Here is a 72,089-nt window from a genome sequence, read left to right as displayed (position 1 = left end):
GCCCATACCGTACGGCATACTATAGCACGCCGTTTTTCATCATTTTTGAGGATTTGAAATAAATGAAAAAAAAGAACAAAAAACGATGGGTTATAGCCCATCGTTTTTTATTTTTTGAATTGTTTTTTAATCCTAGTTTTTCATAATTTTTGACTATCCCACTGAGCAATAGCCGGCTATTAGATAGAAATATGATAAAAAACGTCTAAAAATAGACGTCTAAAACACGTCTATTTTTAGACGTGTTTTAGACGTCTATTTTTAGACGTTTTTTATCCCATTTTTAGACGCTCGTCTAATAGCCCATATCGTACGGCATACTGTCCAATGCCGTTTTTCATCATTTTTGAGGGTATAGCCCATCGTTTTTTGAATTTTTGAATTTTTGAATTTTCTTTTTATCCTTTTTTTCATCATTTTTTACCATGGGCTATAGCCCATACCGTACGGCATACTATAGCACGCTGTTTTTCATCATTTTTGAGGATTTGAAAAAAAAAACAAAAAAAACATGGGTTATAGCCCATAGTTTTTTGAATTTTAGGAAAAAAAATTACCTCGTTTTTCATCATTTTTGAACATGGGCTATAGCATACTATAGCACGCCGCTTTTCATCATTTTTGAGGATTTGGAAAAAATGGTCAAAAATGATGAAAAACAATTGATGAAAAACGAGGTTACATTTTTTTTTCAAAAAGTCAAAAAACGATGGGCTATAACCCATGTTTTTACATTTTTTAATTTCTTTCAAATCCTCAAAAATGATGAAAAACGGCATGCTATAGTATGCCGTAAGGTATTGGCCATAGCCCATGGTCAAAAATGATGAAAAACGAGGTAATTTTTTTTTTTCAAAATTCAAAAAACGATGGGCTATAACCGATGTTTTTTTCATTTTTTCATTTTTTTCAAATCCTCAAAAATGATGAAAAACGGCGTGCTATAGTATGCCGTACGGTATGGGCCATAGCAAATGGTCAAAAATGATGAAAAACGAGGTTACATCTTTTTTTCAAAATTTCAAAAAACGATGGGCTATAACCCATGTTTTTTTAATTTAGATTTTTTTTTCAAATCCTCAAAAATTATGAAAAACGGCGTGCTATAGTATGCCGTACGGTATGGGCCATAGCCCATGGTCAAAAATGATGAAAAACGAGGTTACATTTCTTTTTTCAAAAATTCAAAAAACGATGGGCTATAACCCATGTTTTTTTTTTTTTTTTTTTTTTTTTAATCCTCAAAAATGATGTAAAACGGCGTGCTATAGTATGCCGTACGGTATTGACCATAGCCCATGGTCAAAAATGATGAAAAACGAGGTTAAAAAAAAGAATTCTAAATTAAAAAAACGATGGGCTATAACCCATGTTTTTTGCCCATGGTAAAAAATGATGAAAAAAAATGAAACGAGGTTACATTTTTTTTTCAAAAATAAAAAAAACGATGGGCTATAACCCATGTTTTTTTAATTTTTTAATCTTTTTTAAAATCCTCAAAAATTATGAAAAACGGCGTGCTATAGTATGCCATACGGTATGGGCCATAGCCCATGGTCAAAAATGATGAAAAACGAGGTAAAATTTTTTTTTTCAAAATTCAAAAAACGATGGTTTATAACCCATGTTTTTTAATTTTTTTAATTTTTTTCAAATACTCAAAAATGATGAAAAACGGCGTGCTATAGTATGCCGTACAATATGGGACATAGCCCATGGTCAAAAATGATGAAAAACAAGGTTAAAAAAATTTCAAAAATTCAAAAAACAATGGGCTATAACCCATGTTTTTTTTTTTTTTTTCAAATCCTCAAAAATGATAAAAAACGGCGTGCTATAGTATGCCGTACGGTATGGGCCATAGCCCATGGTCAAAAATGATGAAAAACGAGGTTACATTTTTTTTTCAAAAATTCAAAAAACGATGAAAAACGGCGTGCTATAGTATGCCGTAAGGTATGGGCCATAGCCCATGGTCAAAAATGATGAAAAACGAGGTTAAAAAAAATTCAAAAATTCAAAAAACGATGGGCTATAACCCATGTTTTTTTTTATTTTATTTTTTTTTTTCAAATCCTCAAAAATGATGTAAAACGGCGTGTTATAGTATGCCGTACGGTATTGGCCATAGCCCATGGTCAAAAATGATGAAAAACGAGGTAAAAAAAAAGAATTCTAAATTAAAGAAACGATGGGCTATAACCCATGTTTTTTGCCCATGGTAAAAAATGATGAAAAAAAATGATGAAAAACGAGGTTACATTTTTTTTTCAAAAATTCAAAAAACGATGGGCTATAACCCATGTTTTTTGAATTTTTGAATTTTTTTCAAATCCTCAAAAATTATGAAAAACGGCGTGCTATAGTATGCCATACGGTATGGGCCATAGCCCATGGTCAAAAATGATGAAAAACTAGGTTAATTTTTTTTTTCAAAATTCAAAAAACGATAGTTTATAACCCATGTTTTTTCATTTTTTTCATTTTTTTCAAATACTCAAAAATTATGAAAAACGGCGTGCTATAGTATGCCGTACAATATGGGCCATAGCCCATGGTCAAAAATGATGAAAAACGAGGTTAAAAAAAAGAATTCTAAATTAAAGAAACGATGGGCTATAACCCATGTTTTTTCATTTTTTTCATTTTTTTCAAATCCTCAAAAATGATGAAAAACGGCATGCTATAGTATGCCGTACGGTATAGGCCATAGCCCATGGTCAAAAATGATGAAAAACAAGGTTAAAAAAAATTCAAAAATTCAAAAAACAATGGGCTATAACCCATGTTTTTTTATTTTTTTTCAAATCCTCAAAAATGATGACAAACGGCGTGCTATAGTATGCCGTACGGTATGGGCCATAGCCCATGGTCAAAAATGATGAAAAACGAGGTTACATTTTTTTTTCAAAAATTCAAAAAACGATGGGCTATAACCCATGTTTTTTTTTTTAATTTTCAAATCCTCAAAAATGATGAAAAACGGCGTGCTATAGTATGCCGTACGGTATGGGCCATAGCCCATGGTCAAAAATGATGAAAAACGAGGTTAATCTTCTTTTTCAAATTTCAAAAAACGATGGTTTATAACCCATGTTTTTTCATTTTTTTCAAATACTCAAAAATGATGAAAAACGGCGTGCTATAGTATGCCGTACAGTATGGGCCATAGCCCATGGTCAAAAATGATGAAAAACGAGGTAATTCTTTTTTTTTCAAAAATTCAAAAAACGATGGGCTATAACCCATGTTTTTTGAATTTTTTCATTTTTTTCAAATCCTCAAAAATGATGAAAAACGGCGTACTATAGTATGCCGTACGGTATGGGCCATAGCCCATGGTCAAAAATGATGAAAAACGAGGTTAAATTATTTTTCAAAAATTAAAAAAACAATGGGCTATAACCCATGTTTTTTGAATTTTTTCATTTTTTTCAAATCCTCAAAAATTATGAAAAACGGCGTGCTATAGTATGCCGTACGGTATGGGCCATAGCCCATGGTCAGAAATGATGAAGAACGAGGTAAAAAAAAAAATCAAAATTCAAAAAACGATGGGCTATAACCCATGTTTTTTGAATTTTTTCATTTTTTTCAAATCCTCAAAAATGATGAAAAACGGCGTGCTATAGTATGCCATACGGTATAGGCCATAGCCCATGGTCAAAAATGATGAAAAACAAGGTTAAAAAAAATTCAAAAATTCAAAAAACAATGGGCTATAACCCATGTTTTTTTTATTTTTTTTCAAATCCTCAAAAATGATGAAAAACGGCGTGCTATAGTATGCCGTACGGTATGGGCCATAGCCCATGGTCAAAAATGATGAAAAACGAGGTTAAAAAAAATAATCAAAATTAAAACAACGATGGGCTATAACCCATGTTTTTTGAATTTTTTCATTTTTTTCAAATCCTCAAAAATGATGAAAAACGGCGTGCTATAGTATGCCATACTGTATAGGCCATTGCCCATGGTCAAAAATGATGAAAAACAAGGTTAAAAAAAATTCAAAAATTCAAAAAACAATGGGCTATAACCCATGTTTTTTTATTTTTTTTCAAATCCTCAAAAATGATGAAAAACGGCGTGCTATAGTATGCCGTACGGTATGGGCCATAGCCCATGGTCAAAAATGATGAAAAACGAGGTTAAAAAAAATAATCAAAATTCAAAAAACGATGGGCTATAACCCATGTTTTTTGAATTTTTTCATTTTTTTCAAATCCTCAAAAATGATGAAAAACGGCGTGCTATAGTATGCCGTACGGTATAGGCCATAGCCCATGGTCAAAAATGATGAAAAACAAGGTTAAAAAAAATTCAAAAATTCAAAAAACAATGGGCTATAACCCATGTTTTTTTATTTTTTTTTCAAATCCTCAAAAATGATGAAAAACGGCGTGCTATAGTATGCCGTACGGTATGGGCCATAGCCCATGGTCAAAAATGATGAAAAACGAGGTTACATTTCTTTTTTCAAAAATTCAAAAAACGATGGGCTATAACCCATGTTTTTTTTTTTTTTTTTTTTTTTAAATCCTCAAAAATGATGTAAAACGGCGTGCTATAGTATGCCGTACGGTATTGACCATAGCCCATGGTCAAAAATGATGAAAAACGAGGTTAAAAAAAAGAATTCTAAATTAAAAAAACGATGGGCTATAACCCATGTTTTTTGCCCATGGTAAAAAATGATGAAAAAAAATGAAACGAGGTTACATTTTTTTTTCAAAAATAAAAAAAACGATGGGCTATAACCCATGTTTTTTTAATTTTTTAATCTTTTTTAAAATCCTCAAAAATTATGAAAAACGGTGTGCTATAGTATGCCATACGGTATGGGCCATAGCCCATGGTCAAAAATGATGAAAAACGAGGTAAATTTTTTTTTTCAAAATTCAAAAAACGATGGTTTATAACCCATGTTTTTTAATTTTTTTAATTTTTTTCAAATACTCAAAAATGATGAAAAACGGCGTGCTATAGTATGCCGTACAATATGGGACATAGCCCATGGTCAAAAATGATGAAAAACAAGGTTAAAAAAATTTCAAAAATTCAAAAAACAATGGGCTATAACCCATGTTTTTTTTTTTTTTTTCAAATCCTCAAAAATGATAAAAAACGGCGTGCTATAGTATGCCGTACGGTATGGGCCATAGCCCATGGTCAAAAATGATGAAAAACGAGGTTACATTTTTTTTTCAAAAATTCAAAAAACGATGAAAAACGGCGTGCTATAGTATGCCGTAAGGTATGGGCCATAGCCCATGGTCAAAAATGATGAAAAACGAGGTTAAAAAAAATTCAAAAATTCAAAAAACGATGGGCTATAACCCATGTTTTTTTTTTTTTTTTCAAATCCTCAAAAATTATGAAAAACGGCGTGCTATAGTATGCCATACGGTATGGGCCATAGCCCATGGTCAAAAATGATGAAAAACTAGGTTAATTTTTTTTTTCAAAATTCAAAAAACGATAGTTTATAACCCATGTTTTTTCATTTTTTTCATTTTTTTCAAATACTCAAAAATTATGAAAAACGGCGTGCTATAGTATGCCGTACAATATGGGCCATAGCCCATGGTCAAAAATGATGAAAAACGAGGTTAAAAAAAATAATTCTAAATTAAAGAAACGATGGGCTATAACCCATGTTTTTTCATTTTTTTCATTTTTTTCAAATCCTCAAAAATGATGAAAAACGGCATGCTATAGTATGCCGTACGGTATAGGCCATAGCCCATGGTCAAAAATGATGAAAAACAAGGTTAAAAAAAATTCAAAAAACAATGGGCTATAACCCATGTTTTTTTATTTTTTTTCAAATCCTCAAAAATGATGACAAACGGCGTGCTATAGTATGCCGTACGGTATGGGCCATAGCCCATGGTCAAAAATGATGAAAAACGAGGTTACATTTTTTTTTCAAAAATTCAAAAAACGATGGGCTATAACCCATGTTTTTTTTTTTAATTTTCAAATCCTCAAAAATGATGAAAAACGGCGTGCTATAGTATGCCGTACGGTATGGGCCATAGCCCATGGTCAAAAATGATGAAAAACGAGGTTAATCTTCTTTTTCAAATTTAAAAAAACGATGGTTTATAACCCATGTTTTTTCATTTTTTTCAAATACTCAAAAATGATGAAAAACGGCGTGCTATAGTATGCCGTACAGTATGGGCCATAGCCCATGGTCAAAAATGATGAAAAACGAGGTAATTCTTTTTTTTTCAAAAATTCAAAAAACGATGGGCTATAACCCATGTTTTTTGAATTTTTTCATTTTTTTCAAATCCTCAAAAATGATGAAAAACGGCGTACTATAGTATGCCGTACGGTATGGGCCATAGCCCATGGTCAAAAATGATGAAAAACGAGGTTAAATTATTTTTCAAAAATTAAAAAAACAATGGGCTATAACCCATGTTTTTTGCATTTTTTCATTTTTTTCAAATCCTCAAAAATTATGAAAAACGGCGTGCTATAGTATGCCGTACGGTATGGGCCATAGCCCATGGTCAGAAATGATGAAGAACGAGGTAAAAAAAAAAATCAAAATTCAAAAAACGATGGGCTATAACCCATGTTTTTTGAATTTTTTCATTTTTTTCAAATCCTCAAAAATGATGAAAAACGGCGTGCTATAGTATGCCATACGGTATAGGCCATAGCCCATGGTCAAAAATGATGAAAAACAAGGTTAAAAAAAATTCAAAAATTCAAAAAACAATGGGCTATAACCCATGTTTTTTTTATTTTTTTTCAAATCCTCAAAAATGATGAAAAACGGCGTGCTATAGTATGCCGTACGGTATGGGCCATAGCCCATGGTCAAAAATGATGAAAAACGAGGTTAAAAAAAATAATCAAAATTAAAACAACGATGGGCTATAACCCATGTTTTTTGAATTTTTTCATTTTTTTCAAATCCTCAAAAATGATGAAAAACGGCGTGCTATAGTATGCCATACTGTATAGGCCATAGCCCATGGTCAAAAATGATGAAAAACGAGGTAATTCTTTTTTTTTCAAAAATTCAAAAAACGATGGGCTATAACCCATGTTTTTTGAATTTTTTCATTTTTTTCAAATACTCAAAAATGATGAAAAACGGCGTGCTATAGTATGCCGTACAGTATGGGCCATAGCCCATGGTCAAAAATGATGAAAAACGAGGTAATTCTTTTTTTTTCAAAAATTCAAAAAACGATGGGCTATAACCCATGTTTTTTGAATTTTTTCATTTTTTTCAAATCCTCAAAAATGATGAAAAACGGCGTACTATAGTATGCCGTACGGTATGGGCCATAGCCCATGGTCAAAAATGATGAAAAACGAGGTTAAATTATTTTTCAAAAATTAAAAAAACAATGGGCTATAACCCATGTTTTTTGAATTTTTTCATTTTTTTCAAATCCTCAAAAATTATGAAAAACGGCGTGCTATAGTATGCCGTACGGTATGGGCCATAGCCCATGGTCAGAAATGATGAAGAACGAGGTAAAAAAAAAAAACAAAATTCAAAAAACGATGGGCTATAACCCATGTTTTTTGAATTTTTTCATTTTTTTCAAATCCTCAAAAATGATGAAAAACGGCGTGCTATAGTATGCCATACGGTATAGGCCATAGCCCATGGTCAAAAATGATGAAAAACAAGGTTAAAAAAAATTCAAAAATTCAAAAAACAATGGGCTATAACCCATGTTTTTTTTATTTTTTTTCAAATCCTCAAAAATGATGAAAAACGGCGTGCTATAGTATGCCGTACGGTATGGGCCATAGCCCATGGTCAAAAATGATGAAAAAGGAGGTTAAAAAAATAATCAAAATTAAAACAACGATGGGCTATAACCCATGTTTTTTGAATTTTTTCATTTTTTTCAAATCCTCAAAAATGATGAAAAACGGCGTGCTATAGTATGCCATACTGTATAGGCCATTGCCCATGGTCAAAAATGATGAAAAACAAGGTTAAAAAAAATTCAAAAATTCAAAAAACAATGGGCTATAACCCATGTTTTTTTATTTTTTTTCAAATCCTCAAAAATGATGAAAAACGGCGTGCTATAGTATGCCGTACGGTATGGGCCATAGCCCATGGTCAAAAATGATGAAAAACGAGGTTAAAAAAAATAATCAAAATTCAAAAAACGATGGGCTATAACCCATGTTTTTTGAATTTTTTCATTTTTTTCAAATCCTCAAAAATGATGAAAAACGGCGTGCTATAGTATGCCGTACGGTATAGGCCATAGCCCATGGTCAAAAATGATGAAAAACAAGGTTAAAAAAAATTCAAAAATTCAAAAAACAATGGGCTATAACCCATGTTTTTTTATTTTTTTTTCAAATCCTCAAAAATGATGAAAAACGGCGTGCTATAGTATGCCGTACGGTATGGGCCATAGCCCATGGTCAAAAATGTTGTAAAACTAGGTTAATTTTCTTTTTCAAAAATTCAAAAAACGATGGGCTATAACCCATGTTTTTTTTTTTCATTTTCAAATCCTCAAAAATGATGAAAAACGGCGTACTATAGTATGCCGTACGGTATGGGCCATAGCCCATGGTCAAAAATGATGAAAAACGAGGTTAAAAAAAATTCAAAAATTCAAAAAACGATGGGCTATAACCCATGTTTTTTATTTTTTTTATTTTTTTCAAATCCTCAAAAATGATGTAAAACGGCGTGTTATAGTATGCCGTACGGTATTGGCCATAGCCCATGGTCAAAAATGATGAAAAACGAGGTAAAAAAAAAGAATTCTAAATTAAAGAAACGATGGGCTATAACCCATGTTTTTTGCCCATGGTAAAAAATGATGAAAAACGAGGTTACATTTTTTTTTCAAAAATTCAAAAAACGATGGGCTATAACCCATGTTTTTTTTTTAAATGTTCAAATCCTCAAAAATGATGAAAAACGGCGTGCTATAGTATGCCGTACGGTATGGGCCATAGCCCATGGTCAAAAATGATGAAAAACGAGGTTAATTTTCTTTTTAAAATTTCAAAAAACGATGGTTTATAACCCATGTTTTTTCATTTTTTTCAAATACTCAAAAATTATGAAAAACGGCGTGCGATAGTATGCCGTACAGTATGGGCCATAGCCCATGGTCAAAAATGATGAAAAACGAGGTAATTCTTTTTTTTTCAAAAATTCAAAAAATGATGGGCTATAACCCATGTTTTTTGAATTTTTTCATTTTTTTCAAATCCTCAAAAATGATGAAAAACGGCGTACTATAGTATGCCGTACGGTATGGGCCATAGCCCATGGTCAAAAATGATGAAAAACGAGGTTAAAAAAAATAATCAAAATTAAAAAAACGATGGGCTATAACCCATGTTTTTTGAATTTTTTCATTTTTTTCAAATCCTCAAAAATGATGAAAAACGGCGTGCTATAGTATGCCATACGGTATAGGCCATTGCCCATGGTCAAAAATGATGAAAAACAAGGTTAAAAAAAAATTCAAAAATTCAAAAAACAATGGGCTATAACCCATGTTTTTTTTATTTTTTTTCAAATCCTCAAAAATGATGAAAAACGGCGTGCTATAGTATGCCGTACGGTATGGGCCATAGCCCATGGTCAAAAATGATGAAAAACGAGGTTAAAAAAAAAAATCAAAATTCAAAAAACGATGGGCTATAACCCATGTTTTTTGAATTTTTTCATTTTTTTCAAATCCTCAAAAATGATGAAAAACGGCGTGCTATAGTATGCCGTACGGTATAGGCCATAGCCCATGGTCAAAAATGATGAAAAACAAGGTTAAAAAAAAATCAAAAATTCAAAAAACAATGGGCTATAACCCATGTTTTTTTATTTTTTTTCAAATCCTCAAAAATGATGAAAAACGGCGTGCTATAGTATGCCGTACGGTATGGGCCATAGCCCATGGTCAAAAATGATGAAAAACGAGGTTAATTTTTTTTTTCAAAAATTCAAAAAACGATGGGCTATAACCCATGTTTTTTTTTTTCATTTTCAAATCCTCAAAAATGATGAAAAACGGCGTACTATAGTATGCCGTACGGTATGGGCCATAGCCCATGGTCAAAAATGATGAAAAACGAGGTAATTCTATTTTTTTCAAAAATTCAAAAAACGATGGGCTATAACCCATGTTTTTTGAATTTTTTCATTTTTTTCAAATCCTCAAAAATGATGAAAAACGGCGTACTATAGTATGCCGTACGGTATGGGCCATAGCCCATGGTCAAAAATGATGAAAAACGAGGTTAAATTCTTTTTCAAAAATAAAAAAAACAATGGGCTATAACCCATGTTTTTTGAATTTTTTCATTTTTTTCAAATCCTCAAAAATGATGAAAAACGGCGTGCTATAGTATGCCGTACGGTATGGGCCATAGCCCATGGTCAGAAATGATGAAAAACGAGGAAAAAAAATATATCAAAATTCAAAAAACGATGGGCTATAACCCATGTTTTTAGATTTTTTTCATTTTTTTCAAATCCTCAAAAATGATGAAAAACGGCGTGCTATAGTATGCAGTACAGTATGGGCCATAGCCCATGGTCAAAAATGATGAAAAACGAGGTAATTCTTTTTTTTTCAAAAATTCAAAAAACGATGGGCTATAACCCATGTTTTTTGAATTTTTTCATTTTTTTCAAATCCTCAAAAATGATGAAAAACGGCGTACTATAGTATGCCGTACGGTATGGGCCATAGCCCATGGTCAAAAATGATGAAAAACGAGGTTAAAAAAAATAATCAAAATTAAAAAAACGATGGGCTATAACCCATGTTTTTTGAATTTTTTCATTTTTTTCAAATCCTCAAAAATGATGAAAAACGGCGTGCTATAGTATGCCATACGGTATAGGCCATTGCCCATGGTCAAAAATGATGAAAAACAAGGTTAAAAAAAAATTCAAAAATTCAAAAAACAATGGGCTATAACCCATGTTTTTTTTTTTTTTTTTCAAATCCTCAAAAATGATGAAAAACGGCGTGCTATAGTATGCCGTACGGTATGGGCCATAGCCCATGGTCAAAAATGATGAAAAACGAGGTTAAAAAAAATAATCAAAATTCAAAAAACGATGGGCTATAACCCATGTTTTTTGAATTTTTTCATTTTTTTCAAATCCTCAAAAATGATGAAAAACGGCGTGCTATAGTATGCCGTACGGTATAGGCCATAGCCCATGGTCAAAAATGATGAAAAACAAGGTTAAAAAAAAATCAAAAATTCAAAAAACAATGGGCTATAACCCATGTTTTTTTATTTTTTTTCAAATCCTCAAAAATGATGAAAAACGGCGTGCTATAGTATGCCGTACGGTATGGGCCATAGCCCATGGTCAAAAATGATGAAAAACGAGGTTAATTTTTTTTTTCAAAAATTCAAAAAACGATGGGCTATAACCCATGTTTTTTTTTTTCATTTTCAAATCCTCAAAAATGATGAAAAACGGCGTACTATAGTATGCCGTACGGTATGGGCCATAGCCCATGGTCAAAAATGATGAAAAACGAGGTAATTCTATTTTTTTCAAAAATTCAAAAAACGATGGGCTATAACCCATGTTTTTTGAATTTTTTCATTTTTTTCAAATCCTCAAAAATGATGAAAAACGGCGTACTATAGTATGCCGTACGGTATGGGCCATAGCCCATGGTCAAAAATGATGAAAAACGAGGTTAAATTCTTTTTCAAAAATAAAAAAAACAATGGGCTATAACCCATGTTTTTTGAATTTTTTCATTTTTTTCAAATCCTCAAAAATGATGAAAAACGGCGTGCTATAGTATGCCGTACGGTATGGGCCATAGCCCATGGTCAGAAATGATGAAAAACGAGGAAAAAAAATATATCAAAATTCAAAAAACGATGGGCTATAACCCATGTTTTTTGATTTTTTTCATTTTTTTCAAATCCTCAAAAATGATGAAAAACGGCGTGCTATAGTATGCCGTACAGTATGGGCCATAGCCCATGGTCAAAAATGATGAAAAACGAGGTAATTCTTTTTTTTTCAAAAATTCAAAAAACGATGGGCTATAACCCATGTTTTTTGAATTTTTTCATTTTTTTCAAATCCTCAAAAATGATGAAAAACGGCGTACTATAGTATGCCGTACGGTATGGGCCATAGCCCATGGTCAAAAATGATGAAAAACGAGGTTAAATTATTTTTCAAAAATTAAAAAAACAATGGGCTATAACCCATGTTTTTTGAATTTTTTCATTTTTTTCAAATCCTCAAAAATTATGAAAAACGGCGTGCTATAGTATGCCGTACGGTATGGGCCATAGCCCATGGTCAGAAATGATGAAGAACGAGGTAAAAAAAAAAAATCAAAATTCAAAAAACGATGGGCTATAACCCATGTTTTTTGAATTTTTTCATTTTTTTCAAATCCTCAAAAATGATGAAAAACGGCGTGCTATAGTATGCCATACGGTATAGGCCATAGCCCATGGTCAAAAATGATGAAAAACAAGGTTAAAAAAAATTCAAAAATTCAAAAAACAATGGGCTATAACCCATGTTTTTTTTATTTTTTTTCAAATCCTCAAAAATGATGAAAAACGGCGTGCTATAGTATGCCGTACGGTATGGGCCATAGCCCATGGTCAAAAATGATGAAAAACGAGGTTAAAAAAAATAATCAAAATTAAAAAAACGATGGGCTATAACCCATGTTTTTTGAATTTTTTCATTTTTTTCAAATCCTCAAAAATGATGAAAAACGGCGTGCTATAGTATGCCATACGGTATAGGCCATTGCCCATGGTCAAAAATGATGAAAAACAAGGTTAAAAAAAATTCAAAAATTCAAAAAACAATGGGCTATAACCCATGTTTTTTTTTTTTTTTTTCAAATCCTCAAAAATGATGAAAAACGGCGTGCTATAGTATGCCGTACAGTATGGGCCATAGCCCATGGTCAAAAATGATGAAAAACGAGGTAATTCTTTTTTTTTCAAAAATTCAAAAAACGATGGGCTATAACCCATGTTTTTTGAATTTTTTCATTTTTTTCAAAACCTCAAAAATGATGAAAAACGGCGTACTATAGTATGCCGTACGGTATGGGCCATAGCCCATGGTCAAAAATGATGAAAAACAAGGTTAAATTATTTTTCAAAAATTAAAAAAACAATGGGCTATAACCCATGTTTTTTGAATTTTTTCATTTTTTTCAAATCCTCAAAAATTTTGAAAAACGGCGTGCTATAGTATGCCGTACGGTATGGGCCATAGCCCATGGTCAAAAATGATGAAAAACGAGGTTAAAAAAAATAATCAAAATTAAAACAACGATGGGCTATAACCCATGTTTTTTGAATTTTTTCATTTTTTTCAAATCCTCAAAAATGATGAAAAACGGCGTGCTATAGTATGCCATACGGTATAGGCCATTGCCCATGGTCAAAAATGATGAAAAACAAGGTTAAAAAAAATTCAAAAATTCAAAAAACAATGGGCTATAACCCATGTTTTTTTATTTTTTTTCAAATCCTCAAAAATGATGAAAAACGGCGTGCTATAGTATGCCGTACGGTATAGGCCATAGCCCATGGTCAAAAATGATGAAAAACAAGGTTAAAAAAAAATCAAAAATTAAAAAAACAATGGGCTATAACCCATGTTTTTTTATTTATTTTTCAAATCCTCAAAAATGATGAAAAACGGCGTGCTATAGTATGCCGTACGGTATGGGCCATAGCCCATGGTCAAAAATGTTGAAAAACTAGGTTAATTTTCTTTTTCAAAAATTCAAAAAACGATGGGCTATAACCCATGTTTTTTTTTTTTCATTTTCAAATCCTCAAAAATGATGAAAAACGGCGTGCTATAGTATGCCGTACAGTATGGGCCATAGCCCATGGTCAAAAATGATGAAAAACGAGGTAATTCTTTTTTTTTCAAAAATTCAAAAAACGATGGGCTATAACCCATGTTTTTTGAATTTTTTCATTTTTTTCAAATCCTCAAAAATGATGAAAAACGGCGTACTATAGTATGCCGTACGGTATGGGCAATAGCCCATGGTCAAAAATGATGAAAAACGAGGTTAAATTATTTTTCAAAAATTAAAAAAACAATGGGCTATAACCCATGTTTTTTGAATTTTTTCATTTTTTTCAAATCCTCAAAAATTATGAAAAACGGCGTGCTATAGTATGCCGTACGGTATGGGCCATAGCCCATGGTCAGAAATGATGAAGAACGAGGTAAAAAAATAATAATCAAAATTCAAAAAACGATGGGCTATAACCCATGTTTTTTGAATTTTTTAATTTTTTTCAAATCCTCAAAAATGATGAAAAACGGCGTGCTATAGTATGCCGTACAGTATGGGCCATAGCCCATGGTCAAAAATGATGAAAAACGAGGTAATTCTTTTTTTTTCAAAAATTCAAAAAACGATGGGCTATAACCCATGTTTTTTGAATTTTTTCATTTTTTTCAAAACCTCAAAAATGATGAAAAACGGCGTACTATAGTATGCCGTACGGTATGGGCCATAGCCCATGGTCAAAAATGATGAAAAACAAGGTTAAATTATTTTTCAAAAATTAAAAAAACAATGGGCTATAACCCATGTTTTTAGAATTTTTTCATTTTTTTCAAATCCTCAAAAATTATGAAAAACGGCGTGCTATAGTATGCCGTACGGTATGGGCCATAGCCCATGGTCAAAAATGATGAAAAACGAGGTTAAAAAAAATAATCAAAATTAAAACAACGATGGGCTATAACCCATGTTTTTTGAATTTTTTCATTTTTTTCAAATCCTCAAAAATGATGAAAAACGGCGTGCTATAGTATGCCATACGGTATAGGCCATTGCCCATGGTCAAAAATGATGAAAAACAAGGTTAAAAAAAATTCAAAAATTCAAAAAACAATGGGCTATAACCCATGTTTTTTTATTTTTTTTCAAATCCTCAAAAATGATGAAAAACGGCGTGCTATAGTATGCCGTACGGTATAGGCCATAGCCCATGGTCAAAAATGATGAAAAACAAGGTTAAAAAAAAATCAAAAATTAAAAAAACAATGGGCTATAACCCATGTTTTTTTATTTTTTTTTCAAATCCTCAAAAATGATGAAAAACGGCGTGCTATAGTATGCCGTACGGTATGGGCCATAGCCCATGGTCAAAAATGTTGAAAAACTAGGTTAATTTTCTTTTTCAAAAATTCAAAAAACGATGGGCTATAACCCATGTTTTTTTTTTTCATTTTCAAATCCTCAAAAATGATGAAAAACGGCGTGCTATAGTATGCCGTACAGTATGGGCCATAGCCCATGGTCAAAAATGATGAAAAACGAGGTAATTCTTTTTTTTTCAAAAATTCAAAAAACGATGGGCTATAACCCATGTTTTTTGAATTTTTTCATTTTTTTCAAATCCTCAAAAATGATGAAAAACGGCGTACTATAGTATGCCGTACGGTATGGGCCATAGCCCATGGTCGAAAATGATGAAAAACGAGGTTAAATTATTTTTCAAAAATAAAAAAAACAATGGGCTATAACCCATGTTTTTTGAATTTTTTCATTTTTTTCAAATCCTCAAAAATTATGAAAAACGGCGTGCTATAGTATGCCGTACGGTATGGGCCATAGCCCATGGTCAGAAATGATGAAGAACGAGGTAAAAAAAAAATAATCAAAATTCAAAAAACGATGGGCTATAAACCATGTTTTTTGAATTTTTTCATTTTTTTCAAATCCTCAAAAATGATGAAAAACGGCGTGCTATAGTATGCCATACGGTATAGGCCATAGCCCATGGTCAAAAATGATGAAAAACAAGGTTAAAAAAAATTCAAAAATTCAAAAAACAATGGGCTATAACCCATGTTTTTTTTATTTTTTTTCAAATCCTCAAAAATGATGAAAAATGGCGTGCTATAGTATGCCGTACGTTATGGGCCATAGCCCATGGTCAAAAATGATGAAAAACGAGGTTAAAAAAAATAATCAAAATTAAAAAAACGATGGGCTATAACCCATGTTTTTTGAATTTTTTCATTTTTTTCAAATCCTCAAAAATGATGAAAAACGGCGTGCTATAGTATGCCGTACGGTATGGGCCATAGCCCATGGTCAAAAATGATGAAAAACAAGGTTAATTTTCTTTTTCAAATTTCAAAAAACGATGGTTTATAACCCATGTTTTTTCATTTTTTTCAAATACTCAAAAATGATGAAAAACGGCGTGCTATAGTATGCCGTACAGTATGGGCCATAGCCCATGGTCAAAAATGATGAAAAACGAGGTAATTCTTTTTTTTTCAAAAATTCAAAAAACGATGGGCTATAACCCATGTTTTTTGAATTTTTTCATTTTTTTCAAATCCTCAAAAATGATGAAAAACGGCGTACTATAGTATGCCGTACGGTATGGGCCATAGCCCATGGTCAAAAATGATGAAAAACGAGGTTAAATTATTTTTCAAAAATTAAAAAAACAATGGGCTATAACCCATGTTTTTTGAATTTTTTCATTTTTTTCAAATCCTCAAAAATTATGAAAAACGGCGTGCTATAGTATGCCGTACGGTATGGGCCATAGCCCATGGTCAGAAATGATGAAGAACGAGGTAAAAAAAAAAAAATCAAAATTCAAAAAACGATGGGCTATAACCCATGTTTTTTGAATTTTTTCATTTTTTTCAAATCCTCAAAAATGATGAAAAACGGCGTGCTATAGTATGCCATACGGTATAGGCCATAGCCCATGGTCAAAAATGATGAAAAACAAGGTTAAAAAAAATTCAAAAATTCAAAAAACAATGGGCTATAACCCATGTTTTTTTTATTTTTTTTCAAATCCTCAAAAATGATGAAAAATGGCGTGCTATAGTATGCCGTACGGTATGGGCCATAGCCCATGGTCAAAAATGATGAAAAACGAGGTTAAAAAAAATAATCAAAATTAAAAAAACGATGGGCTATAACCCATGTTTTTGAATTTTTTCATTTTTTTCAAATCCTCAAAAATGATGAAAAACGGCGTGCTATAGTATGCCATACGGTATAGGCCATTGCCCATGGTCAAAAATGATGAAAAACAAGGTTAATTTTTTTTTCAAAGATTCAAAAAACAATGGGCTATAACCCATGTTTTTTTATTTTTTTTCGAATCCTCAAAAATGATGAAAAACGGCGTGCTATAGTATGCCGTACGGTATGGGCCATAGCCCATGGTCAAAAATGATGAAAAACGAGGTTAAAAAAAATAATCAAAATTCAAAAAACGATGGGCTATAACCCATGTTTTTTGAATTTTTTAATTTTTTTCAAATCCTCAAAAATGATGAAAAACGGCGTGCTATAGTATGCCGTACGGTATAGGCCATAGCCCATGGTCAAAAATGATGAAAAACAAGGTTAAAAAAAAATCAAAAATTCAAAAAACAATGGGCTATAACCCATGTTTTTTTATTTTTTTTCAAATCCTCAAAAATGATGAAAAACGGCGTGCTATAGTATGCCGTACGGTATGGGCCATAGCCCATGGTCAAAAATGATGAAAAACGAGGTAATTCTATTTTTTTCAAAAATTCAAAAAACGATGGGCTATAACCCATGTTTTTTGAATTTTTTCATTTTTTTCAAATCCTCAAAAATGATGAAAAACGGCGTACAATAGTATGCCGTACGGTATGGGCCATAGCCCATGGTCAAAAATGATGAAAAACGAGGTTAAATTCTTTTTCAAAAATAAAAAAAACAATGGGCTATAACCCATGTTTTTTGAATTTTTTCATTTTTTTCAAATCCTCAAAAATGATGAAAAACGGCGTGCTATAGTAGGCCTATGCCGTACGGTATGGGCCATAGCCCATGGTCAGAAATGATGAAAAACGAGGTAAAAAAAAAAATCAAAATTAAAAAAACGATGGGCTATAACCCATGTTTTTTGATTTTTTTGATTTTTTTCAAATCCTCAAAAATGATGAAAAACGGCGTGCTATAGTATGCCGTACGGTATGGGCCATAGCCCATGGTCAAAAATGATGAAAAACGAGGTTACATTTTTTTTTCAAAAATTCAAAAAACGATGGGCTATAACCCATGTTTTTTTGTTTTTTTTCAAATCCTCAAAAATGATGAAAAACGGCGTGCTATAGTATGCCGTACGGTATGGGCCATAGCCCATGGTCAAGAATGATGAAAAACGAGGTAAATTTTTTTTTTCAAAATTCAAAAAACGATGGTTTATAACCCATGTTTTTTCATTTTTTTCAAATACTCAAAAATGATGAAAAATGGCGTGCTATAGTATGCCGTACGGTATGGGCCATAGCCCATGGTCGAAAATGATGAAAAACGAGGTTAAAAAAAATAATCAAAATTAAAAAAACGATGGGCTATAACCCATGTTTTTTGAATTTTTTCATTTTTTTCAAATCCTCAAAAATGATGAAAAACGGCGTGCTATAGTATGCCATACGGTATAGGCCATTGCCCATGGTCAAAAATGATGAAAAACAAGGTTAATTTTTTTTTCAAAGATTCAAAAAACAATGGGCTATAACCCATGTTTTTTTATTTTTTTTCAAATCCTCAAAAATGATGAAAAACGGCGTGCTATAGTATGCCGTACGGTATGGGCCATAGCCCATGGTCAAAAATGATGAAAAACGAGGTTAATTTTCTTTTTCAAATTTCAAAAAACGATGGTTTATAACCCATGTTTTTTCATTTTTTTCAAATACTCAAAAATGATGAAAAACGGCGTGCTATAGTATGCCGTACAGTATGGGCCATAGCCCATGGTCAAAAATGATGAAAAACGAGGTAATTCTTTTTTTTTCAAAAATTCAAAAAACGATGGGCTATAACCCATGTTTTTTTATTTTTTTGATTTTTTTCAAATCCTCAAAAATGATGAAAAACGGCGTGCTATAGTATGCCGTACGGTATGGGCCATAGCCCATGGTCAAAAATGATGAAAAACGAGGTTACATTTTCTTTTCAAAAATTCAAAAAACGATGGGCTATAACCCATGTTTTTTTGTTTTTTTTCAAATCCTCAAAAATGATGAAAAACGGCGTGCTATAGTATGCCGTACGGTATGGGCCATAGCCCATGGTCAAGAATGATGAAAAACGAGGTAATTTTTTTTTTCAAAATTCAAAAAACGATGGTTTATAACCCATGTTTTTTCATTTTTTTCAAATACTCAAAAATGATGAAAAATGGCGTGCTATAGTATGCCGTACGGTATGGGCCATAGCCCATGGTCAAAAATGATGAAAAACGAGGTTAAAAAAAATAATCAAAATTAATAAAACGATGGGCTATAACCCATGTTTTTTGATTTTTTTCATTTTTTTCAAATCCTCAAAAATGATGAAAAACGGCGTGCTATAGTATGCCATACGGTATAGGCCATTGCCCATGGTCAAAAATGATGAAAAACAAGGTAACATTTTTTTTCAAAGATTCAAAAAACAATGGGCTATAACCCATGTTTTTTTTATTTTTTTTCAAATCCTCAAAAATGATGAAAAACGGCGTGCTATAGTATGCCGTACGGTATGGGCCATAGCCCATGGTCAAAAATGATGAAAAACGAGGTTAATTTTCTTTTTCAAATTTCAAAAAACGATGGTTTATAACCCATGTTTTTTCATTTTTTTCAAATACTCAAAAATGATGAAAAACGGCGTGCTATAGTATGCCGTACAGTATGGGCCATAGCCCATGGTCAAAAATGATGAAAAACGAGGTAATTCTTTTTTTTTCAAAAATTCAAAAAACGATGGGCTATAACCCATGTTTTTTTTATTTTTTTTATTTTTTTCAAATCCTCAAAAATGATGAAAAACGGCGTGCTATAGTATGCCGTACGGTATGGGCCATAGCCCATGGTCAAAAATGATGAAAAACGAGGTTACATTTTTTTTTCAAAAATTCAAAAAACCATGGGCTATAACCCATGTTTTTTTGTTTTTTTTCAAATCCTCAAAAATGATGAAAAACGGCGTGCTATAGTATGCCGTACGGTATGGGCCATAGCCCATGGTCAAGAATGATGAAAAACGAGGTAATTTTTTTTTTTCAAAATTCAAAAAACGATGGTTTATAACCCATGTTTTTTCATTTTTTTCAAATACTCAAAAATGATGAAAAATGGCGTGCTATAGTATGCCGTACGGTATGGGCCATAGCCCATGGTCAAAAATTATGAAAAACGAGGTTAAAAAAAATAATCAAAATTAAAAAAACGATGGGCTATAACCCATGTTTTTTTAATTTTTTCATTTTTTTCAAATCCTCAAAAATGATGAAAAACGGCGTGCTATAGTATGCCATACGGTATAGGCCATTGCCCATGGTCAAAAATGATGAAAAACAAGGTTAAATTTTTTTTCAAAGATTCAAAAAACAATGGGCTATAACCCATGTTTTTTTATTTTTTTTCAAATCCTCAAAAATGATGAAAAACGGCGTGCTATAGTATGCCGTACGGTATGGGCCATAGCCCATGGTCAAAAATGATGAAAAACGAGGTAATTCTTTTTTTTTCAAAAATTCAAAAAACGATGGGCTATAACCCATGTTTTTTGAATTTTTTCATTTTTTTCAAATCCTCAAAAATGATGAAAAACGGCGTACTATAGTATGCCGTACGGTATGGGCCATAGCCCATGGTCAAAAATGATGAAAAACGAGGTTAAATTATTTTTCAAAAATTAAAAAAACAATGGGCTATAACCCATGTTTTTTGAATTTTTTCATTTTTTTCAAATCCTCAAAAATTATGAAAAACGGCGTGCTATAGTATGCCGTACGGTATGGGCCATAGCCCATGGTCAGAAATGATGAAGAACGAGGTAAAAAAAAAAAAATCCAAATTCAAAAAACGATGGGCTATAACCCATGTTTTTTGAATTTTTTCATTTTTTTCAAATCCTCAAAAATGATGAAAAACGGCGTGCTATAGTATGCCATACGGTATAGGCCATAGCCCATGGTCAAAAATGATGAAAAACAAGGTTAAAAAAAATTCAAAAATTCAAAAAACAATGGGCTATAACCCATGTTTTTTTTTTTTTTTTTCAAATCCTCAAAAATGATGAAAAATGGCGTGCTATAGTATGCCGTACGGTATGGGCCATAGCCCATGGTCAAAAATGATGAAAAACGAGGTTAAAAAAAATAATCAAAATTAAAAAAACGATGGGCTATAACCCATGTTTTTTGAATTTTTTCATTTTTTTCAAATCCTCAAAAATGATGAAAAACGGCGTGCTATAGTATGCCATACGGTATAGGCCATTGCCCATGGTCAAAAATGATGAAAAACAAGGTTAATTTTTTTTTTCAAAGATTCAAAAAACAATGGGCTATAACCCATGTTTTTTTATTTTTTTTCAAATCCTCAAAAATGATGAAAAACGGCGTGCTATAGTATGCCGTACGGTATGGGCCATAGCCCATGGTCAAAAATGATGAAAAACGAGGTTAAAAAAAATAATCAAAATTCAAAAAACGATGGGCTATAACCCATGTTTTTTGAATTTTTGAATTTTTTTCAAATCCTCAAAAATGATGAAAAACGGCGTGCTATAGTATGCCGTACGGTATAGGCCATAGCCCATGGTCAAAAATGATGAAAAACAAGGTTAAAAAAAATTCAAAAATTCAAAAAACAATGGGCTATAACCCATGTTTTTTTATTTTTTTTCAAATCCTCAAAAATGATGAAAAACGGCGTGCTATAGTATGCCGTACGGTATGGGCCATAGCCCATGGTCAAAAATGATGAAAAACGAGGTAATTCTATTTTTTTCAAAAATTCAAAAAACGATGGGCTATAACCCATGTTTTTTGAATTTTTTCATTTTTTTCAAATCCTCAAAAATGATGAAAAACGGCGTACAATAGTATGCCGTACGGTATGGGCCATAGCCCATGGTCAAAAATGATGAAAAACGAGGTTAAATTCTTTTTCAAAAATAAAAAAAACAATGGGCTATAACCCATGTTTTTTGAATTTTTTCATTTTTTTCAAATCCTCAAAAATGATGAAAAACGGCGTGCTATAGTAGGCCTATGCCGTACGGTATGGGCCATAGCCCATGGTCAGAAATGATGAAAAACGAGGAAAAAAAAAAAATCAAAATTAAAAAAACGATGGGCTATAACCCATGTTTTTTGATTTTTTTGATTTTTTTCAAATCCTCAAAAATGATGAAAAACGGCGTGCTATAGTATGCCGTACGGTATGGGCCATAGCCCATGGTCAAAAATGATGAAAAACGAGGTTACATTTTTTTTTCAAAAATTCAAAAAACGATGGGCTATAACCCATGTTTTTTTGTTTTTTTTCATATCCTCAAAAATGATGAAAAACGAGGTTAAAAAAAATAATCAAAATTAAAAAAACGATGGGCTATAACCCATGTTTTTTGAATTTTTTCATTTTTTTCAAATCCTCAAAAATGATGAAAAACGGCGTGCTATAGTATGCCATACGGTATAGGCCATTGCCCATGGTCAAAAATGATGAAAAACAAGGTTAAATTTTTTTTCAAAGATTAAAAAAACAATGGGCTATAACCCATGTTTTTTTATTTTTTTTCAAATCCTCAAAAATGATGAAAAACGGCGTGCTATAGTATGCCGTACGGTATGGGCCATAGCCCATGGTCAAAAATGATGAAAAACGAGGTTAAAAAAAATAATCAAAATTCAAAAAACGATGGGCTATAACCCATGTTTTTTGAATTTTTGAATTTTTTTCAAATCCTCAAAAATGATGAAAAACGGCGTGCTATAGTATGCCATACGGTATAGGCCATTGCCCATGGTCAAAAATGATGAAAAACAAGGTTAATTTTTTTTTCAAAGATTCAAAAAACAATGGGCTATAACCCATGTTTTTTTTATTTTTTTTCAAATCCTCAAAAATGATGAAAAACGGCGTGCTATAGTATGCCGTACGGTATGGGCCATAGCCCATGGTCAAAAATGATGAAAAACGAGGTTAAAAAAAATAATCAAAATTCAAAAAACGATGGGCTATAACCCATGTTTTTTGAATTTTTTCATTTTTTTCAAATCCTCAAAAATGATGAAAAACGGCGTGCTATAGTAGGCCTATGCCGTACGGTATGGGCCATAGCCCATGGTCAGAAATGATGAAAAACGAGGTAAAAAAAAAAAAATCAAAATTAAAAAAACGATGGGCTATAACCCATGTTTTTTGATTTTTTTGTTTTTTTTCAAATCCTCAAAAATGATGAAAAACGGCGTGCTATAGTATGCCGTACGGTATGGGCCATAGCCCATGGTCAAGAATGATGAAAAACGAGGTATTTTTTTTTTTTCAAAATTCAAAAAACGATGGTTTATAACCCATGTTTTTTCATTTTTTTCAAATACTCAAAAATTATGAAAAACGGCGTGCTATAGTATGCCGTACAGTATGGGCCATAGCCCATGGTCAAAAATGATGAAAAACGAGGTAATTCTTTTTTTTTCAAAAATTAAAAAAACGATGGGCTATAACCCATGTTTTTTGAAATTTTTCTTTTTTTTTCAAATCCTCAAAAATGATGAAAAACGGCGTACTATAGTATGCCGTACGGTATGGGCCATAGCCCATGGTCAAAAATGATGAAAAACGAGGTTACCTTTTTTTTTTCAAAAATTAAAAAAACGATGGGCTATAACCCATGTTTTTTTTTTTTTTTTTCAAATCCTCAAAAATGATGAAAAACGGCGTGCTATAGTATGCCGTACGGTATGGGCCATAGCCCATGGTCAAAAATGATGAAAAACAAGGTTATTTTTTTTTTTCAAAATTCAAAAAACGATGGTTTATAACCCATGTTTTTTCATTTTTTTCAAATACTCAAAAATGATGAAAAACGGCGTGCTATAGTATGCCGTACAGTATGGGCCATAGCCCATGGTCAAAAATGATGAAAAACGAGGTAATTCTTTTTTTTTCAAAAATTCAAAAAACGATGGGCTATAACCCATGTTTTTTGAATTTTTTCATTTTTTTCAAATCCTCAAAAATGATGAAAAACGGCGTACTATAGTATGCCGTACGGTATGGGCCATAGCCCATGGTCAAAAATGATGAAAAACGAGGTTAAATTCTTTTTCAAAAATAAAAAAAACAATGGGCTATAACCCATGTTTTTTGAATTTTTTCATTTTTTTCGAATCCTCAAAAATGATGAAAAACGGCGTGCTATAGTATGCCGTACGGTATGGGCCATAGCCCATGGTCAAAAATAATGAAAAACGAGGTAAAAAAAAAAAAAAAATCAAAAAACGATGGGCTATAACCCATGTTTTTTTATTTTTTTTCAAATCCTCAAAAATGATGAAAAACTGCGTACTATAGTATGCCGTACGGTATGGGCCATAGCCCATTGTCAGAAATGATGAAGAACGAGAAAAAAAAAAAAAATCAAAATTCAAAAAACGATGGGCTATAACCCATGTTTTTTGAATTTTTTCATTTTTTTCAAATCCTCAAAAATGATGAAAAACGGCGTGCTATAGTATGCCATACGGTATAGGCCATAGCCCATGGTCAAAAATGATGAAAAACAACGTTAAAAAAAATTCAAAAATTCAAAAAACAATGGGCTATAACCCATGTTTTTTTTATTTTTTTTTCAAATCCTCAAAAATGATGAAAAACGGCGTGCTATAGTATGCCGTACGGTATGGGCCATAGCCCATGGTCAAAAATGATGAAAAACGAGGTTAAAAAAAATAATCAAAATTAAAAAAACGATGGGCTATAACCCATGTTTTTTTAATTTTTTTCAAATCCTCAAAAATGATGAAAAACGGCGTGCTATAGTATGCCATACGGTATAGGCCATTGCCCATGGTCAAAAATGATGAAAAACAAGGTTAAAAAAAATTAAAAAATTAAAAAAACAATGGGCTATAACCCATGTTTTTTTATTTTTTTTCAAATCCTCAAAAATGATGAAAAACGGCGTGCTATAGTATGCCGTACGGTATGGGCCATAGCCCATGGTCAAAAATGATGAAAAACTAGGTTAAATTTTTTTTTCAAAAATTCAAAAAACGATGGGCTATAACCCATGTTTTTTTTTTTCATTTTCAAATCCTCAAAAATGATGAAAAACGGCGTACTATAGTATGCCGTACGGTATGGGCCATAGCCCATGGTCAAAAATGATGAAAAACGAGGTAATTCTATTTTTTTCAAAAATTCAAAAAACGATGGGCTATAACCCATGTTTTTTGAATGTTTTCATTTTTTTCAAATCCTCAAAAATGATGAAAAACGGCGTACTATAGTATGCCGTACGGTATGGGCCATAGCCCATGGTCAAAAATGATGAAAAACGAGGTTAAATTCTTTTTCAAAAATAAAAAAACAATGGGCTATAACCCATGTTTTTTCATTTTTTTCAAATACTCAAACATTATGAAAAACGGCGTGCTATAGTATGCCGTACAATATGGGCCATAGCCCATGGTCAAAAATGATGAAAAACGAGGTTACATTTTTTTTTCAAAAATTCAAAAAACGATGGGCTATAACCCATGTTTTTTTAATTTTTAATTTTTTTTCAAATCCTCAAAAATGATGACAAACGGCGTGCTATAGTATGCCGTAAGGTATGGGCCATAGCCCATGGTCAAAAATGATGAAAAACGAGGTTAAAAAAATTCAAAAATTCAAAAATGATGAAAAACGAGGTAAAAAATAAGAATTCTAAATAAAAAAAATGATGGGCTATAACCCATGTTTTTTGCCCATGGTAAAAAATGATGAAAAACGAGGTTACATTTCTTTTTTCAAAAATTCAAAAAACGATGGGCTATAACCCATGTTTTTTGATTTTTTTTCAAATCCTCAAAAATTATGAAAAACGGCGTGCTATAGTATGCCATACGGTATGGGCCATAGCCCATGGTCAAAAATGATGAAAAACGAGGTTAATTTTTTTTTTCAAAATTCAAAAAACGATGGTTTATAACCCATGTTTTTTCATTTTTTTATTTTTTTCAAATACTCAAAAATTATGAAAAACGGCGTGCTATAGTATGCCGTACAATATGGGCCATAGCCCATGGTCAAAAACGAGGTTAAAAAAGAAAATTCAAAAATTCAAAAAACGATGGGCTATAACCCATGTTTTTTTTTTTCATTTTCAAATCCTCAAAAATGATGAAAAACGGCGTACTATAGTATGCCGTACGGTATGGGCCATAGCCCATGGTCAAAAATGATGAAAAACGAGGTAATTCTATTTTTTTCAAAAATTCAAAAAACGATGGGCTATAACCCATGTTTTTTGAATGTTTTCATTTTTTTCAAATCCTCAAAAATGATGAAAAACGGCGTACTATAGTATGCCGTACGGTATGGGCCATAGCCCATGGTCAAAAATGATGAAAAACGAGGTTAAATTCTTTTTCAAAAATAAAAAAACAATGGGCTATAACCCATGTTTTTTCATTTTTTTCAAATACTCAAACATTATGAAAAACGGCGTGCTATAGTATGCCGTACAATATGGGCCATAGCCCATGGTCAAAAATGATGAAAAACGAGGTTACATTTTTTTTTCAAAAATTCAAAAAACGATGGGCTATAACCCATGTTTTTTTAATTTTTAATTTTTTTTCAAATCCTCAAAAATGATGACAAACGGCGTGCTATAGTATGCCGTAAGGTATGGGCCATAGCCCATGGTCAAAAATGATGAAAAACGAGGTTAAAAAAATTCAAAAATTCAAAAATGATGAAAAACGAGGTAAAAAATAAGAATTCTAAATAAAAAAAATGATGGGCTATAACCCATGTTTTTTGCCCATGGTAAAAAATGATGAAAAACGAGGTTACATTTCTTTTTTCAAAAATTCAAAAAACGATGGGCTATAACCCATGTTTTTTGATTTTTTTTCAAATCCTCAAAAATTATGAAAAACGGCGTGCTATAGTATGCCATACGGTATGGGCCATAGCCCATGGTCAAAAATGATGAAAAACGAGGTTAATTTTTTTTTTCAAAATTCAAAAAACGATGGTTTATAACCCATGTTTTTTCATTTTTTTATTTTTTTCAAATACTCAAAAATTATGAAAAACGGCGTGCTATAGTATGCCGTACAATATGGGCCATAGCCCATGGTCAAAAACGAGGTTAAAAAAGAAAATTCAAAAATTCAAAAAACGATGGGCTATAACCCATGTTTTTTGAATTTTTTCATTTTTTTCAAATCCTCAAAAATGATGAAAAACGGCGTGCTAGAGTATGCCGTACGGTATGGGCCATAGCCCATGGTCAGAAATGATGAAAAACGAGGTTAAAAAAAATAATCAAAATTCAAAAAACGATGGGCTATAACCCATGTTTTTTGAATTTTTTCATTTTTTTCAAATCCTCAAAAATGATGAAAAACGGCGTGCTATAGTATGCCGTACGGTATAGGCCATAGCCCATGGTCAAAAATGATGAAAAACAAGGTTAAAAAAAATTCAAAAATTCAAAAAACAATGGGCTATAACCCATGTTTTTGTATTTTTTTTCAAATCCTCAAAAATGATGAAAAACGGCGTGCTATAGTATGCCGTACGGTATGGGCCATAGCCCATGGTCAAAAATGATGAAAAACGAGGTTACATTATTTTTTCAAAAATTCAAAAAACGATGGGCTATAACCCATGTTTTTTTTGTTTGTTTTTTTAATCCTCAAAAGTGATGAAAAACGGCGTGCTATAGTATGCCGTACGGTATGGGCCATAGCCCATGGTCAAAAATGATGAAAAACGATGTTAATTTTTTTTTCAAAATTCAAAAAACGATGGTTTATAACCCATGTTTTTTCATTTTTTTCAAATACTCAAAAATGATGAAAAACCGCGTGCTATAGTATGCCGTACAGTATGGGCCATAGCCCATGGTCAAAAATGATGAAAAACGAGGTAATTCTTTTTTTTTCAAAAATTCAAAAAACTATGGGCTATAACCCATGTTTTTTTAATTTTTTCATTTTTTTCAAATCCTCAAAAATGATGAAAAACGGCGTACTATATTATGCCGTACGCGTACGGTATGGGCCATAGCCCATGGTCAAAAATGATGAAAAACGAGGTTAAATTCTTTTTCAAAAATTAAAAAAACAATGGGCTATAACCCATGTTTTTGAATTTTTTCTTTTTTTTCAAATCCTCAAAAATAATGAAAAACTGTGTGCTATAGTATGTCAAGGTCATTTATACTGGTCAAGGTAATTTATACTTGTCAAGGTCATTTATACTGGTCAAGGTAATTTTTACTGGTCAAGGTCATTTATACTGGTCAAGGTCATTTATACTTGTCAAGGTCATTTATACTGCTCAATTTCATTGAGTGGCGTCCTATAGTGCGCAATTCTTCATCATTGTTGAGAATTTGAAAAAGGTGAAAATCAAGGAAAAGCAAAAGGCTATAGTCCATGGTCTCGGACGGTTTCACGATTTCGGTGGATTTGAAAAAAATGTGAAAATAGCAGAAAAGTGAGAGGCTATAGTCCATAGTTTTTTACAATTTCGGAGGATTTGAAAAAAAGGTGAAAATCGCGGAAAAGCGAAAGTCTATAGTCCATGGTCACAGACCGCATACTGGTCAAGGTCATTTATAATGGTCAAGGTTATTTTTACTGGTGAAGGTCATTTATACTGGTCAAGGTCATTTATACTTGTCAAGGTCATCATTGTTGAGGATTTGAAAGGAAAAGCGACAGGCCATCGTCTCGGAGCGCATGCTATAGGGTGCCATTTTTCACGATTTCGGAGGATCTGAAAATATCGGAAAAGCGACAGGCTTTAGTCCATCGTCTCGGAGCGCATGCTATAGGGTGCCATTTTTCTCAATTTCTGAGGATAAAAAAAAAAGGTGAAAATATCGGAGCACATGCGGTAAATACAACACATTGAGCAGGACACTGCAGGGAGTTGAAACTGCAGGGAGTTGAACCCCGTTCTGGTAAACCAGGAAGTACCACACCAGTGCCTTAGTATGTTTTGTTGTAATTTACAGGTCCAACAGCAATCACATTCATTACATTTCAACAGTAGTCATTTCACAATTTACACCGTAGGCAATAATAACTGTATATAAAAGAATTACACATTAGTCCATCATCTCAGAGCGCATGGTATAGGGTGCCATTTCACAATTTCGGAGGATTTGAAAAAAAAAAATGAATATATCGGAAAAGCACCAGGTTATAGTCTATCGTCTTGGAGCGCATGCTATAGGGTGCCATTTCACGATTTTGAAGGATTTGGAAAAAAAATTAAATATCGGAAAAGCGGCTATAAAGACAGGCTATATATAGTCCATCGTCCCCATAATGGTCCAGATGGTTCCAAACTATCATTTAGCTGGGGTACTCTCGCGCCCTCGAGAAAGCGTGACAAAAACTCGCTTCCTCGATGGAAGCAAACTCGCTTCCTCGATGGAAGTGACAAAAACTCACTTCCTCGCTGGAAGCGACAAAAACTCGCTTCCTCGCTGGAAGCGACAAAAACTCGCTTCCTCAATGGAAGCGACAAAAACTCGCAAACTTGCTTCCTCGATGGAAGCGACAAAAACTCGCTTCCTCGATGGAAGCGACAAAAACTAAAAACAAAAACTCGCTTCCTCGATGGAAGCGACAAAAACTCGCTTCCTCGATGGAAGCGACAAAAACTCGTTTCCTCGCTTCCAGCGACAAAAACTCGCTTCCTCGCTTCCAGCGACAAAAACTCGCTTCCTCACTGGAAGCGACAAAAACTAAAAACTAAATCTCGCTTCCTCGATGGAAGCGACAAAAACTTGCTTCCTCGCTGGAAGCGACAAAAACTCGCTTCCTCGATGGAAGCGACAAAAACTCGCTTCCTCGCTGGAAGCGACAAAAACTCGCTTCCTCGATGGAAGCGACAAAAACTCGCTTCCTCGCTGGAAGCGACAAAAACTCGCTTCCTCGCTGGAAGCGACAAAATATCGCTTCCTCGATGGAAGCGACAAAATCTCGCTTCCTCGATGGAAGCGACAAAAACTTGCTTCCTCGATGGAAGCGACAAAAACTCGGTTCCTCGATGAGAGCGACAAAAACTCGCTTCCTCGATGAGAGTGACAAAAACTCGCTTCCTCGATGAGAGCGACAAAAACTTGCTTAAACTCGCTTCCTCGATGGAAGCGACAAAAACTCGCTTCCTCGTTGGAAGCGACGAAAACTTGCTTCCTCGATGGAAGCGACAAAAACTCGCTTCCTCGATGGAAGCGACAAAATCTTGCTTCCTCGATGAGAGCGACAAAAACTCGCTTCCTCGATGGAAGCGACAAAAACTAAAAACAAAACCTTGCTTCCTCGATGGAAGCGACAAAAACTCGCTTCCTCGATGGAAGCGACAAAAACTAAAAACTAAAACTCGCTTCCTCGATGGAAGCGACAAAAACTCGCTTCCTCGATGGAAGCGACAAAAACTCGCTTCCTCGCTTCCAGCGACAAAAACTCGCTTCCTCGCTTCCAGCGACAAAAACTCGCTTCCTCGCTGGAAGCGACAAAAACTAAAAACTAAATCTCGCTTCCTCGATGGAAGCGACAAAAACTTGCTTCCTCGCTGGAAGCGACAAAAACTCGCTTCCTCGATGGAAGCGACAAAAACTCGCTTCCTCGTTGGAAGCGACAAAAACTCGCTTCCTCGCTGGAAGCGACAAAAACTCGCTTCCTCGATGGAAGCGACAAAAACTCGCTTCCTCGCTGGAAGCGACAAAAACTCGCTTCCTCGCTGGAAGCGACAAAATATCGCTTCCTCGATGGAAGCGACAAAATCTCGCTTCCTCGATGGAAGCGACAAAAACTTGCTTCCTCGATGGAAGCGACAAAAACTCGGTTCCTCGATGAGAGCGACAAAAACTCGCTTCCTCGATGAGTGACAAAAACTCGCTTCCTCGATGAGAGCGACAAAAACTCGCTTAAACTCGCTTCCTCGATGGAAGCGACAAAAACTCGCTTCCTCGTTGGAAGCGACGAAAACTTGCTTCCTCGATGGAAGCGACAAAAACTCGCTTCCTCGATGGAAGCGACAAAATCTCGCTTCCTCGATGAGAGCGACAAAAACTCGCTTCCTCGATGGAAGCGACAAAAACTCGCTTCCTCGATGGAAGCGACAAAAACTAAAAACAAAACCTCGCTTCCTCGATGGAAGCGACAAAAACTCGCTTCCTCGATGGAAGCGACAAAAACTTGCTTCCTCGATGAGAGCGACAAAAACTTGCTTCCTCGATGGAAGCGACAAAAACTAAAAACAAAAACTCGCTTCCTTGATGGAAGCGACAAAAACTTGCTTCCTCGATGGAAGCGACAAAAACTAAAAACTAAATCTCGCTTCCTCGATAGAAGCGACAAAAACTCGCTTCCTCGATGGAAGCGACAAAAACTAAAAACAAAACCTTGCTTCCTCGATGGAAGCGACAAAAACTCGCTTCCTCGATGGAAGCGACAAAAACTCGTTTCCTCGCTTCCAGCGACAAAAACTCGCTTCCTCGCTTCCAGCGACAAAAACTCGCTTCCTCACTGGAAGCGACAAAAACTAAAAACTAAATCTCGCTTCCTCGATGGAAGCGACAAAAACTTGCTTCCTCGCTGGAAGCGACAAAAACTCGCTTCCTCGATGGAAGCGACAAAAACTCGCTTCCTCGCTGGAAGCGACAAAAACTCGCTTCCTCGATGGAAGCGACAAAAACTCGCTTCCTCGCTGGAAGCGACAAAAACTCGCTTCCTCGCTGGAAGCGACAAAATATCGCTTCCTCGATGGAAGCGACAAAATCTCGCTTCCTCGATGGAAGCGACAAAAACTTGCTTCCTCGATGGAAGCGACAAAAACTCGGTTCCTCGATGAGAGCGACAAAAACTCGCTTCCTCGATGAGAGTGACAAAAACTCGCTTCCTCGATGAGAGCGACAAAAACTTGCTTAAACTCGCTTCCTCGATGGAAGCGACAAAAACTCGCTTCCTCGTTGGAAGCGACGAAAACTTGCTTCCTCGATGGAAGCGACAAAAACTCGCTTCCTCGATGGAAGCGACAAAATCTTGCTTCCTCGATGAGAGCGACAAAAACTCGCTTCCTCGATGGAAGCGACAAAAACTAAAAACAAAACCTTGCTTCCTCGATGGAAGCGACAAAAACTCGCTTCCTCGATGGAAGCGACAAAAACTAAAAACTAAAACTCGCTTCCTCGATGGAAGTGACAAAAACTCGCTTCCTCGATGGAAGCGACAAAAACTCGCTTCCTCGCTTCCAGCGACAAAAACTCGCTTCCTCGCTTCCAGCGACAAAAACTCGCTTCCTCGCTGGAAGCGACAAAAACTAAAAACTAAATCTCGCTTCCTCGATGGAAGCGACAAAAACTTGCTTCCTCGCTGGAAGCGACAAAAACTCGCTTCCTCGATGGAAGCGACAAAAACTCGCTTCCTCGTTGGAAGCGACAAAAACTCGCTTCCTCGCTGGAAGCGACAAAAACTCGCTTCCTCGATGGAAGCGACAAAAACTCGCTTCCTCGCTGGAAGCGACAAAAACTCGCTTCCTCGCTGGAAGCGACAAAATATCGCTTCCTCGATGGAAGCGACAAAATCTCGCTTCCTCGATGGAAGCGACAAAAACTTGCTTCCTCGATGGAAGCGACAAAAACTCGGTTCCTCGATGAGAGCGACAAAAACTCGCTTCCTCGATGAGAGTGACAAAAACTCGCTTCCTCGATGAGAGCGACAAAAACTCGCTTAAACTCGCTTCCTCGATGGAAGCGACAAAAACTCGCTTCCTCGTTGGAAGCGACGAAAACTTGCTTCCTCGATGGAAGCGACAAAAACTCGCTTCCTCGATGGAAGCGACAAAATCTCGTTTCCTCGATGAGAGCGACAAAAACTCGCTTCCTCGATGGAAGCGACAAAAACTCGCTTCCTCGATGGAAGCGACAAAAACTAAAAACAAAACCTCGCTTCCTCGATGGAAGCGACAAAAACTCGCTTCCTCGATGGAAGCGACAAAAACTTGCTTCCTCGATGAGAGCGACAAAAACTTGCTTCCTCGATGGAAGCGACAAAAACTAAAAACAAAAACTCGCTTCCTTGATGGAAGCGACAAAAACTTGCTTCCTCGATGGAAGCGACAAAAACTAAAAACTAAATCTCGCTTCCTCGATAGAAGCGACAAAAACTCGCTTCCTCGCTGGAAGCGAGTTTTAGTTTTTAGTTTTTGTCGCTTCCACATGGGTTATAGCCAATCGTTTTTAGATTTTTTTTTATCCTCGTTTTTCATCATTTTTGACCATGGGCTAAAGCCCATACCGTACGGCATAATATAGCACGCCGCTTTTCATCATTTTTGAGGATTTGAAAAAAATGAAAAAAAAAAAAAAACATGGGTTATAGCCCATCGTTTTTCATCATTTTTGACCATGGGCTATAGCCCATACCGTACGGCATACTATAGCACGCCGTTTTTCATCATTTTTGAGGATTTGCAAAAAATGAAAAAAAAAAAAAAAACATGGGTTATAGCCCATAGTTTTTTTAATTAAAAAAAATATATTACCTCGTTTTTCATCATTTTTGAACATGGGCTATAGCCCATACCGTACGGCATACTATAGCACGCCGCTTTATCATTTTTGAGGATTTTAAAAAAATGAAAAGAAAAAAAAAACATGGGTTATAGCCCATCGTTTTTTGAATTCTTTATTTCTTTTTTTAAACTCGTTTTTCATAATTTTTGACCATGGGCTATAGCCCATACCGTACGGCATACTATAGCACGCTGTTTTTCATCATTTTTGAGGATTTGAAAAAAAAGAAAAAAAAAGAAAAACATGGGTTATAGCCCATCGTTTTTTGAATTAAAAAAGAAAAAAAATCCTCGTTTTTCATCATTTTTGACCATGGACTAAAGCCCATACCGTACGGCATACTATAGCATGCCGCTTTTCATCATTTTTGAGGATTTGAAAATAATGAAAAAAAAAAAACATGGGTTATAGCCCATCGTTTTTAGATTTTTGAATATATTTTTTAACCTCGTTTTTCATCATTTTTGACCAGGGGCTATAGCCCATACCGTACGGCATACTATAGCACGCTGTTTTTCATCATTTTTGAGGATTTGAAAAAAATGAAATAAAAGAAAAAAAACATGGGTTATAGCCCATCGTTTTTCATCATTTTTGACCATGGGCTATAGCCCATACCGTACGGCATACTATAGCACGCCGTTTTTCATCATTTTTGAGGATTTGCAAAAAATGAAAAAACAAAACAAAACATGGGTTATAGCCCATAGTTTTTTTAATTAAAAAAAAAATTACCTCGTTTTTCATCATTTTTGAACATGGGCTATAGCCCATACCGTACGGCATACTATAGCACGCCGCTTTTCATCATTTTTGAGGATTTGAAAAAAAAAAAAAAAAAACATGGGTTATAGCCCATCGTTTTTTGAATTCTTTATTTATTTTTTTAAACTCGTTTTTCATCATTTTTGACCATGGGCTATAGCCCATACCGTACGGCATACTATAGCATGCCACTTTTCATCATTTTTGAGGATTTGAAAAAAAAGAAAAACATGGGTTATAGCCCATCGTTTTTAGAACTCTTTATTTATCCTCGTTATTCATCATTTTTGACCATCCCACTGAGCAATAGCCGGCTATTAGACGTGCGTCTAAAAATGGGATAAAAAACGTCTAAAAATAGACGTCTAAAAAACATCTAAAAACGTCTAAAAATGGGATAAAAAACGTCTAAAAATAGACGTCTAAAAAACGTCTAAAAATAGACGTCTAAAACACGTCTATTTTTAGACGTGTTTTAGACGTCTATTTTTAGACGTTTTTTATCCCATTTTTAGACGCTTGTCTAATAGCCCATATCGTACGGCAGGGTTCCCCAATAGGCGGCCCGCGGGCCATTTGCGGCCCACAGAGTGCCCCCTTGTGGCCCATGAAAGAATTTCCCAAAAAATAGTTTTTTCTTTCTTATTTTTTTCTTTTTTTTTTTAAAGGTCCTAGATATAAATGGCATTAAATGGGGGTCAGTAGCCTATGCATGTCAAACTGGGCATCCTTTTCAAATGGGGTCTTGCCCTGAAAATGAATTTTCAGGGCAAGACCTCGACCTCGCGCGTGCAGACTCGGCCCCCAGCCTGGTACGCTAGTCAAAATATGGCCCTTGAGGAAAATTAATTGGGGAACCCTGTCGTACGGCATACTGTAGCACGCCGTTTTTCATAATTTTTGAGGATTTGAAAAAGATAGAGAAGACAATACAATCCATACAATCCAATCACAGTATAAGCTACTTTTAAAACAAAAGTCCAGCAGACCTCACTCATCCCCAAGCAGAGACGGATTCAAATTCTGAATGAATTGAAAGAATGGACCCCATATCCTCCCAAACCTATCGGAAGAACCATTCAAGGAGTGTCTAATCTTCTCCAGTTTTACACAGTACAAGGTGTCCCTAACCCAATGAGAAGGGGAAGTGGGCGGTTTCCAGTTGGTCAGAATTAGTCTCCTAGCCAACAGAGTGACAAAGGCCAAAACATCCCTCTCTGGTTTAGAGAGCGACGGTATTGAGGGAAAAAACCCAAACAGGGCCCCCAAAGGTGTGAGCTCCACTCTTTGCCCGATGTAATATATTGATGTCTATTAATGGTGGAAATTGTGCCATGCAGGTTGTATAAAAAAGTGAGGTCCATCCAGTGTCCTTTTCTTTCTCATTTTGAGTTTATTTGAAGAACACCATGAGCTTGCCAAATATGACCAAACAGGACCCAATATTCTCTGAGAAGCCCTGTTCGTCCTACCAAGAGCCTCCTATATACTTCTGTGGGTCCCTTCCCACACGTACCAAATCCCGTGCATGTGCGTGTGTGTGTGTGTGTGTGTATGTGTGTGTGTGTGTGTGTAAACCCCTAAATGATAGCCAGATGTGATCCTCAATAGAGGCTTTGTCCCTTTGTTCATCGTAAAGTTGACCTGGCTGACCTGGGTCTTGCACCCAGGCTTAGGAATGTCTCTCCCTGGCACATCAGTATCAGCTCTTAACTATGCTCAGCTCTGATGACCATAGTAGATTTGGTAACATGACTATATTAAACATCTGAGCCACAGCTCATCTCTCAATGTGAATACATGTCATGTCATATAACATGGTGTTTGTGGATGTAAGTACAGGTATTCTATATGTGTATTTATGACTAACTCAAACTATAAGACATACTAACACATCTCTAGGCTGTTATCCTCTCCCCTATGGGGGGAAGGGCGGTGGTGTGTCAGTGAACATCTCAGGCCCCCGGTTAGCTCTGTCTGGCACAGCCCAAATTACGTTTGTGGCCATGTTCCCACTTCTTATATATATCTTGTATCTTACGTTGTCCATTTGGGATGATCTGGGCTCTAATAAACTACAGAAACCCCCCTCCTGGCACAAACCCGTGCCAGGACAGACAGAAGAGCCCAGACACGCCAAAATTTAAACATCAATTTACATATCTGGCCCCTTAAATGACTCAATGTTTTATCAGACCCCCGTCCACTGACCCACACAAACCACATTGTCCGCCTGACCCCCCTGGAGAGACAAAAACCTATTACACAAAATAAAATAAGGAAATAATTCAAGCTAATCTAAGCACAAATTAACAAACTATAACAAACTATTACTCAAATAATATTATCATTGACCTTACTAATAGTATAAGCCGATAAAAACAATTACAGCATCAGAATTCATCACCTGCCTTTTTTCAAAATGTAATCATTAAACCATAGTTTGACTTGATAGGCACACCTCAATTTCGGACCCCCCTTGACACAGGAGCGTCTTGTTAATCACCTAAATTGAATCATAATTAGAACAGACAAACCCTTTGTAGATAGATTTGAAACTGAACCATGTGTTAACCCAGAAATGACATTCCTCATATACCTGAAACCCTATTTAAACCAAATCCAATTCCTATACTGATTAAATTCAAATACCTGTAAATGAAAAGTTGACACTCAAAACATGCCACAAATAATAAAACAAACAAATAAAGATCAAACAATAACTCAACACATAATACCTGAAAACAATATAACTAATTGACAAAAATGCACATCACCGAATATTACATGTACTGAAACACACAAAATAAAAACAAAAACCTATAAGTTGAAATGCAAACTCCCCAATGACATCTGTCCTCTGTCATTCCTCCACCACGGACCTGTGAACAATTGACATGTACACATTGGCCCAGCGTGGGTGGGGGCTGCTAGCTGTCCCCGTTCAGCTCCCCCCCTGCTCACATAAATATGCATACTGTGACTTTAATATCCTGATTTGGGTCTACCGTCAGTATGACCCCTGCACCCCTGCGGAGGTTGCAGTCGGTCGCCCCGGTTACACTGACGCCAGAAATGACTGAATTCTCCACATATGTAACAAACACTCTGGTTCTTCTGATGGGAATTACTACCCGGTCCTTGACGTCTAGGTGGTCTAACCCCTGGCAGAGGAGAGTATGGGAGGTACCGGGGTTCAACCTGGCTGGCCTGTGGCGGTCGCTGCTGACTATCTGAACTAACCACCATCTGTCCTGCCAGTTGGGCACGAGTCAAAGCCCTCTGCCTCTCCTCATCTTGTTCTGTCTGAGTAGTTAACTTTCTTCGGTACATGTCGACATAATGTGCAACATGGTCTATATACATCGCTTTAGTCATGCTGGTAAGACCCACAACCCCCATTAACTTCCTCTGCACTGTTTCAGGCAACCCTTGTTCAACCGTGCCTCTGAAGACCACCTGCTCAAATTTATTTACGTCTGGATCGTTTCCTGTGACTGATCTCCATCTCTGATACACTCGGTCCACATAAATTCTTGGGTGCTCAGTTTCACTCATGTTATCAATAATAATAATGCTGGGGTGTATATTAGTCGGAAAGAGGGCCCTCAAAACACGCCAGAGTCGGCCCCTGTACGCATCAAAAAGGTCCCCATCATCAACAGTTGTTTCAATGTATCTCTGAAGTCCTGCACCATTGAAAACATTGTCCAGTGCACACAAACCAACTTGCCAGACAATCAATTTCTTAAAATCACCCATTGTTAATTGAATGCCCTCCAAAAGTACCTCGAACGTAGTAATCCAGGCATAGGCTCCGTCACAGAGCGGCGGCAGTTTACTTACAATGTCTGTTACGTCCACGTATGAAAATGGACGATAGACCAGGTTATGACCCTCAATTATCACTGGCATTTGTGTAGCAGTGATTGTTTCTTCCCTCCTGTTGCCAACACGTTCCCGCTCATCCGTATCATAGTGTCGGGTGACAGCAAGATGTTCTGGTTGTCGCTCAAATGACCCCTGGTCACTGTCGTCATCAACGCTCACCTCAGAATTCACTGAGTCCCTACTGCAGTCGTCTGCTCCCAGATTGATAGCACAACTTTGTTGGCCAGCGGTGTCATCACGCCGGCTGTCCTTGCAGGTCTGGTCGGCGGTTCGTTGCCCCTGCCCTGCCTCAACTAGTACTGACTCCTGGTCCTTACGAGCTTTTTCCAAGGTTTGACCTACGTCATTAAACAAATCTAAAACTGCTATTTCAAATTTACGCTTCACTGTTCGGGCTTCCGTTTTCTGTCCTGCTCTATGCGTACGGACAAGGACCCTCATAGTTCTAATAATGTCCTCATTAAAAGTTCCCGTTACCGGCCATCGCTGTTCAATTTCAGGCCAGCGTTTATTCCATTTCTTTGAAATCACAGCAATACCCACAACGGCGGGGTTATCCCGCTCCAGAATTCCCACTGGGTTCAGAATTACCTTAGAACTCATCCTAAACACTAAATGAGTACCAGATTAACACAAAAGCAACTGCAGTGACACTATCTGTCCAAATGTTATATCAGATCTACTGCCTATTCTATTTCCCAGAAGTTGTTCCACACAACAAGAAATGGGACAATTCACTACTTTCCCTCTCCATCCAGACCAGGCCTCTGTGTCTTTTGTCTGAGTCCTTGCCTTGGCCTTTGTTGTTTTTTTGGACATAAGAACACAAAAACGATGTCATTAGTACCACTTCTCCAATGGGCCTTCACTCACACTCACTGTCAGGCTTCTTATATCTTCTCATTTAAACCCCTGGCCAACGTCTACCCAATTCAAGCTTCATATGACCTGGCAAACATTGCTGTTTCTCCTGACACCTTAAGGTGTACCCGATCATTATCCACCACCAAAAATAAAAAAGTGTCAACAGCAGACAATTAAGTCTACCATCGCTATGCCTTTTTTAAATGAGAAGATTTTCCAACCCTTCAACCACACTCACTCCCACAGTACTACAAGGAGAGAATGACCCCCCCTTGACTCATGCACTCACACACTCATGTGCCGTGTCCTCTCTCACATGGGGACACTCATGTGCCGTGTCCTCTCTCACATGGGGAACCATAATAGCTACCCCCACATTCCACACACTCATTTGCATACAACCAACTCATAGAATGAGTAGATGGAGATTTCTCACTCAAAGCAACTGTTTAAACAATTTCTCAAATAGTTCCACACTCCTACGTATGTACACTCTACCGTATATGAATAGCCATTTTATAGTTCCCTTATCTAATTTAGTTCATTCATCCAGTTATTTATTAACCTCCTATTAATTTCCAAATTTCTTGTTCAAATATTCCCTATTATTATTATTATTATTATTATTATATCATTATTATTATGTTCCAACCCAACTCAATATACCAATATTCCCTATTATTATTATTATTATTATTATTATATCATTATTATTATGTTCCAACCCAACTCAATATACCATATACCATCAATATACCATCCCCCCTTTAAAACCTGTGGAACATGTTTTAACCATAGCCTACTGCACCTCCAATCCTTTACCCTCAGTTAACCACCCAGGCAACGGTACACAGGCCACTCTGACACGGAGTAAAACATTCAACAAAACCCCATCAGCGCCATGCCCGCCCCACCCCCCTCAATACTGAGGAGAGCGGGCAAGGAGGAGCAGCAGCACACACATGCATGCAGCAAAAAGTAATCGAGTACTTCTACTCCCCACTGCAGAGTGCGTGTGGATCATACTCATACACTCCTCTCCTAAACCCCCCTCGGCACTATCCTGCCGAGAAGCGCATAGACTAGAGAGAGAGACCAACCATTTCCACTCCACATAGGCCAACATGTAATACAAGAGCCCTTATTCCATATAACAACCATCAACAATATACAGTCGCAGTATAACACCACCTCAACCATATAACATACTCCACTCCCAACTTCATTACACTCACACAGAGACAAAACAAAACACACAGACAAAATAGACAGACCACCCAACTTAACAGACAGATTTACACACCATTTACACCATGCAACACAAACACCCCATCATATCAAGCCAATTTCAATCCAATCATTCCCCCATATTAATTCAACTCCAATTCAATCATCTCATCATAAGTATCTGGTATCCCTATATGTACCCGGTGACACTATGCACCCGGTGACACTATGCACCTCACGGCGTCACTATGCAGTATGCACCCCAACATCCACCTTAATTCCTCACACGTAACCCACACAAGACACATGCATAGGAGGAAAAAAAAACGAACAATTCAAACACAAAACAAAACCATTATCCATTCCATCCATTCCTTAACACCAAAAGTGTCTAAGGGTATCCATCATCCTTAACACCAAAAGTGTCTAAGGGTACAACATCTCAACACGAAAAGTGTCTAAGAGTAGGCTACAATATCTTAACACAAACTGTGACTAAGACTGCACCATTTCAACGGCCCAGCTTAACACCGGAGTGACTAAGACTGGCCAAAAACATTCTGTTTTGTTATGTGTTTGTCTTGTTACGCATTTCTTCGGTTGTGCTTGTCCATGCCAATGTAACATATACAAAAGAAAATTAATCACACCGTTCCACCCGCAACGCAAAGGGTGCGGTCCCCCCAGACTAGATTGTATAACCGAATAGGTTTGCAGCAGACATTCACCGCACGACGATGGAATGAATTGACTAGCGCACGGCCCAACTCCACCAAGTCAGAGAAACGCACGGCCGTGCATGCGCGCGGCACATCACATTTACCATTTTCATTTTAGTTGTGTATTTTATTTCATTCCATTTCACTCTTATTCAATTCCATTTAATCTCCATTTTATTTAATTTAATTTAATTTCACTTTTATTTAGTTTTACATTTTTACATTAATTTACTTAATTCATAGCAATCGCAATTCCTATAAACAAAGTAACTCATGGACTCTCACTCGCATCAAAGGCACTATTTCCACCATTATCTGCACCCACCAAATCAATATAGGTTCTTTCCGTTAACCTGTTCTGTGGAAACGCAGTAAGTATAGCCAGTAACTTACCAAGTCCCCCCCCCCAAAAAAAAAAATAACAGGCTGAAAGCGTCCGTACAGCTAGCTCGCCAGATTTGTAATATATTGATGTCTATTAATGGTGGAAATTGTGCCATGCAGGTTGTATAAAAAAGTGAGGTCCATCCAGTGTCCTTTTCTTTCTCATTTTGAGTTTATTTGAAGAACACCATGAGCTTGCCAAATATGACCAAACAGGACCCAATATTCTCTGAGAAGCCCTGTTCGTCCTACCAAGAGCCTCCTATATACTTCTGTGGGTCCCTTCCCACACGTACCAAATCCCGTGCATGTGCGTGTGTGTGTGTGTGTGTGTATGTGTGTGTGTGTGTGTGTAAACCCCTAAATGATAGCCAGATGTGATCCTCAATAGAGGCTTTGTCCCTTTGTTCATCGTAAAGTTGACCTGGCTGACCTGGGTCTTGCACCCAGGCTTAGGAATGTCTCTCCCTGGCACATCAGTATCAGCTCTTAACTATGCTCAGCTCTGATGACCATAGTAGATTTGGTAACATGACTATATTAAACATCTGAGCCACAGCTCATCTCTCAATGTGAATACATGTCATGTCATATAACATGGTGTTTGTGGATGTAAGTACAGGTATTCTATATGTGTATTTATGACTAACTCAAACTATAAGACATACTAACACATCTCTAGGCTGTTATCCTCTCCCCTATGGGGGGAAGGGCGGTGGTGTGTCAGTGAACATCTCAGGCCCCCGGTTAGCTCTGTCTGGCACAGCCCAAATTACGTTTGTGGCCATGTTCCCACTTCTTATATATATCTTGTATCTTACGTTGTCCATTTGGGATGATCTGGGCTCTAATAAACTACACCGACTATCTTTGATAAGGAATTAAAGATATCGGTCCAATATTTGTGTAGAGAAGGGCAGAGCCAGAACGTATGGATGAGGTCTGCGGGAGCCTGCCGACATCTCAGGAGACACATCATTCTATATTCTAGACAACCTGGCCTTGGTGTAGTAGATACGGTGTAGTAATTTACATTGAATAAGAGCATGCCTCACACAAATAGAGGACCCATGTACCCGATGTAGAATTGTATCCAAAACCTCCTCAGTTATCTCCTCTCCTATATCCACCTCCCAACGAGCCTTTAATTAATCCTTTTTCATCATTTTTTACTATGGGCTATAGCCCATACCGTACGGCATACTGTAGCACGCCGTTTTTCATCATTTTTGAGGATAAAAAAAAAAAAAAAAAAAAAACATTGGTTATAGCCCATCGTTTTTTGAATTTTAGACTTTTTTTTTTAAACCTCGTTTTTCATCATTTTTGACCATGGGCTATAGCCCATACCGTACGGCATACTATAGCACGCCGTTTTTCATCATTTTTGAGGATTTGAAAAAAATGAAAAAACAAACAAACGATGGGTTATATAAAAGCAAAAAATCATTTTTTGATTTTTAGAATTTTTTTTGAATCCTCGTTTTTCATAATTTTTGACCATCCCACTGAGCAATAGCCGGCTATTAGACGCTCATAGACACCAAGCTGACTAAAGACCAAGCTGGTTTCCGTCCCGGCCGCTCCTGTGATGGACAGAGCTCAACCTCACCCAACACATTGAGGATGGGTTTGAGGGAAAACAAATAACTGGAGCAGCATTCAGAGATCTCTCTGCTGCCTACGACACTGTCCAACACCGCACAATGGTCAGGAAAAGCCTCCTCAACAACAGCCGCTTCTATATGTCCAGTTAAATGACCAGAGGAGTAAATGGAAAGCCCAAAAGAACGGCCTCCCACAAGGTTGCGTGCTCGCCCCCCTCCTTTTCAATATCTACACAAACGACCAGCCACTACCCACTATGCCAGCGTTTCATCTACGCCGACGACCTCTGCATTACCACCCAACAAGCAGACTTCCAGAAGATGAGTCTGTCCTTGAAAGTGCACTCCAAGAAATGTCAAGCTACTACAATACAACCACCTGAAACCAAACCCATCAAAAACCCAACTATGCAGCTTCCACCTGAGGAACCGAGACGCAAACAAAGAACTGAGTGTCACTTGGGATGGTCACAAACTCTCCAACCATACCCACCCCATGTAATGTTACACTGGACAGGACACTCCTTCAAAAAACACCTGGAGAACACAAAAGCCAAGGTCAACACCCACATCCGTGAAAGTGAAACTCATTCAAGTTGCAGGCAGGCAGGACGAGACAGGCAAGCACGCAGACAAGCAAGCAGGCCGAGGCAGGCACGCAGGTAGGCCGGCAGAGGCACGCAGGCAGGCAGGGCGAATTTGAAAGCACTATATTTCTAAAACCATGAAACATTTCAAAGATTCCTTTTCAGGCAAACATGTCCACCGTAAGATGAACGTAAAGAGGTTTGAATGGGGGTTCTATGTGTAGTAGAAGTATGTAGGACTAGTCGCATGCCAAAGTTATACATTTCTCATATTTGGTTTCGGACGGCATACTATAGCATGTCGTTTTTCGTGATTTTGTAGGATTTGAAAAAAGGATGAAAATCATGAAAAAACGACATACTATAGTCCATGGTTTCGGATGGTATACTATAGTATGTCATATTTTCATGATTTTGGGACACTGTCAGAGCCAGGACTTGAACCTGCGGCCTCCTGATTCCCAGGCAGGCTCTGTACCCAGTGAGACACTGTGCATGCTGTTCTCAAAAGGCCGAATAGATAATGACAGAAGAGCCAGAGACTTGTTTCCATTGTGGTTCATAAACATTCGAACGTCTAGAGATAAACAACAGCAAAAGAAACAATAGACAAATCTCCTGTTATTAAATTTTTTGTATTTTATTTTTGTATCAATGTTGTTACTCAAAGAGAACAGCAGACTGCATTGTGGCAGGTAGCAAGTAGATCAGTGACTTAGCTGCATGACCTGGAGGTTGTGGATTCAAACCCCACTCAAATCTTTACTTGCCAAAATCTGCCATTGACCCCCATTCTGAATTTCTCAAATTTAAAAGCACTATATTTCTAAAACTATGAAACATTTCAAAGATTCCTTTTCAGGCAAAGATGTCCGACTAGTAGCATGCCAAAGTTTGTTCTATTGCCATTGAGAATGCATTGGGCGTTTAGGTTAAATAACTCAGAAACTACAAAACATTTCAAAGTAAAAAGTTCCAGCATGTGTCTCCACAGTAAGCTGAATTATAAAAAGTGTGAATGGAGTTTCTAGGTGAAAGTGCTTTTTTGACATGCCAGTATCTGCCACTGAGCCCCATTGTAAATTTCTCAAATTTGAAAGCACTATATTTCTAAAACTATGAAACATTTCAAACATCCCTTTTCAGGCACACATGTCCACCGTAAGATGAACCTAAATAGGTTTGAATGGGGTTTCTAGGTGTAAGTATGTAGGACTAGTAGCATGCCAAAATTTGTGCTATTGCCATTGAGAATGCATTGGGCGTTTAGGTTAAATAACTCAGAAACTACAAAACATTTCAAAGTAAAAAGTTCCAGCATGTGTCTCCACAGTAAGCTGAATTTTTCAAAGTGTGAATGGAGTTTCTAGGTGAAAGTGATTTTTTTGTGCCACTATCTGGCTCTGCCATTATAAATTTCTCAAATTTGAAAGCACTTTATTTCTAAAACTATGAAACATTTCAAAGATTCCTTTTCAGGCAAACATGCGTCCACCGTAAGATGAACCTAAGTAGGCTAGAATGGGGTTGCTACGTCTATGGGCGTTTAAGGTAAATAACTCCGAAACTACAAAACAACTCAAAGTAAAAAAGTTCCAGCATGTGTCTCCACATGCAGTAAGATGAATAATAAAAAGTGTGAATGGAGTTTCTAGGTGAAAGTGCTTTTTTATGGACTCACACAGACACTTGTGCTCTCTTTGGCTTCAGTCATTTATATGAGATAATCATGAAACTGGTACAGCTGGTATATGCCTGCCAAGGCAAGGCTACTGCAAGGTGGTAATCAATTGACACTATAATTGCATAAAACACAATTGCATTCAGCACACATTATGTACAACATTTGAAGTATTGTCCTGTGCATTTGGAAACCTTTTGGGGTGTTCAATTTAAATACATCAGAAGAGATGGATTTGGCCTGTATCAATGATCTCAAACACAAATATGAATTCCATTGGCATGTGGAAAGGATCAACTAATTGAATATGAATGCTGCATAACACAGAATCTGAACAACCTTTCAAACATTGGAGAATTAAGACAAATTGCAGGAACATTGTAGGTGGCAGTTTACTATGAAGTCAGTCCGTCACGCCTCGATGTTAGTTAGTCTGTCACGCCTCGTGACATGCTCCATATATGGTCGTCTCCATATATGAAGATCACGACATACTGACCTCATCAAACCCTGGATAGCCATACATGGAGAAGACTGATCATCACCCAGATCTGCTTATATGGAGCTGGCCAGCAACTCTATATCTGATCTCACGTACTGTTGATCTGACCTCATCAAACCCTTAGATCTCCATATATAGAGCTGACCAGTTCTGACATTCCATAATGTTGATCCTCCCCACGCGTCCTTCTTTGATTTTGTTTCCCTTTTCGTTTCCCTTTTGACTGATACCTGTCCATTCAAACTCTGGACGGGCCCGTCCCAAAGTCATTAGCGCTGCCGTGCCCGACAGCCACCAAAGTGCCAACGCTCGCTGAGCATGTCTGCCGTCGGCAGGGCGAGGTCGCTTCCCGCCCTCAGGGCGTCTTATTGGTAAATACTTAAAATTACAAAGGTGAATGTATTAGAAAGATATGTACTCCTTTTCAAATGATTACCCCTATATATATAGGGGTGAGAATGTGAGATATAGAACACCCCAGACTATTTCTGTGTGTGTGTGTGTGTGTGTGTGTGTGTGTGTGTGTGTGTGTGTGTGTGTGTGTGTGTGTGTGTGTGTGTGAGATATATCCTCAGCGCTTGAATGAGATCAGCCGTCTATCCACCTCTGGTGTATCAACACTCTCAGGTGGCACAGCTAGAGAGAGAGAGAGAGAGAGAGAGAGAGAGAGAGAGAGAGAGAGAGAGAGAGAGAGGGAGGCAGTTGTGGATCAGTGATGCCTCTCCTGATAAAAAAACAAACATAGGCCTAGATACTATGGCTGTAATACCTTGGTCCTCCTCTGGGGGAGATATGGGGAGCGTTGTCGATTCACTGCACAAGTCGTCATCGTTGTCATCTGTCTCTGCAGGTCAAATTGTTGAACAATCGCACGCGCGCACACACACACACACACACACACACACACACACACACACACACACACACACACACACACACACACACACACACACACACACACACACACACACACACACACACACACACACACACACACACACACACACACACACACACACACACACACACACACACACACACACACACACACACAAATTCACCGAACAAGTAACTAAGAGGCCTTCAGTCAGGTAAGGTCACCAATTTCACCATATTTATCATCTATTATTTGAAAGGAAATGTATTTATATACCTTTATTTGCAGCAGCTAAAGCAACCTCAGAGACCCGGTCATAGTCATCCAATGGGCAAGGGGCATCTAGAGAGAGAGAGAGAGAGAAATCTTCATATTTTTTTTACTTTTTGTGTTTTTTCATAAATGAATGCCCTTACTTGAACACACTACTACAGCATCACATAAATGCATCAAAAGTAGAACATCTGCAAGCTCGAGCTTGTCGATCTGCTTCTTTTGATGCTTTTGAATTTGAACGCTCAAAACTATACCGTTTTGGAGATATGAGATCTCCACCCGACAGAGACGCTATATACATACATATAGTAATAGTATAGAATACTCACGTGACTTCAGCTCAGCCATGGTGAGAAAAAGGTTGGGATGTTGTGACGTTTCTGCATTCTTGTCTATATTACAAAAAAATGCCACAAAGAACAAAGCTTTATTTTTATTTTTAGGTATCCTCACGACAGATTAGGTTTTGTGTAACTCCTTTCATTGATGGTCAATTAACCACATCCTTCTTTCCTTTCCTTTCCTTTCCTTTCCTTTCCTTTCCTTTCCTTTCCTTTCCTTTCAATTCCTTTCCTTTCCTTTCCTTTCCTTTCCTTTATTATTACCCATGATACATTATACATGATACATTATACATACAGTCAGAGCCAACACAAGCTGATTCTACCTGAAAACGTCTTATAATTGTAATATGTAAACAGTAATCATCCTAGGCTGGATTACCAGAAGGAAAATACATTTCTACAAATAAATGGTTATGTTTAGCTATTAGATTAAAGTTGCATTTTAGGTACATCGTTTAATAATTGTAGTCATGGCTCATGAGTTTGGTAAGAGAAGGAAACAGGGATGTTGGTTAGTAACTGATAATTTGACCTTGACCTCTAACTCCCAGATTCAGAGTTTGTAGAAATGTCTATATCTTGAATTTACATGAAAACATTATACTGAAGGATTCTGAGGAGGATGAAGCAAAACCTGGCTTGCGGGTTAGTCTCAGAACGATGCATCCGATACACACAATGAGAATTCCAAAGAAGAGACAGCCAGAGATGGAGAGAAGCACCCTTCTCTTCAGAACTATAAAGAGAGGAGAGAGAAACAAAAAAAGAAAGGGGGAGAAAATCAATTAGTCATTCTTTGCGTGATTCTGGTCTTAACTGAAAGTCAAATTCATAGTTGGTTATGGTGGGCCACAGTTCTACGACAAAGTGTGCATTATTAGGTTTTCTACTCACGGAGGTTCTTGGTCTTGAAAGCATCACTGTGGGTGGAGTGAGAGGGCCGTCCAAAGCGGATACCCTGGCAGGTGTACTGGCTCGCAGGGTCATCTTGGGGCGTGACTGTGAGGGTGTCAGAGGGACCCAGACTGTGTGCTTCTCTGAACCTGAATTGTTGGTGTTTTGGAGAGTTTTAAAACAGAATATAGGGCATGATGCTATACATCAGGGGTGCCCATAAGGTAGATTGTGATCTACCAGTAGATCACAAGTAAGACGCGCAAACGCGTGAAGCGAACGCAGCTCGTGTGTGTGTGGTTGTGTGTGTGTGTGTGTGTGTGTGTGTGTGCTACAGCTGCGCCCTGTGTGTGTGTGTGTGTGTGTGTGTGTGTGTGTGTGCTACAGCTGCGCCCTCTGGTGGCGGGCCGGTGGTGTAACAGCGTGACACACACACACACACACACACACACACACACAGACATTCAGCCCTTGCTGTCATAGTAAGTGGCTCACTGCGTTCGCAACAAAGGCTGTGCAGGTAGACCACATGAAATGGCACTAAAAATATATAATTTAAATATAAAAATCGATATATAAAAAGCCCCCTTTTGTACATATTTAAAATATTTTCAGCAATGGGATAATATATTTGTTGGCGGGTAGCTCTTGTTTCGTGGCTGGTCAGATTGAATATAGCTCTCAAGTAAAAAATGCATGGTCACCCCTGCTATACATACTACAACTACATAGGCTACTGTATAGATCATAGTTACCATGTGTAGTTCCACTGGTCTTGACTTCCCTTCACCTCACATCTGAACAACAGGCTATCAGTGGAGAAGACTTCTGACCAGCCAGTTAACAGGGTCATGACGGCCCTAGGACGCTCTGCTGACACAGCAGGAAATTGGGGTCAATAATCTGTTGAACAGCAGCATGCTTGCAGACACATTTAAGAAGGAAGGTTACTGACGCACACTTACCTTGAGTGTCAAGGTTACGGGCCTCTGAGTATTCTGTGTGAAATCCTTTTGTCCCATGTCTTGTAGCTTTGCATTGATAATCCCCCTTGTTTGTTTGAGCAGCAGACCTGATGTAATGACTGTTTCCAGGAGTGAACAGCTGGGATTTATCTTTGTACCACTGATACTCCCATCCAGTGGAGACCCTAACTTCACAGCTGAAGTTCACAGAGTCTCCGGTGTGCATCACTTGGTACTCTGGAACCTGCGTCAGTACAGGTTTGGGCTTCTCATCTGAGGGTAAATTATGTAAATGATATGTTATAACAAATCACACTGCACACTCCAGATTAAGAGCGTGTTAGAAATGAATGCAGTATAAATGGATACGTTGAGATATTTTGTTTCCTCTTCACAAGCTCACATTGGAGAAGACTTTAAACATTTCCCCCTTTATTATTTTTTCCTAAAATGGCCAGCTAGCTCTTTGACTTTAGTGAAATGTAAAATTATCCACTGAAGTGGGGTAACAATAGTGTATTAAAGATCTCACCATAGATCTTGAGCACATGTCCAGAACTATTTCTAGTGCTGACCGATCTGCTCTTATATCGTCCCATACATTCATATTGTTACAGTAAGTGCTGTCTCTTATCTGATCAGATAATAAAATATATGATTTCCAATCTGGCTAATGCGTAACTGGTAAAAACTCACGGTGAACAGTGATTTTAGCAGAGTTGCTGGGTCCAGAGCCGATGTTCCTGGTTTTATGGTGACTTTTACAGGTGTAGAGACCTTGATGCGTTTGTGTGGCTGAGAGGATGGTGAGTGACACTCCCTCTGCACCCAGGGACACAGCTGAGCCTCCACTGAGTCTCTCTGTATTTCTGTACCATGTATAGGTCCAGTCAGAGCTGTCTGGAACCCCACAGCTCAACTCCACAGTCTCAGAGGGAAACACGTCTGACCATGGAGTCATTAGCTTCAGAGTTGGAACAGGGACAGCTAAGAGGAAACGGGTGATTGTGATTTTTCTGTACCCATATTTTTGCTGTTTCATTTAAACATTGTCGAGACTATTAAATTATTATGAGAGTCCATGTCATCAGATTACAGTATAGTGTCAGAGTATAATACAATGATATGCTGGTATTCAAAGAGAGAAATATCAGATTTACTTATTTTATGGCTCACCAGATATCTGTAGAGCCTGATCCTCGCTGTAGTCTGTATTGAATGTTGCTGTGCCTCTTTTGGCCTTGCACTTATAAATACCACTGTCTGATGAAGTAGCTAAGCTGATGATGTAACTATTGCTGCTGTTTGATAGTGGTCTTCCATCTTTGTACCATAGATACTCCCAGCCAGTGGAAACATCAACTTTACAACCAAAGGACACTGGCTCTCCAATGTACATCTTCTCAACACTTGGATATTGAGTCATTGAGGGTTTTGGCTTGTTGGCTAAAAGATTTAAAGGAAAATGTTTATGTCAGAAATAAGTACTGTTACCGCTTGTGCAGTGCAATATAGTAATCATAAATCAACAAGTCAAGCAAAACAAACTTCTAAACTGTGCTCACCATGGACAAAGAGAATGAGTGTGTTGTTGGATTCAGTTTTGACACGCTGGGTTTTGTGTTCTCCTCTACAGGTGTACGTTCCAGCATCTTCATGTTTAGCAGATGAAATGATGAGAGATGATCCCTCTGCTCCAGGGGACACACTAATATGATCAGTACTGAGTTCATGTCCGTCTCTGTACCAGGTATAGGTCCAATCAGAGCTTCCCTGAACTCCGCAGTGCATTTCCACTCTCTCAGCAGGGAACACATCGAGCCATGGAGTTTGCAGTGCCAGAGATGGAACAGGTATTTCTGCATAGGCAACAACATGGCATTATTATGCAAGTCCTACGATTTAACTCCCATCCTTTCCATAATAGAATTTAACTGCATAGGCCTATAATTAGGCCTACCACCTATATAAAGTAGTTCTTAAAACAGATATATTAACAGCGTTATTTAATATTTAAAAAATAATCTTACCAATTATATTAAGAGAAATGTTACTGCTCTCCTCTGCAAAGAATTCATGTTTGCTTCTTTTCCCCTTGCATGTGTACATTCCACCATCAGAGGGAGCAGGAGAGCTGATGGTGTAGTAGGATTTACTGGAGTCAGAAGTGATGAGTTGTGTTCCATCTTTGAACCACAGATAGTCCCAGCCAGAGGACACGTCAACTTCACATCTGAAGGTCACTGACTCTCCAACATACACCTGATCAAAGCCAGGATGAGGATCCTTCCTTAATGTTGACTTGGGTCTGTTTTCTAAATCAGAAAGTACAGCAACAACCCATCATCACAAACTCGGTCTCTGAGTCGAGCAAACTTCAAAAACATACTTTGTATTGCGGAATAGCGAGATAATTTGACTGCTATCTTCCCTCTTGATATGTTAGCATTAACCGATGACAGATGTAAGTAATAACTACTTCTGCTGCACTGATATTAGATGATATAGCACTGGCATTACAGTAAGTGCTGTCTCTTATCTGATCAGATAATAAAATATATGATTTCCAATTTGGCTAATGCGTAACTGGTAAAAACTCACGGTGAACAGTGATTTTAGCAGAGTTGCTGGGTCCAGAGCCGATGTTCCTGGTTTTATGGTGACTTTTACAGGTGTAGAGACCTTGATGCGTTTGTGTGGCTGAGAGGATGGTGAGTGACACTCCCTCTGCACCCAGGGACACAGCTGAGCCTCCAATGAGTCTCTCTGTATTTCTGTACCATGTATAGGTCCAGTCAGAGCTGTCTGGAACCCCACAGCTCAACTCCACAGTCTCAGAGGGAAACACGTCTGACCATGGAGTCATTAGCTTCAGAGTTGGAACAGGGACAGCTAAGAGGAAACGGGTGATTGTGATTTTTCTGTACCCATATTTTTTCTGTTTCATTTAAACATTGTCGAGACTATTAAATTATTATGAGAGTCCATGTCATCAGATTACAGTATAGTGTCAGAGTATAATACAATGATATGCTGGTATTCAAAGAGAGAAATATCAGATTTACTTATTTTTTGGCTCACCAGATATCTGTAGAGCCTGATCCTCGCTGTAGTCTGTATTGAATGTTGCTGTGCCTCTTTTGGCCTTGCACTTATAAATACCACTGTCTGATGAAGTAGCTAAGCTGATGATGTAACTATTGCTGCTGTTTGATAGTGGTCTTCCATCTTTGTACCATAGATACTCCCAGCCAGTGGAAACATCAACTTTACAACCAAAGGACACTGGCTCTCCAATGTACATCTTCTCAACACTTGGATATTGAGTCATTGAGGGTTTTGGCTTGTTGGCTAAAATGTTTAAAGGAAAATGTTTATTTTGTAGTGTCAGAAATAAGTACTGTTACCGCTTGTGCAGTGCAATATCGTAATCAGAAATCAACGAGTCAAGCAAAACAAACGCACCATGGACGAAGAGAATGAGTGTGTTGCTGGATTCAGTTTTGACAGGCCGGGTTTTGTGTTGTCCTCTACAGGTGTACGTTCCAGCATCTTCATGTTTAGCAGATGAAATGATGAGAGATGATCCCTCTGCTCCAGGGGACACACTAATATGATCAGTACTGAGTTCATGTCCGTCTCTGTACCAGGTATAGGTCCAATCAGAGCTTCCCTGAACTCCGCAGTGCATTTCCACTCTCTCAGCAGGGAACACATCGAGCCATGGAGTTTGCAGTGCCAAAGAGGGAACACGGATTTCTGCATAAGCAACAACATGGCATTATTATGCAAGTCCTACGATTTAACTCCCATCCTTTCCATAATATAATTTAACTGCATACTTAGGCCTACCACCTATATAGTTCTTAAAACAGATATATTAACAGCGTTATTTAAAAAAATTAATATTTAAAAAATAATCTTACCAATTATATTAAGAGAAATGTTACTGCTCCCCTCTGCAAAGAATTCATGTTTGCCTCTTTTCCCTTTGCATGTATACATTCCACCATCAGAGGGAGCAGGAGAGCTGATGGTGTAGTAGGATTTACTGGAGTCAGAAGTGATGAGTTGTGTTCCGTCTTTGAACCACAGATAATCCCAGCCAGAGGACACGTCAACTTCACATCTGAAGGTCACTGACTCTCCAACATACATCTGATCAAACCCAGGATGAGGATCCTTCCTTAATGTTGACTTGGGTCTGTTTTCTAAATCAGAAAGTACAGCAACAACCCGTCACATTACCATGTATTGACCACTAATGCTCAATATAAAAGTGTGGGTAAAACCCACTAATAAACAAGTGCATTTTTGTTATGCACAGTAGTATGACCTAACCAAATACTACATTATTAACACAAAGTATGATGTCTAATGTCTTACAGCAGACTGCAAAAACACAATCTGTCAGTAGTACTAAGGTAAAGTGCTATCTTTCTTCTTGATATGTTAGGATTAGAACTAAAGTCAGAGGTAAGAAATAACTACATTTGCTGCACTGATATTACACCAAAAGTGTACTGTCTCATATCATATCATGATATAATAGAACAAAGCCAATTCAAATATTCACAAATTAATGGAATGTTTCTCAATCTTGCTGAGATAAATTGACATGTAATATAATTATTAGAAACTCACGGTGAACGGTGATGTCAGCAGAGTTGCTGGGTCCAGAGCCGATGTTCCTGGTTTTATGGTGACTTTTACAGGTGTAGAGACCTTGATGTGTTTGTGTGGCTGAGAGGATGGTGAGTGACACTCCCTCTGCACCCAGGGACACAGCTGAGTCTCCACTGAGTCTCTCTCCATCTCTATACCAGGTAAATGTCCAGTCAGAACTCCCCTGAACTCCACAGCTCATCTCCATTCTCTCAGTGAGGAACACATCCAACCACTTGGTCTGTACCTCCAGGGATGGCTTAGGCGGATCTGGAAGTTTGCAGTAAATATTTGCATAAAATCTTAAAGAGTTTGACATGAATGTGTCTTCTTGGGCTGGGTGAGTTATGAAAAATAAAGTGCTTACCAGAAAAATGCAGATTTGTCTTTTCACTGTGTTCTGTGATGAACTGACCATTTCCTCGCCTGGCTCGACACCAGTATTGCCCACTGTCAGATTGTTTTGGAGATTTTATAGTATAGTAAGTATTGCTGCTGGATGTGTGAACCTCTTTTCCATCTCTGGACCAGATGTATTCCCACCCAGAGGACTGTTCAACCATACAGCTGAATATAATGGGCTCTCCAATGTAAATTTCTGTCAAATTTGGGTTTTGTTCCAGTCTGGTCTGGGGCTTATTTGCTGATCAAAAATGGAGAAGAACAGACATTTTGTGTAAGTCTAGAGTCAAGCATACCTTTTTTTTTAAGGTCCATGGTATAGCAACTTACCATAAACTGTTAGGCCAAATTCTTTGCTATCTCCAGTAGCAATTGGTTTGGTCTTGTGATGACCTCTACAGGAGTACTTTCCAGTAGATGGAGGGGAGACGGTGACAGTAGAACCTTCATAGTCGAGAGACACAGTGGAGTCTTCATTGAGCTTCTCTCCATCTCTGTACCAGGTGAAGGTCCAGTCAGAGCTGTCTGGAACCCCACAGCTCATCTCCACTCTCTCAGTGGGAAACACATCTGACCATGGAGTCATTAGCTTCAGAGCTGGAACAGGTATATCTGAAAATAAAATAGTCATGTTGACTTTTCTGTATTCATAGTTACAGTTTCCGGTTTCAATTAAGCAATATGTAACCCTTCTAAATAGTGAGAGGAAACGCTATACTCCAGATTATTGTGTCAATGTATATGATACATGGAAGTATTCAAAGGTAGAAATAACATATTAGAATAGAAACATTTCTCACCAGATATTTGTAGAGTCCGAGCCTCGCTGTAGTCTGTATTGAATGCTGCTGTGCCTCTTTTGGCCATGCACTTATAAGTACCACTGTCTGATGAAGTAGCTGAGCTGATGTTATAAGTATTGCCATTGACTGATGATAGTGGTTCTCCATCTTTGAACCATAGATACTCCCAGACAGAGGATTTGTCAACTGTACAGGCAAAGGACACTGGCTTTCCAGCATGCATGTGGTCAATGCTTGGATCTTGAATCATCGTGGGTTTTGGCTTTTTGGCTAAAATTGAAATGGAAAATAGATGTTCATTATGTGGTGTCACAAGTAAGTATGATTATACTGCTTGTGCAATATACGTAATAGCAATAAATAAATCGAAATAACTCTTTTGCTGCATGGATATTACACTACTGTCTCATAATCAGATTCAGTTGAAATAAGCACCAATTAAACATTATTTTCAAGATTTACAAGATATGGTTTCTCACAATGAACGCTGATATTAGTAGAGTTGCTGGGTCCAGAGATGATCTTCTTGTTTCTTGTTTTCATATGGATTTTCCTGGTTTTATGGTAACCTTTACACGTGTAGAGGCCTTTGTGCGTTTGTCTGGCTGCGAGGATGGTGAGTGACTTTCCCTCTGCATGCAGGGACACGCCCGAACCATCACTGACTTTCTCTCCATCTCTGTACCAGGTGAAAGCCCAGTCAGAACTCCCCTGAACTTCACAGCTCATCTCCACTCTCTCGGTAGGGAACACATCCAACCACTTGGTCTGTACCTCCAGAGATGGTGTTGGTGGGTCTGCAATTTTATCAAATTAGTATAAAGATTTAAAATAATTCGGTGGTGAAAAAAGTACTCACATGTTTTACAACGTAAAAGTATCAATACTGCAATATAGAAATATTCCGTTACAAGTAAATATCCGGAATTCAACATTTACTTGAGTAAAAGTACAAAAGTATACTAGCTTCAAAATGTACTAGTACCAAAAGTAAGAGTAAAAGTATTCATTATCATCAGAATGTTTTGTTTCAAGTTTTCAAATCTACAAGCTCACAATGTGTTGCATTCATTATTGTTATGATTGTTGCTATCATCTCACCAATGACAGCCAATGATGTATCATTGCTAAATGCAGAGAGTTCCTCTCCTCTTTTGATTCGGCAGCGGTATGTTCCATCGTCAGCAGGGGCAGCAGAGTTAATGGTATGTCGGGTTGAAGTTGGTTCAGCAGAATGTAGAGGTGTTCCTTGGTTGTTATGGAACCACTCATATGTCCAGTCTGGAGTATTGCCTGTAGCATCACAGTTCAGATGAACCCTCTCCCCACGGTAGATGTGGGCAGCAGGGGGATCCACAGACAAAGCTGGAGTTACACTGGACATTGGTGGCAGAGTGGTCATGGGAAGGTCATAGAGTGTTGTAGCTGGGGAAATTGATGGTATACAGAGGGGACAAGGGTTAGATCACAGCAAACACAGTACTTCAATGTTCATGCATTGGAAAGCCAGTAAGAGGAACCTATGTCGAGACTGGGAGGAACCAGCTAGGGCTAAATGTGAAGCTGATAAAACCAGAAAACCGCATCTATCTAAAATAACTTTAACTGATAAATTAAAGATTATATTATATTGATTGATTGATTGATTGATTGACAGTTTGCAGAATTACAGTACATTTCAAGTACAACTCAATACAACTGTTAACTGTGAGTGGACGACACCATAAAGCATTACACTTTTGATGAATTTTCAATTCATCAAAACAATTAGAGATGTACGAATATACACAACTATGTAGTCAAAACAGGAAATCATCATAGAGGAGGTAAAAGGGGAAAAGAAACATATACAGTGAGGTGGAAAAGGGGTGGGTGGGGGATTCAGATTTTACAGGGGCCAGTTTCGAATTGCAGCCATCCGTAGGTGCCCTTTGAGGGCAGTTTTGAAGGAGTCAAGGGATTTGCATGTCTTAATGACTGTTGGTAGGGCGTTCCACATTTTGGTGGCATAGGAGCAAAATGAATTTAGTCCCTTGTTTGTGCCGAATCTGGGTTGCACATGGTTTGCTGAACTCCCTCTGGTGTTGTGGGTGCGGACTTCATTGACATTAAGGAAGTATTTAGACAGGTACATGGGTATCTTGGTGGTGTATCGAATCTTGTGGACCAGACACATTGCAAGATGCTGTACTCTGTCGTCAACCCTAAGCCATTCCAGCCTGTCAAAGTGGGCAGGGGTGAGGTGGGTTCGGGGAGTGAGGCCAAGTAGTAGCCTGACCAGTTTCTTTTGGGAAGTCTGGAGCCTATAGTTTGAAGGGCTTTTGAGGTGCTGTGGTACCAGGAGGTGCATGCATAGTGGAAGAAACCTTGTACGAGGGCTCCTGTTAGGGTCTTCAAGGTGTTTTTGTTGACCAGTGAGGAGATCCTGTATAGGAATCTTGTTTTTTGGTTGACTTTTTTTTATTACATTGGTGGCCATTTTATCACTAGGTAGGTAATTTCATCTTTTCGTGTGATAATATTGTCACCCACTCTAATCAATAAGTCATCAGCCTTTCTGAGATTACTATTTGAACCAAAGAGAATGGATTCAGTTCTTCCCATGTGTAGAGATAGTTGGTTATCAGCGAGCCCGGTGCAGATTCTACCGAACTCAGAGCATTTTCAACCTGCAGCTTGTTCCTGTCCGAGACCAGCAGTGCTGAGTCATCTGCGAACAGGAACAAGTTGCAGTCACAAGCTGATGTTATGTCGTTAACATATATTAGGAACAGTAAAGGCTCTATGTGCCTTACTGTTTATAAAATAGAATAGGCCTATGTCCCTTATCAAAAGGGTCATGCAACATTTATATGTTAGGCTGAACAACGGTTTCAGTCTCTTGTAATGTAATCAAATTCCAAATTCCAAAAATCAATTGCCGTCTCTTCAAGGTCAAGCTAGCCTGCATGGTTTCTGCTGTTTCAAGAAAGAGTGGTTAACCAGGCCACATTAAAGGACCTATAACATAAAATTCAACTTTTTCAATTTCTTTTGGGTTTCTGGGGCTCCCATGTGTGTTTTCTATCCCCACAAATAACCAATTTTGAACAATCAGGCTTTCATGTCATATGGGTGTTTTAATGGAAATTGCTCTCAGGAACAGCTCGACTGATTTTGGCCTCATCGTGATGTCATCAATGTCACCCTACTTTGTATAATTCCTCCTCTTCTTCAGTCTTCAGTTCCAAATTTGCATTTCCACTTGTTTACAATGTTCACCATTGTTGATTTTCCAAGCTGGCATGGAATGGAAACAAGCCTGGTTTTATCTAGCATCAGTATTATAATGACTCAAATATTAAATAATCTGCATATCAGCACCCCCACCACCTCAGGACATTGTGGTACTGCAGCTAAAACTGCTTTCAAAGTCCAGAAATAAATGACAAGGCCTGGTTATATCAGAGTGGTGATTGAGGCTCAAACCATTAGAAATAACTTTGAGGGACATAGACAATATGATTATGAAATATTAAAAGCAGTTTTAAAATGCATGTTATTTGCCCTTTAAGAGAAAACCAAGGATAAGTCTGCTGTATTGTTTTTGTTTGGTTGACTATATGTCGTAGAACTAGAAAAGGTTAAAATAATCACACCCGTGTGAACTGAGTGGTGCAACTCCCCTCTCCCCCTGCCTCTCTCTCTCTGTCTCTCTGTCTCTCTGTCTCTCTCTCTCTCTCTCTCTCTGTAATTAGCAGGCAACAGTGCAACACTATCTCTCTCTCTCTGTTTCTGGCACAACAGCACCACTTTTGCCCCTACTGGTACTCTAAACATAGTCACATAAGTCACAAAGGTTAGGACGGACATTGCTGTTCCTTGGAGTGGTTGCGCCACTCAAAAAAGGGGGGGGGGGGGAATTAAACAGAAGCTCACTTCTGTTTTAGTTCCTCTCATTGTAAAAATGTGGTTGGATGTGTTTTTTGATCATGCTGATTTTTTTCTAGTAAAAAAAACAAAAAAGAAGCAACAGTAGCCCACATTTCAGTATTAACTGTCACATATATATTTCAATTGCAATTTACAATTTAGGCATTTGGCAGGTGTTCTTATCCAGAGTGATTTAAAAGTAATTTTAACTGTAGACTATATAAAAAAAAACTAACCTGCAGGATACCAGGTAAATAATGAAATCATGAACCTACAACAACATCTGTGTACTAGTGTAAGATACTGTGACGTGAACAGAGATAGCAATAGTACAGTGTGAATCATAGAGATGGTCTCAACAACATCTGTGTTGGCTACTACTGGCTTCATGAACACCCTTACAGTGCTGAGATTAATGCCTGTGTACTACAACAATACTAACCTTCAATACAACAAGCTGTTGATTATACCTTTGGTATAATCTACACTATATAACTATATACATTATTTTACTCTTTATTGTCTGTGTTCATGTGTGTTTAACAGCAACAACCATTTAAACAGATACTCTGACCTTTAGCTCTGTTACATAATCTGCTATTTGGCAAATTTGAACATTTGTCATTATTGTAATGACAAATGGCATGCTTTGTTTATTGTTTGGGTGCCTGTCTGTTTTAATTGTGCATGTCTCAGAGAATTGTGTGTCTCAATAACTGCTATTAAAAATCATTACAATCCGCAACATACACCTATAGAAGATTATTTAAAATAGAATTAACAGAATCAGACCGTACCATTTTCATTTGCATCCTGGGCTGTACAAAGAGCAGCCAACACTGTTGAAAAAAAAGGGAACAGAATTCAGAGTTGGTGTACAGTAGAGTAGTACAATACAAGTGCAAGTTCCTTTTTATGACTAAAGAGATGGGCATTATACGTAGGTCACTAATACCTGAAAAATAAATCACTGTTCAAATGTTAGCATATAAATGTTTAAATTAATTTAAGTGTCAGTGATCTTTTTTTTTTTTTTTTTTACATTAATCACAAAAAGATTATAAAATTGTTACAAAGAGCAACTTCCTAAGAAACACAACTTACATATGATGCTGAAGGCCTTGATAAACCACATTTTTCATTGAGGTTTGCATGCCATATGCAAAGAAAGATGGTGATGGATGCACGGTCGCAGGACTGTGTGGTAAGTTAGTATCATTTGGCAATGCGAGTATAGGGTTGTGTGTTTAGTTCATGTTTAAACTTATGTGGGCTTGCTAGTTTCCTGTGTAGCAGCTTTCCTGTTTCACTTGCATATGCCCTTTTTTTCTTTTTTTTTTGCAAAAGGAAATGTGGTTAACCGCAGAAGTTTAACATGCATGCGCAATAATGTCCATACATGTACATTTTGTACTACTACTGAGGAAATCTGTCAAAAAGATTTACAGCATTGCCTTTTGAATGTTTTGGTAAGAGCCAGCTCTGCGTCCCCTCAGCCCTTTGTTCTATGACTTTAGGGTTACGGTTGAGGTTGGGGTTATCTTTATGGTTAGAGTTTGGGCTAAGGTTGAGGGAACATACAGTGAACCCTTGCTTCATAATCACAATGTATTGCATATCATCCAAATATTATGTATGTTCAAGAGCATGCAGTAAGATGTTGGATATTTTTTAAATGATAAAAAAGATATACTGTATTTGTAATGATAATAATTAGGGCTGTCAATCGATTAAAATATTTAACTCGATTAATCGCATGATTGTCCATAGTTAACTGTGATTAATCGCAAATTAATCGCATATTTTGTATACGTTCTAAATATACCTTAAATCAGTGGTTTTCAAGATTGTTCATATCAAGGCCCATTATTTATTCTGCATTTGAGCCACGGACCACCATTTCATGAGATTTAGCCTTCCAGACCCAAACTAAAGAACTGTATTGATGTTGGCCAATGGTATACCATTACGAGAGATAACAGGCCATGTTGATCAAAATAACATTTTTTCTAAGTTTTCTAATTGTGTAGACTCACTGGGAGAGAGAGAGAGGGGGAGAGAGGCGGGGCTCACTGACTGCCTGCATTCACATGCATGCGTCTCTCAACCATTCTGTCAAACTTCACAGTGCGTTAATCGCGCATTAAAAAAAATTGTGCCATTAAAAGGATTGTGAGTTAACTAGTTAATAGTGCGTTATACATAATACATATGATTTATATAATGCTTTTCAAGGTACTCAAAGTCGCTTTACAGGACAAAAAGAATAAAAAACAAATTTATTAGAAAAATAAACTAGTTAAAAACTAGAAACTAAGGGAAAAGGTAAACAAACAAAGTAGGCGGTAGGGTGTAGGGAAAGCAAGTCTGAAAAGGTGGGTTTTGAGTCTGCTTTTGAACGTTTCGAAGGTGGGGGCAGCTCTGAGTGAAGGCCCTGTCACCCCAAGTTCGCTTGTTGGACTTGTGGGGTTCTAGTTGGTTGGCAATGCTTGACCTGAGGGAGCGGGTGCGGAAATGGGGTTTGATGAGATCAGAGAGGTATTTATAATATTTGACTTATTTTGTTACTGTTCACTCTTGGCCTGAATTGTTATTGTTGCTATGGTGATATGTTGCTGTATCACTACTGTATATGAGTTGCTATGGCGATTTAGCTATTGCTGCTATATAGTAATTCATCATGGGGCTTACTTAATTATTACTTGCGCAAGCAGAGCGCACAAGTAATAATTTCGCCCGGTCTGTGTGCACCGTGCCAGCCGACCCGCCACTTGATGCGTATGCGAATAAAACAGCAGATTTGTGCCTGGTTTTCTGGGACCAGATTACATAAATGACCATATGTCTTACGTCATCATTTAGAGCTAGTCATACGTATACTATATACATAATCAGTAAAATAAAATAGCAAATTGTGCCTGATTTGCTGGGTCCAGAGTACATGGTGTGTATATGTATGACTAGCTCTAAATGATGACGTAAGACATATATGGTCATTTATGTAATCTGGTCCCAGCAAACCAGGCACAAATTTGCTGTTTTATTCGCATACGCATCAAGTGGCGGGTCGGCTGGCACGGTTTTTGGTGCAAAGTAACCACAGTATACCGCTAATCAACTTACAACTACATACTCTATAGTGTATGTATATGGATACGTATGTCTTACGTCATCATTTAGAGCTAGTCATACGTATACTATATACATAATCAGTCAAATAAAATAGCAAATTGTGCCTGATTTGCTGGGACCAGAGTACATGGTGTGTATATGTATGACTAGCTCTCAATGATGACGTAAGAAATATGGTCATTTATGTAATCTGGTCCCAGCAAACCAGGCGCAAATCTGCTGTTTTATTTGCATACGCATCAAGTGGCGGGTTGGCTGGCACGGTTTTTGGCGCAAAGTAACCACAGTATACCGCTAATCAACTTACAACTACATACTCTATAAAGTGAGAAAAGCCCAAAAGAAAAATGCTCATCCAAACTCTCTCTCTCTCTACGCACGCACTGTTCTTGTTTTGGGCATGGAGGCACAGCGCTGAGCACACAGACAGCAACGCAAAATGTTTACAAGTTTATCGAGATGATCAAGTCCCTATACTCCCCAGTCCCCACACAGTGACAGCTCTCCATGTTTACGGCACGCACGCACAGACAGACAGACAGACAGAATATTCTGTAGGCTATACCTACACCTTGAAGACCTTAACAGGAGCCCTCGTACAAGGTTTCTTTGACTATGCATCCACCTCTTGGTACCACAGCACCTCAAAGGCCCTTAAAACAAGGCTCCAGACCTCCCAAAACAAACTGGTCAGGCTCCTACTTGGCCTCACCCCCCGAACCCCCCTCACCCCTGCCCACTTTGACAGGCTGGGATGGCTTAGGGTCGACGACAGAGTACAGCATCTTGCAATGGGTCTGGTCCACAAGATTCGATACACCACCAAGATACCCATGTACCTGTCTAAATACTTCCTTAATGTAAACGAAGTCCGCACCCACAACACCAGAGGGAGTGCAAAAAACCATGTACAACCCAGATTCGGCACAAACAAGGGACTAAATTATTTTCGCTCATATGCCACCAAAATGTGGAACGCCCTACCAACAGTCATTAAGACATGTTAATCCCTTGACTCCTTCAAAACCGCTCTCAAAGGGCACCTACGGATGGCTGCAATTCGAAACTGGCCTCTGTAAAATCTGAATCCCCCCCCCTTTTCCCCTCACTGTATAGCCTATGTATCCTTTCCCTTTTTGCTTCCTATGATGAATTCCTGTTCTGTTCTTTAACTACATAGAAGTGTCTATTTGTATGTCTCTAAATGTTTTGATGAATTGAACAAGTTAAGTCTTTGTATTGAGTTTGTGCTTGAAATGTACTGTAATTCTGCAAACACCATAAAAAAGCATTACACTTGTTTACAATAGGATCCACAAATTTCAATTAATCAGAACATTTAGAGACGTACATACACTTATAATCAAAAACAGGAAATTATCATAAAAGGAGGTAAAAGTACTGTATGTGGTGCTGCTTCATCTCTCTCTCTCTCTCTCTCTGCTAAGGGTCCTTGGGCTGAACAATGTCGAAGACCCCTGCCTTAGTGAGTTACTTCACAATGAGAAAGGGGCATAGTGGAGAGCATGAAATAATGTTTTAGCATTTTGTGAATTCATGATCAATTTACGCAAAGTCACAGTTAAAACTTATGGTCCTATTTTCATCACTTCTTTACCCCACGTCTTTGCATGGTTTTTCTCTCTTTATTTTCTTTACTATCTTCAAAAACATTTCAAAACTAGCCGATCTACATCGACACATTGTGAGCTAATTGTAAACCTTTTTCAAAATAGTAAAAATAAATGGCAAAGGTAGTAATGATCTCAGTGATATTATCACTGAGATCATGAATTTGTAAAATGCAAAGAATATTGCAGGGTTTTTATTTAATTAGTTACCGGCACCCAGTGATATTATTTTTTCTTGCAAATGAAAATGAGCTTGAGCTCTTGCCTGAGTGACTGATCATATCATGCAACCACATTACTACTTCCACCCGACACCTTCCTGTTGCATGTCACAGTATAGTATGTCTATGTACACATAAATGACACTTAACCAGTAGTCTCCACCCCCTGCCTTACTATAATACATTTAGACACTTTTAGTTGTGCCATTATCATCTATAGAATATCAATGCATGTTTTTGATTGATTGATTGAATACTATATTAACAGTTTTGTATTTATTATTAACAGTATCCAAGTTTGCAAAAGGAATTTGGTACAATTATACATGCAGATAAAGAATGCTAAAAGGATGACACAAAAAACCCAGAGGACTTGTTTCCATTCAATTCATCAAGACAAGTCAAGTTTGTTGTGCTGTAAACAAGATAGTGTGATTTTATTTAATCCAGCCATGCAATACTTTAGTCAGTGTATGCCTTGCATTGTGGAAGGGAAGTCAGTCTAAAGATCTTGACTCTCTTTCTGGATTCTGGAACATTTAGTTCTCAGGGGAAGGATGCTACAAAAAGCCTCTTCAGGTTTTTTAGCATGTGTAGCATACACATTATGAACATTACATGTCTGAAATAATTTAATGTTTATTATTTTGTAGTTTGATATTTCATTTAGCAAGATCCAATGTGCTTGAGAGACTATCACTGGCAGTGCTATTGATGAAAACAATGGCTTCTCTGACTCACCCGGATTAATTTCTGTTTGCAAAAAAGAGATTTCAACCGTACTACTACTTTTTACTACTAGGACTTATCAGAGGAAATTATGTAAAAAAGAAAAAAATTATGCACATTTATAATAATTATTAAAATAATAATAATAAATTCATATTTAAAATTTGGGGGATATCTTTCACAATAATAAATAAAATATGTTCTAGACATTCTAATGATAGAAAAAACATAGTTATTTTACTTACTTTTATCAGGGTTAAAGGTCAAAGGTCATAGGTTCAAAATTCCATAGAATGTCCAGAGATTTTTCATTTGTGTTAATTTCAGCCTCTGTGGGGGGTATTTATATGCAAATATCATGACCAATGGCATTGCAATGAACATCAATTATGACGTTTAGGTGAAAAGAATATGAATTAATATAAATATGTTGTAGTATTGCGTTACAGGGATAAACATATCACACAGCATCAACATGGTCTCTTATACCTTTTGAATATTTATGGTGTGGCAAACAAATAAAATAAGAATATTGACATCTGGTGTTTAGCCAAATAATTGAAGCATTATACAAGTGAACTCAGCACAGTATTGTACTGTACATGAACATTAATTTCAGTGCTTATTAAAATGGTGGCGTATGATATCATATTTCTTTGAACAATCGCGTGCTGCCAAACCTGACACACTGGGTGTGTCAGCTTTTATCAGACGGCGGGTTCCAGGGATAAAAGGTTGGGAACAACTACCCAAAAGCACACGCTGCCAAGGAACAACACCTGTTCACCAGCCCCGAGCCTTAACTCATACCCCTGCACCTAACCTCCCTTTACCCGTGAAAAAACACACACAGACCTTTGCACGCAAGCCCCACGCCACTTGCATAATGTGTTGTGTTGTTGTTGCAACAGGAAATGTGTTGGTGAACCTCATTCAGACATTCGTCATCATGAACATGAACTTGTCATTTCCAGTATTACAAGCAAAACAAGGGGGGAAAACAGAATTATATGTGATAATTGTCAGGGTATAATGACTGCAGTCAGTATTGAAGGACAACTAAGTAAATCTAAATCTACATTTATCCTCACTGCTTGAATGAAATCAGGCCATCTGTCATATGAGTGCTCTCAGATAGCAGAGCTAGAGAGAGAGAAAGAGATGTGGATCAGTGATATGCCTCTTGTATGTACAGAAATGTGAAAGTCATCTTCGAGAGAAAACCTAAGATGTCTGATTGTCTGTAATACCTTGATCCTCTGGAGAGGTTGTGGGGAGCGGTGTTGATTCACTGCAAATGTCTTCATCGTCATCTGTCTCTGTTGGGCCAATTTTTTACAATAGCAATAGCACACAAACACACAATATTGCATGAAAATGTAATATGAGACATTTATCAAGAGACGCAAGACAGTGTTGTGTGCCGAAAATAGCCGACCTACAAGCTCATAGATCTGCTATTCTCTCCCATTTCTCAATGTTTGACACCATCACACAACGGAGGAAAAATTATGATCTCTATCTTGTATAAATAATATCTTTATACCTTTATTTGAAGCAATGAGTGCAACCTCAGTGACACGGTCATAGTCATCCAATGGGCAAGGGGCATCTGTAGCATAGAGGACAAGTCTTAACATAGACTGTGCGCACGCACACGCACGCACGCACGCACGCAAGCACACACGCACGCACGCACAGATGCACACCATCCATCACGTGTCTTCATACAGCATCACACAATTTATCAAAAGTAGCACATCTGCAACCTCGAGCTTGTAGAGCTGCAACTTTTGATACTTTTGAATTTGAATCCTGAAAAGTAACAGTTTTGGAGTTATGAGGTCTCCACCCAACAGAGACGATTCAGTATAGGCTACATACCATCACGTGTCTTCAGCTCAGCCATGGTTAGGAAAAGATTGGGCTCTTCTGACGGTTCTGCATTCTTGTCTGTGAGAGTTGAAAATAATAACTGTTGCCTTTTGTCAACTATTTTCCTTTTCTTGTTTTACCCATGATGCAGTACGCTGGTGTTGTTTGACCTCAAACCAGATTTAGAACTTGTAGAAACTGATTATTGGTATAACATAATTATACTGAAAGAGCGATGCATCCGATAAAGACAACGACAATGGGACATATACAGTACTTACTGGATACCACTGTTACACTTGAACATGCTTGGATATATAGATCGTACCATGTGTAGTTCCACTGGTCTTGGCTTCCCTTCACCTCACATCTGAGCTCCAGACTATCAGTGGAGAAGACTTCTGACCAGCCAGTTAACAGGGTCATGACGGCCCACGGACGCACTGCACACAGCAGGAGAATGACGTTAACGCTGTCAACACATGCATACTCACAGATGCATTTAAGAAGGAAAAGGAAAGGTTATTTTATGCTTACCTTGAATCTCAAACATAGTTTCTTGCCTCTCGTAGCTTTGCATTGATACGCCCCCTTGTTTGTTTGAGCAGCAGAGCTGATGGAATGACTGTTTCCAGAAGTGAGCAGTGGTATTTTATCTTTGTACCACTGATACTTCCATCCAGAGGATACCGTAACTTCACAGCTGAAGTCCACAAATTATCCAATGTACATCACTGTGTACTCTGGAACTTGCTTCAGTGCAGCTTTGGGCATCTCATCTGAGGTTATATAATTAATATGCCAAAGTTTAGATACTCGAAGACTGTACAATCTAGACTAAGGTCATTATATTATACATTATTATATTTTTTCAGAAAATGACCAGCTAGGTCTTTGACTCTAGTACTCTACTCTACTACTAAGTAAAACACACAATGCCAAAGTATCCCTTGAAGTTGGGTAACAAATACAATAGTGTATAAAACATCTTACCATAGACTGTGAGAACAGATCCAGAACTATTTCCAGTGCTGACAGACCTGCTCTTGTGTCGTCCCATACACTCATATTCTCCAGCATGTATGGCTGAGGCAGAGTGGATGGAAAGAGTAGCTCCATCTGAGTCCAGAGATGAAAAACTGTCCAACTGCCTCTGCTGTGTTCTGTTTCTGTGCCATGTATAGGTCCAGTCAGAGCTGTCTGGAACCCCACAGCTCAACTCCACAGCCTCAGAGGGAAACACAGCTGACCATGGAGTTATTAGCTTCAGAGTTGGAACAGGAACAGCTAAAAATAAATACGCAGTTTTGATTTTTCTTCATGCTTTTTATTTTGAAATTGAATAGTATGTCAGAATTATGAATCATAAGAAGCAATACTTTCCGATTATTGTATCAATTTATAAGATACACAAGCATTCAAAAACAGAACTCACAGTACATTATATTTGGCTCACCAGATATTTGTAGTGTCCGAACCTCGCTGTAGTCTGTATTGAATGCTGTTGGGCCTCTTTTGGCCTTGCACTTATAAGTACCACTGTCTGATGAAGTAGCTACGCTGATGTTGTAACTATTGCTGCTGTTTGATAGTGGTCTTCCATCTTTGTACCATAGATACTCCCAGCCAGTGGAAATATCAACTTTACAACCAAAGGACACTGGGGGGTTGATTTAGGACTTCTATTTTACTTACTTCTATATTACTAATCTAATTACAGTATTATGATCTGGGGGCGTGTGGTATGTCATATTGCAATTTTGGGCATGTTAAGAAGCGCTTTTGACACCCCGCGGAGTGCGCAAAACGGCCTTGAATTAGTCATGGGTGTGTTTAAGGCGTGTTTGAGACGTACCCAATCAACATGTCCATACTATTCTATTTACCAGTCAGCTGATGTCACATACGGAATGCGCACTTTGGGGATCGTGGTATTACATTTCTTCAGGCTGGCACTATAGAAGACATGACATGCCTTTGTCACATTTGGGTTAATTATTCCTATTGCACTGCATGCTGTCACCTTTATGCCTCAAAATAACAGACCCACCTATACCTTTCAGATCGGAATGGAACTGCGAGTAGATAGCAGCATATTGGCAAATTGGCCATGCGTAATGTTCCCAGAATCGTCTAACCCCCGAACATGCAAGTTCGTTTGATATTGTTTAATTCGATAACGATAGAACCATGTACCATACAGCGAATGAAAGCAAGATTCCTAAGGAATATGGAGATTTTTACATTTAATAAAACGGTTGAGAAATGAGAGAACCATGAGTGTTTATAGGCTAATATCAACGTTTTTTCTGAAAGACAAACGGGCTGTGAACTTGAAGAGCTCAATCACCATCCCGACACGGAAGAAATATAGCCTAGTGCATGCATGTATATGCACTGTTGCACTTGCACACAGTAGCCTACACACGCTCTTTATTTGTTTCTATTGAAAAAAAAACAGTAAAATAACGTTTATTATATTTTATTTCATTCAAATCACGAGGAAGGAATGAGTTGAATGCGTGCTGTGCAATGCTGTGGCCCCGATGGTATGGTCTTCGCTGAGTTCGCTCGTAGCATTTTATTTAAGAAGACTTGAATCGGGTGTGATACAGCGTATGAAAGCAAAGTTCCCAAGGATTATGGAGATGTTTTTATTTATTTTTAAGGTTGAGAAATGTAAGAATTATGGCCGTTTCTAATCTCAACATTTTTACCAAAGAAAGCCTCTCTCTTTGCCCAGCAGAGAGCAGCTGTTGCAGTGTTGCCATGTCCCATAGAAACAACTAAATAGGTCTATAAAAATAATCCCAAAAGAAGCGCATATAACAGGGGTCTGTAACCTATTTTAAATGAAGTGCCATGTTTTTATTTTCTAAATAGTGAGTCTGCCATATCCAGATTAATTTGAATGACACCACATTAAAATAAAAAAACATATTTTGATTGTCCACAAATATAAAGTTCTTCCTTCTTTTTAAATATGTTCTTGCACATTGTTATAATGATCATTATATATCCCCCTGCAGTCAGAGTTCATAGTTTTAATGAATGAATGTGATGCATTGTGAGCTGGTATAGATCTGCTATTTTCAAAAGTAATCTTTTTATTTAATTTTTGGATTAGCCGTCCTTAGTTGGGCAAATGCATTCATCTGGGGATCATTGACATGGGAATGTGCTGTGTGAGGATCACTGGTTTAAACAACATTAGGAGAAAAGCCCAAATAACCACTTTAGAAACAAGAAAAGCAACCAGACAGAAAGCAACTTTACAGAAAAATAAGCCGCTTATAATAAACAGACATGGCAACACTCTAGCAGCCTCACAGAGCCGCTCAAGTGTCAAATCAAACAGTGCTTTTTGCGTTTATGAGGTGGTCAGACCCACGTCTAATCGTTATGCGCTGAGTGTCTTTAGGTCAAGGGGCTTAATAGCAAATTGCGCAAAGCGAAAATAATTAACATATGGACACTCCCACAATGCTAAAATATTCAGCAACGCGGTAAGCCATAATGTGTGTGCGTTCAACACGGGCCAGTGCGTTCAACACGGGCCGATATGCCTTTCATAATACGAATGTGCGCAGAGCGAGGCCAATTTATGTATTTCCATTGGTAAAACGCACCTTCAAAATCTACCCATGGCTCTCCAATGTACATCTTCTCAACACTTGGATCTTGAGTCATCGAGGCTTTTGGCTTGTTAGCTAAAATTGAAAAGGAAATTATTATTCTTTGGTATTAGAAACAAGTACAGTATCTTTACCGCTCATGCAATGTAATAGTATTCAGAAAAGGTGCTAAACTGTGCTCACCATGGACAAAGAGAATGAGTGTGTTGCTGGATTCAGTTTTGACAGGCCGGGTTTTGTGTTGTCCTCTACAGGTGTACGTTCCAGCATCTTCATGTTTAGCAGATTAAATGATGAGAGATGATCCCTCTGCTCCAGGGGACACACTAATATGATCAGCACTGAGTTCATGTCCGTCTCTGTACCAGGTATAGGTCCAATCAGAGCTTCCCTGAACTCTGCAGTGCATTTCCACTCTCTCAGCAGGGAACACATCGAGCCATGGAGTTTGCAGTTCTAGAGATGGAACAGGTATTTCTGTATAGGCAACAACATGGCATACGTTATAGCCTATAACCCATTTAATTCCCATCCATTCCATTGTCTATTAGACCTTGACAAAATAAAATATTAATACATTTATAACTGGCAACTGGAACACTTGCCAACTGCAACAATAGCCCTAACATAATTCTTAAAACAGGTATTTTAGGAACGATTAAAATATAATTTCTTTCCTTACCAATAATTTTAAGATAAATTGTCTCGCTGTCATTTGCAAAGAATTCACTGCCTCTTTCTCCCTTGCATGTATACATTCCACCATCAGAGTGAGCAGGAGAGCTGATGGTGTAGTAGGATTTACTGGAGTCAGAAGTGATGAGTCTATTGAGTTGTGTTCCGTCTTTGAACCACAGATAGTCCCAGCCAGAGGACACGTCAACTTCACATCTGAAGGTCACTGACTCTCCAACATACACCTGATCAAAGCCAGGATGAGGATCCTTCCTTAATGTTGACTTGGGTTCGTTTTCTAAATCAGAAAGTACAGCAACAACCCATACAAAGAAAGAAGTGTCACATAATTGGCCCCCCATTTGAAAAGATATGCCAGGGACCCCCATAAGAGAAGATGTTTATGGCTTTAGCACTGATTGTCAACCCGTTTAATTTCAAGGACCCACAGCTTGACATGAATTAGTCTACGGACCCCATTTAATGGCATTTCTCTCTCTGGGATCCCCAATTTATATTGTAAAATCACTGTTAATTAACTCTGAGTGTACAAATGGAACCAAATGGACCCATTAGGGTCCATTTGGTTCCAAACTATCATTTAGCTGGGGACCCCCTGGAACTCCCTCAAGGACTCCTGGGGGTCCCCGGACCCTACTTTGGGAACCACAGTCTTATCCGATCTGATAGAATATAGCCAAGTCAAATAACCAATTATTATTAATAATGACATTTTACAATCTACGTCATAATAAAAGAAACTGCTAAAGTGCTCACCATGGACGAAGAGAATGAGTGTGTTGCTGGATTCAGTTTTGACAGGCCGGGTTTTGTGTTGTCCTCTACAGGTGTACGTTCCAGCATCTTCATGTTTAGCAGATGAAATGATGAGAGATGATCCCTCTGCTCCGGGGGACACACTAATATGATCAGCACTGAGTTCATGTCCGTCTCTGTACCAGGTATAGGTCCAATCAGAGCTTCCCTGAACTCTGCAGTGCATTTCCACTCTCTCAGCAGGGAACACATCGAGCCATGGAGTTTGCAGTGCCAAAGAGGGAACAGGAATTTCTGCATAGACAACAACATAAGTTATAGGCATAAGTTATAGCCTACCATGTGATTCCCATTCCTCCCCTATTAAACCTGTCAGCTTGGCAATAAAATGTGAATACATTTATAACAGCC

General features: G+C 37.5%; 1 protein-coding gene and 1 long non-coding RNA gene across 2 annotated transcripts; both read right to left on the bottom strand.

The window, feature by feature from the left end:
* Positions 1-46,368: 46,368 nt before the first annotated feature.
* On the bottom strand, positions 46,369-54,738 carry LOC310861985 (obscurin-like; the record flags this gene model as incomplete). Its single annotated transcript, XM_083769720.1, has 16 exons — positions 46,369-46,501; positions 46,635-46,709; positions 47,019-47,084; positions 47,348-47,410; positions 47,997-48,098; positions 48,257-48,405; positions 49,012-49,126; positions 49,222-49,494; positions 50,787-51,080; positions 51,252-51,536; positions 51,823-52,113; positions 52,303-52,572; positions 52,687-52,980; positions 53,148-53,432; positions 53,866-54,156; positions 54,696-54,738. The coding sequence occupies 16 exons, from the start codon at positions 54,736-54,738 to the stop codon at positions 46,437-46,439; spliced, it is 2,961 nt and encodes a 986-aa protein (XP_083625846.1). The 3' UTR covers positions 46,369-46,436.
* Positions 54,739-54,785: 47 nt separating this feature from the next.
* LOC310861574 lies at positions 54,786-60,394 on the bottom strand. Its single transcript, XR_014569496.1, has 4 exons — positions 60,108-60,394; positions 59,801-59,842; positions 56,193-56,516; positions 54,786-54,900 (listed from the first exon to the last, which is right to left on the bottom strand). It is a non-coding gene; the product is annotated as an uncharacterized lncRNA (long non-coding RNA).
* Between the last annotated feature and the right edge of the window lie 11,695 nt (positions 60,395-72,089).

This window comes from Protomyctophum parallelum, assembly GCF_964188405.1.
Source record: "Protomyctophum parallelum genome assembly, chromosome: 7".
Classification (NCBI taxonomy): Eukaryota; Metazoa; Chordata; class Actinopteri; order Myctophiformes; family Myctophidae; genus Protomyctophum; species Protomyctophum parallelum.
This window is presented reverse-complemented; position numbering and strand designations above follow the sequence as displayed.